This window comes from Gigantopelta aegis, chromosome 10, assembly GCF_016097555.1.
Source record: "Gigantopelta aegis isolate Gae_Host chromosome 10, Gae_host_genome, whole genome shotgun sequence".
Lineage (NCBI taxonomy): Eukaryota > Metazoa > Mollusca > Gastropoda > Neomphalida > Peltospiridae > Gigantopelta > Gigantopelta aegis.
Window position 1 is genome coordinate 77,597,252 of NC_054708.1, and position 60,948 is coordinate 77,658,199.

General features: G+C 37.9%; 1 protein-coding gene across 1 annotated transcript; it reads right to left on the reverse strand.

Annotated features, from left to right (window-relative positions):
- Positions 1-23,511: 23,511 nt before the first annotated feature.
- Positions 23,512-59,016, reverse strand: LOC121383088. Its single transcript, XM_041512863.1, has 8 exons — positions 58,625-59,016; positions 53,124-53,283; positions 51,094-51,170; positions 44,441-45,938; positions 39,133-39,385; positions 34,724-35,654; positions 27,773-27,984; positions 23,512-24,398 (listed from the first exon to the last, which is right to left on the reverse strand). Exons 2-8 carry the CDS (start codon positions 53,272-53,274, stop codon positions 24,326-24,328), a joined length of 3,195 nt encoding a protein of 1,064 aa, XP_041368797.1. The 5' UTR covers positions 53,275-53,283; positions 58,625-59,016; the 3' UTR covers positions 23,512-24,325.
- Positions 59,017-60,948: the final 1,932 nt, after the last annotated feature.

Here is a 60,948-nt window from a genome sequence, read left to right on the forward strand (position 1 = left end):
GCGGCCGTCAAGAGGAAAGCAACATCTCCTGCAAGCCAGCCTGTCCGACAGACGACACCCCAGGAAGAGGACGTAGATACCTGGCAACTGGCCTTGGGGAAACTTAAGGCTCAGTACCGGGACTACGTCCAGGGTGACACGACCGATACGGCGAAGCAGAGAGGCCGGTTTTGCAACCAGGATTGGAGACCGCTGCCAGACGGGAGCCACTTCGAGCTCCACACCATTCGGCTCCAGAGCTCAGCGACGGGACTCATCGTGACGCACCGGCGCCAGCAGACCTACCGACAAGCGATCCTCCTCTACGAGATGGACAGTTCAACAATCCACAGGATCGTCAAGACGATCTACGGCGCTGGTTACCGCGTGGTCATCAGAGATCTGCTCTCTAAGAAGCAACTCATCCCATCGCTGACTGCAACTCCGGACATCGGCTCGCCGTAGTCGCCAACCTCTCCGCTAACGGCCTTAACGAGGCCACTCGCGTGGACATATAGATCGGACTTTAAACTTTTAGACCTTCGTTCAAAATTTTATGTCGAAATTACCTTCTTTTTTTAAAATAAATTATTAAATAGTCCGATCCTCTCTTCTTTCTCTTATTTATTTTTGGACTGTCCTTCAAAAATGCTCCAAATTATATAAATATTCGGCCGAGCAGTCAATTCATTTTATTTTTGGCTTGTAAATTTTATTTTTTATTTTTTCTAAAAAATGTTTTAATCCTACTAAGTTCTTTTATTAATTGCTATTTTCAAAATTCTGTCCATTCACACACACACCCCCCCCCCCCCCCCCCCCGTTAAACTAATTATCTGTCTATCTAATTTCTTTTTGACCGCCCAATCTAATCTAGCGACCAAGTTTAATGATTAGATTCTTTTTAATTAATTATATTAATTAGAGATGCGCATCAAAATTTTAAAGGCCCACTATTTAATTTTTGGATGTAAATTTCAAAATTGTCCCCTTAATTTTTTCTGTCCCGGAGCAAGTCACTGGCTATCCAAAGACAGGCCCCGGGACGGACATGCTCGAAACTCTAGTGGTATATGAGCATGTAAAAATTATTCGCACTCGCACTCATCCCTCTAATGGACAACCTCTCGATCCACCAGATAGTCAAGAAGACCTCCCGAAGGGCCTATCCTGCCATTATCATCGTGCTGTCTCGACAGTCTTTCCGGCCGGTCCTTCCGAATCTGAACCTTTGCCTCCTGTGTGGATGGTCGATTTTGGACTCGAAATTTTTTGGCTATCATTCAAAAACTTTGTATATATTTTTTTTATATAAATAGTTCGATATCTTTTTTTTGCAATCTGTCTAAATTGCTCAAATCACCTTCGAATTTTGGCTGAGCACATTTTTTTGCGGGTCCAGATTTGTCATTCTCAACTTGGACTAAATTTCTTCCACATTTCGTCCACCCTCAACAAGCCCCCCCCCCCCCCCTCCCCCCGCCCCGGAATTAGTCACTGGCGAAGTCAAAGGTTAAGTCCGGGATAGGCGTACCTTAACCTCAGCTATTTGAAGAAGAAGGAAATGTTTTATTTAACGACGCACTCAACACATTTTATTTACAGTTATATGACGTCGGACATATATTGAGAGAGGAAACCCGCTGTCGCCATTTCATGAGCTACTCTTTTTCAATTAGCAGCAAGGGATCTTTTATATGCACCATCCTACAGGCAGGACAACACATACCACGACTTTTGATATACCAGTCGTGGTGCACTGCCTGGAACGAGAAATAGCCCACCAAATGGGCCCACGGACGGGGATCGATCCCACACCGACCACGCATCGAGCGAGCGCATTACCACTGGGCTACGCCCCCCCCCCCCCCCCCCCCCCCCACCCTCAACTATTTGACGTCACTCTGTACAGGACAGAGGGTTATTGTTAATCCTTACCAGAGACTGGACATGTGATGGACGTGCCTGAACCTCTTTTGGGTATAGGCACGTAAATAAAGTAACAGTAACAGTGGTTAATGAGTGACGTCATTCTGCTAATTTCTAGTTAACAGGTACTACGCACGTGGGATTTTGTATCAGATACATGTTCAATAAAATATGTTTTTATTGCACGGTCAGAATGGTTTTTATTACAATAGTAAGATTAAATGGCTATGTAATAATAACATGAAACAAACGGTTGTGGTAAAGCGAGTTTTATTTGTCGTTGATAATGGTAGCATTGACAACTTCTGTGCTATTGTGTCTATTTTTCTGTTGTTGTCTCTTTCTCGCTCATTTATTGTCTTTCTCTGCGCGCGCGCGCGCGCGCGCGCGCGTGTGTGTGTGTGTGTGTGTGTGTGTGTGTGGAGGGGGTATAGGGCCTAGCTAGCGGGGGGTGGGGGGAGCAAAAGTACCGAAAAAATCCGGAAACAATTATAGAAACTTAAAGAGAATCCTCTTCTTAACCGTTTAAGTTTTAGACTATTAACAACTCAGTTGCACCCCCCCCCCCCCCCCCCCCGAAAACATAAAATTCTAGCTACGGCTCTGGGGTAGGGGTGTTTGCGCGCGTGCATGTGTGTATTAGTTTTTTGTTACCAACAATTCGGCATATTAACCAGAAAACGTTGGCAATCCATGGACATGTAGATGATTTAGCAGCCTTCGTGTCCTTTGACGGTGTAGCCATATTGTTTGCACTGAAAGCCAAATCGACCAGCCAGCATACACGAAACCCATGTTTTAGGTTTTGGCCCAACACATCTGGAAGTAAAACGACAATGTTACACAGCAATCTGTGAAAACAAAAGTAGCCAGTTTAACGTTAAATAATTAAATTCCCGTTACATTCATAACGATTTAATAATGTCATCCCATTTGTTCACCCGTAGCAACGCGAGTTTGTGGTTTTGTCGATGAACGTAAAAAATACGTTGTCAGGGAACAACATACTTGATTATGTTTTGTTTTGTTTAACGACACCACTAGATCACATTGATTTATTAATCATCGGCTATTGAATGTCAAACATTTGGTAATTTTGACATATAGTCTTAAAGAGGAAACCCGCTACATTTTCCTATTAGTAATAAGGGATCTTTTATATGCACCATCCCATAGACAGACTAGCACATACCACGGTCTATGATATACCAGTCGTGGTGCACTGGCTAGAACGAAAAATAGCCCACTGGGCCCACCGACGGGGATCGATCCTAAACCGACCGCCCATCATGCGAACGCTTTACCACTGGGCCATACCTGATGACGTCATTTTATATTGGTACTTTGTCCTATTGAGCGTTATCATTTCGAACCCCAAAAAAGAATTCAAAATAAAATATGAACTTTTAGTATCATTATTAGTACCGGTAAGACTTACCGGTACTAATACTTAATACATACTTAAAGTATGTTCTAAATTTAATTATAAGAATTGTCTGTTATTTCCTTTACGTTCATCTGGGTATGAACCCCTCCCCCCCCAAAAAAAAAAATTATAATAATAATAATAAAAAAAATAAAAATAAAAATAAATAAATATATAAATAAAAATAAATAAATTAATAAATAAATAAATAAATAAAATCATCTGCAAACTGGCGTGAACGGCTACACACAGTTTGCGAGTGATTGTTTTATTTGTTCATACCCCGATAAACGTAAACGAAATGACAGACCATCATTAAGTGGTGGCTAATAAAGCTACGTGTACGTGTGACCGGATGTCCATTGTCTGTCTAGATTGAGTGGTTCATAAAACAAACAAAAAGTAGACCAAGACAATTCAAAACGCAAAATTTAAAAAAAAAAATAATAATACCCTCTCCCCCCCCCCCAAAAAAAAAACACACAAAAAAACAACCCCCCAAAAAACCTCCGCCACAAACAGGATAAAATGTACTCGCGATGAGAGTAGACGTGGTTAGCTGCGCTCTTTACCCTCACCCCCCCCCCCCCCCCCCAAACCTGGAAAGCTGAGTGAGTATCGCGTCACGCACACCGGGTCACGGGCTTCCGTGACCTTGGTGTACGGGGACGCGATCTCACCGACAAGGAATCGGAAGTGGAGGAAGAGGAAACCTGCGCCAGGAGCGGCACGGGGGGGGGGGGGTCTAAGCTGGCGGCTCAACCGCCAGTGGCGGTCCCTTCTGCGACGCCGCCCCCAGTCCAACCTGAGACGACGCGACCAGCCCCAAGGGAACCGTCGGCCACCGAACTGGACGAGCTCAACACTGCGGTGTGTGAGACGCCCAACGACCCTCCACCACCGACCGTCACATGGCCCAGGAAGAACTGGCCGGTATCTCCGGTACAGCCAGTCGCCTCGCCATCGGCCCGATCGACCACCGTTGGAGAAAAAAGTAAGGCAACATCACCGACCGACCGGCCAGCCAAGGCCGAGAGACCAGCCCCGGTAGTCGCTCCCCCTGAAGAGTTCGAATGGACCGTCGCTGTGAACGGACTGAATAAACAACTTCACCAGTATATGCAGGGGGACACGACTGACCCGGCGCAGCTACGAGGCAGCCACCTCAACACAGACTGGAGATCCCTGGAGGACGGCAGCAAATACGAACTCCACAACAAGATGTTTGGAACTCATGACACCGTAGTCGTGACGCACCAGAGGGACAAGACCTACCGCCAAGTCATACTTCCGGCCAAGTTGGACAACAAGAACATCCACAAGATGATCCGGGCGGTCTGCGGCCCCGACTACGGTGCTGTAGTGCGTACTTTGCTACGACGCCAAAACTCTCCTGCCTCTACTCCGGGAATCTTCAGGCTCGCCAAAGTAGACGCCAACCTCCTTTTTCTTTTTTTGGGCTTAGTTGGACTTTAAAAATTTTCGGCCGCGGCTCAAAATTCTTATGTTTATTTTTTTTTATATAAATAGTCCAACGCACTTTACTTTGGTGCCCGATCAATTGTTCAAATCACCTTAAAACCTTTTAGGCCGAGCAGTCAAAAACTTTTGGTTTTAAATTCTTAGTCCGGACATGTGTAGAAGTGTAGAATGTCGTTAGGATTTTAGGACTTAGGTCTTTGACCGACCACTAAATTTTTTATTCAAACGTACCCCTCCCCCCTCCTGGCCCGGACTTAGTCACTGGCGAAAGTCAGAGATTAAGCCCGTGACAGGCGTGCGTGAAACCTTCGTGGTATATACGCACGTGTAAAACTTTTACTCACTCACCACAAAAAACCCGCGAAAACCCCACAAAACCCATAAAAAAAAACCAACGTCCCACTTTTTGAAGTTGAACCAGTACTTTTCCATTGCGGAGATTACGAAATTCTAATTCATGGACCAATTTCAAAAATCATCATAAGCCTAATTTTGCACGTAAACGTAAATCTACAACTAAACCATAATGATTTGTATTGCTATTATTGTACAATAAATATAGCTTGAAATAGATGCCAAACATAGGGTGCGGGCTCCCATTTTTGTAGGGGGGTGGGTTGGGGGCAGGCTGGCTATTGCATTAAAAGAAAATGTCCGAATCTGTATTGATTCATATTAGCATTACTACCAAACAGCTGTATAGGGACGCAAACGAATCACAACGCATTTTTACATGGATTACAACTAATTGTGAGGGTAGAATGATGGAAATACATGTAAAGAAGGTTTTAGGTTTGCACATTTTGCCCGAATATCTGTATAATTTTTGCCAGAATTTAAGATTTTGCTTCAGCACTAGGGGACAGTTCCCCCCCCCCCCCCCCCCCCCCCCCCCCCCCCCGTCTCGTGTCCTTATGATGCCAAACACGTGTAAACGAATGTCCGGTATAACTGCTAGTCGCAGACGTAAACTTACGATGTTTTGTTTTAAATTTAACCCTGTGCTCAATTTCACAAAACATTGTAATCCTAGTTTTGCACGTAAACGTAAATCTACGACTAAACCACAATTCGTATTATTGCTAACAGTACAACTAATATAGTTTGAAGTACATGTATACGTACAATGATATAATTTTCTGCGTGAAATGTATGCTAAACACGTGTAACCGTATGACCTGTATAACTGTTAGTCGCAGACGTAAACTTACGATGTTTTGTGAAATTGGCCCTGTGCCCAATTTGACTAAACATCGTAGGCCTAGTTTAGCACGTAAACTTACGATGTTTTGTGAAATTGACCCCTGTGCCCAATTTGACTAAACATCGTAGGCCTAGTTTAGCACGCAAACGTAAATCTACGACTAAAGCACAAATCTTATTACTATTATAGTACAATAAATATAGTTAGAAATACACATATTTCATTTTCTTTTTTCCTTAAAATCTTCTATTTTTCATAATGACATAACTTTCTTCGTGAAATAGATGCCAAACATGTATGACTGGTATAACTGTAAACTTACGGTAGTTTGTGAAATTACCCCCTGGCCTTTACGGCGTGTGTTCTAAAAGCTGTCGGTAACCCTTCTTGGCTTTTGCAATAATATAAATAATAATAATGAAAAAGAGTAGTAAATAAAATTATTTGGATGTAATATTTCGTAATTTAAGGTATAATATTTACATTTCACTGCAGAAAATGAATAAATATGTTTTATTACTACCAGATAACCTCTTTAATTCATTTTGTATTATCATTTCTTGAATTAAAACACCAAATTTATTTACGGATGATCCGAGCTGCATCATTTTCAGAGAATTGCTCAAAACAATTGTCTTTTCTTATGTAATTTCCTTTTCTAAAGAGTTTATTCCATGAAACAAAACTTGCCACATTTGGATAAACTTTATACTCCCATGATTTTAGTATAATAAGTACTACAGCAGAGAATATTTAAACCCAACTTTATACAATTACGATGTAGCAATTAAAAATTAATGGTGGATGCACACCTTACATAACAAAAGTTTGTTTTGTTTAACACCACCACTAGAGACATTGATTTATTAATCATCGACTGCTGAATGTCAAACATTTGGTAATTTTCACATATATTCTAAGAAATAAAACCCAATAAATGTTTCCATTAAGTAGCAAGATATGTTTTGTATGCACCATCCCATAGGCAGGATAGCACATACCACGGTCTATGATATACCAGTCATGCTGCACTGACTGAAGCGAGAAATAGCCCAATGGGCACACCGACAGGGACCTTACAGAACAAAAACAACAACAACAACAACAAACCACCAATAAAACATTTGTACACTCTACCTGCAGTAGTCTGCCCGCCCATCAGCATTCTCGTCCTTCATATACCAGGTGTTTGGATAGCCAGCGTCGAGCCAGCCCAGACCCCCGTTAGGGGCGTTGTAGTTGTACTGGCTCTCTCCGTCAGTTCCCGCCAGGGCGCACGATAACCACATGCGTGGTGCGTTGGGGGAGGGACCAACAAATCTGACAATTAAACATGAATCCTTGAAATGTTTTAATTCTTGCTTCTTGCATCGAATATGTTATAGCATGGTTTTGATTTTTTAACTGAATTTAGACGGTTGTCAAACGACCCCGTTAATGTGAGAGGCGTGACGTTGTGATAGATGTGTGTCAGTTATGGTACAAATCAGTTATAGCATGGTCTTGATTCATTAACGGTATTTAGACGATGGAAACACGCTTCCTTCTCGTGACCCCGTTTAAATACAGTTAACTCATCAAAACCATCCTATAACTGTTATTTATTACATTTAGAAAACAAATTCAATTGATAATCTGCCAAGTAGGTCTACAAGTTCTAATGTTCAATCACTGGTTTGAATTAGAAATATTGTAAGTGTAATAATTTCAAACATATTCTTAGTAGAACACACATACCTGCAATAGTCATTGTTCGCTCCTTGTCCTTGCACGTCTACCCATCCATGAAACTTGGTCGTATGTCCGAAGTCCGTGATGTCTGTCCGTCTTGGTTTTTTCTGTTTGCAGGCACCTAAGGCTCCAGTCAAAAATATCAAACTGATATATGCCGCTGTCCACGCCATCTTCTGTTATTTGTGTAAAATATAATACTTATAATAAAAAGTTGGTTTCTTTTGTATAACGACACCATTCGAGCACATTGGTTTATTAATCATCGGCTACTGGATGTCAAACATTTCATAATGTTTGACATGTAGTCTTAGAGAGCAAACCCGCTACATTTTTCCATTAGTAGCAAGGGATCTTTTATATGCACCATCCCTCAGACAGGATAGCACATACGACGGCATTTGATATACCAGCCCAAAGGGTTCATCGACGGGGATCGATCCTAGACCGACCGCGCATCAAGCGAACGCTTTACCACTGGGCTATGTCCCGCCCCTAGATATAATAAAGAAACCCTATTTATAATTATGGTGTGGGTGATGACAGAAGAGAGAGAGAGAGAGAGAGAGAGAGAGAGAGAGAGAGAGAGAGAGAGAGAGAGAGAGAGAGAGATGGATATATATATATATATATGTATGTATGTATGTATGTATGTATGTATGTATGTATATATGTATATATATATATATATATATATATATATTTATATACACACACACATTTGTGTGTGTATATATATATAAGGTAACACTTGTGAACATAAAATACAATTCTAGTAATAATGAACCAAAACAATTGTCGTAATTAACGTTTTTATAAGTAAAACAAAAAAAATACAGGCCAAAAATTGTGATTTAATCATCTGTATAACATCATATTTAATGCATGAAGTAAATTTTATGAATAAAAATAATGAACTCAAAAAGTAGATTACAATAAGGATTGCGACCGCACTACGCCAGTAACGCCTATTACAATTAACATTTTTATAAGACGAAAAATATATTCCCAAATAACCCAAACAAGGTTATTGTTGATTTTGGTAGGGAAAGTTGTATGGAATCAGGATCTAAATGGTTCCCAGCTGTCATTACTGAACTTTTGTTTCAAATAGTGTCTGTATGCATTAAAAATTATACATAAGATATATATATGTATGTATGTATGTATGTATGTATATGTATATGCATGTGTGTGTGTGTATGTGTGTGTGTGTGTGTGGAGAGGGGGGGTAATTTTGGCTGATTTTATTTACCCACCAACAAAAGGCATCAGTAAAAGAAAAAAAGAACAATACTTAATACTTTTTAAAATTGAACATCGTGTATTTGAGGGCTGGGACGTAACCCAGTGATAAAGCCCGCGCTTGATGAGCGGTCGGTCTAGGATCGATCCCCATTTGGGGACACATTGGGCAATTTCTCATTCCAGACATGGCACCACAGCTGGTATATCAAAGGCCGTGGTATATGCTACCCTGTCTATGCGATGGTGCATGTAAACTATTTCTTGCTACTAATGGAAACATGTAGCAGATTTCGCCTCTAAGACTATCAATGTGCTCTAGTGGTATCGTTAAACAAAACAAACATTAACCTTTTTTAAAGTATTAATTTAATTTTTAATTAAAATATTTTGTATTTAGCTCAATGTTTTCGCGTTTTCTCCATTTCTCACAAACTAGGACGTGCAAAGGCTGTAAATAACTTTTAGTCGAAAACAAATGTTAAAATTTGCTTAAAACCTGGTTTTTTGAGGATATGTAAGAAATAGAATAACACATTTGTGTCCGTTAGATAGCATTTATCTCACAACTCGTTGTTTAAAAACGTATTAAATTCGCTTTCGCTCATTAGATACACTTTAAAACAACTCGTTGTGAGATAAATGGTATCTAACGGCCACTCGTGTATTATTCTCTATATAATTATGATTACACATTATTTTCATTTCTTTCCATATATTCATTTTCAGTCAGTGTGTCAAATAAATGGCGGATTTTTCAGTAAAAATTGTAAAATGACTGAAATATTTATAATCAGGCAGTTTGTACTTTGCATGAGTGAATCAGTACATTTATAATTCCAGTCGTTTTACAAATTAAATGATTTTAGACACTGACTGTAACATATGTTTACAGTTGTATACATTACCTTTAATAAATTACCTGTTTTTAATATTATTACAGTACATACGATTTTTATATGTCATCTCTGTACGAATATTTTACATTTTGACAGTACATATATCTCCGATAATTCAATTTAACGAATTATAATAACAAAATACATTTTAGAAAATATCCTGTCAGCATTCATAGAAAGATACTCAGTGGGTGGGTGCAAACCACTTGCACCGACCAGTGATCCATAACTGGTTCAACAAAGGCCATGGTTTGTGTTATCCTGCCTGTGGGAAGCGCAAGTAAAAGATCCCTTACTGCTCATGAAGTAGCGACAGCGGGTTTCCTCTTAAAAATCTGTGTGGTCCTTAATCATATGTCTGACGCCATATAACCGTAAATACAATGTGTTGGGTGCGTCGTTAAATAAAACATTTCTTTCTTTTTCATAGAAAGATAATACGGTGTCTATATACAACTTTTAATAGTATACGTCACTGATGTCTATATGTACAATACTAAAATTACATTATTTATTATACATAAACACTTACCTTGAACCTAGATAAGAATAAAACGTAGAGTAACTTTGGGCTGTCTTGTTAATAGGTGTTCTGTCGTACATTATATATAGAGGTATGTGAAACCGTATCAAAGTCGTTCTACTCTGTTTCTAAGGTTACGAGTAAACAGTACCTAATTTAACAATAGTAAATGACGGTAAGGAAATGTGCTTAACTATGACTTGTTTCAAAAGCGCCTCCCAATAAGCCTGATAATTATTGTGCTGGGATTAATTGCATGTATTCTATCCACCACTTTATTACAGAGGTGATTACTTCCGTAATGCAGGTATTATAAATATCGGAACCCGTTATTTTGATTAATAAGCCTAACTTACAATCGACTTCGTTAACAGAATTAATTACTTGTATTTATCTACACTCCTTTGCTCTAAAAACGTCTATCTCGAAATGCTAAATAAAATTAAAAACACAAACCAACCACTGAAAAAAATATCTTTAAAATGTTTTCATAAAGTATAATAACTAAATTGCTAAACGAAAGAAAAAGAAAGAAGAAAAAATCTTTTATTTAACGATGCACTCAACAAATTTTAATTCATGGAGGAAGGAAATGTTTAATTTATTTAACGACGCACTCAACACATTTTATTTACGGTTATATGGCGTCAGACATACGGTTAAGAACAACACAGATATAGAGAGATGGGAAACCCGTTGTCGCCACTTCATGGGCTACTCTTTTCGATTAGTAGCAAGGGATCTTTTATATACATCATCCCACAGACAGGATAGTACATACCACGGCCTTTGTTACACCAGTTGTGGGGCACTGGCTGGAACGAAAAATAGCCCAACGGGTCCACCGACGGGGATCGATCCTAGACCGACCGCGCATCAAGCGGACGCTTTACCACTGGGCTACGTCCCGCCTCCTAAAATAAAAAGGTCAGATCAAGGGGTCCATTGTTTATTGAATGTTTCATAATTACAATTTTTTTAAATAATATATTTTTTCGATATCAAATTTAGTTTTTAGCATATTTTTAACGTTATTTATATATATTTTTAAAAATCTATATTTCCATACTGTAAATATATTTGATATCAATAGTTAACCAATTTACAAAGCTTCAGTTTTGTTATTAACCATACCAAGCAGGATAATATCTTTACTGAAGTTAATTTCAATTCCTGTTTTATACTACTCAAAAGAATTTAAGGGTCAAAAATTTATAACCAAATAAGTTTCAGAGTGTATTAGATTGATGATGTAAACTACACCTAAAAAATTATTTATTGTTCCATATTTACAAAAAACATACAAATAAACGTCACTGTATACAAGAAAGTCACATGACATGCTGTCAAAGTTGAAGGTTGTCAAACATGGATTTTACACATTAGAACATTCGTTTAATAGTGTGTGAATCCACCCCTGGCGCGAATACACTCGACACATCGTTGCCTCGTGCTGTTGATCAGACGTCTGAAGAACTCTTGGGGAATGGCCTGCCACTCTGCCATAAGAAGTTGACCCAGATCATGAAGGTTGGCCGGAGGGGCATGGTTATCCCGAACTCTCCTGCCTAATTCGTCCCAGGCGTGCTCTATTGGGGCCAAGTCAGGCGAATATACTGGCCAATCCATCCTGGCGATACCTTGTTGTCTGAGAAAGTCCGTTACCACCCTGGCGCGGTGGGGTCTGGCATTGTCATCCTGCAGAACTGCCCCGCCGCCAATCTGCTGAAGGCCTGGGAGAACCAACGGCCGGATAATCTCATTCAGATAGCGGATTCCATTCAGATTGCCATCCACCACATAGAGGGGGGGTCCTGTGGTGGATAGAGATGCCGCTCCACACCATGACGCTGCCACCACCGAACCGTGACGTTGTCTAACGTTAACGTCAGCGAAGCGCTCCCCAGGACGTCTGTAGACACGAACCCGACCGTGGTTGAACTGGAGACTAAACCTGGACTCATCAGTGAACATCACTCGACCCCACTGAACACGTTGCCACCGCAGATGAAGCGTGCACCAGTGCCGTCTGGCCGTTCTGTGACGTGGTAGGAGTGGTGGTCGAACAGCCTGGCGACGGCAGCGTAGATTATTGGCTCTCAGACGATTGCGTATGGTTTGATCAGACACTCGAGTTCCAGTCGCAGTCCGCAGATTGTCACGTAATCGGCGTGCAGTGGTTGTGCGTTGACGTAGAGCCATATTGGTGATGTAGCGGTCCTCTCTATTTGTAGTGCTTCGGGGTCTTCCCGAACGTGGACGATTTCGAACAGAATTCGTTGCTTGGTACCGTTGCCACAGTCGGCCAACGACACTCTGACTGACACCAAGTCTCAGAGCAACATTTCTTTGCGTATTCTATCCTCAAGCCAAGCAATAGCCCTTCCTTGATCTTCGATAGTCAGTTGAAGTCGTCCCATTGTCGAATTTGGAGTGTGCACCGTACACGAACGCAAGCTCCAATTATACGGAAATTCAGCATTGGGAACATGGAATACACGTGCAAAGCGTGCAAATGAAGCGCTTTGTGAAAAAGCAAGTTATGGGCACTTAGCAGACCTTTCGCTTTCGCCCTAATTTACGTGCAAATGTAAGCATGTTTTCGCCATTAGAACTAGTCGACAGTGTCAATGACAGTGGATTTTAATTCATTTATGGGTTGCTTAGACCCACTTTCGTCAAAATGGAACAATACCATGCGTGACATTATGGTCTAGCTAATATAATTGACATTCAGAAAATAATGTCGAAAATATCGTCTGACCCTTAAATTCTTTTGAGTAGTATACATAGTATGCACGATTTTACTTCTCTCCGTAGATTACGAACTTGGTCACAATAATGCTGTAGTGTTTCTGAAAAAAGTATTACAAAAGCTGCAGAAGTTAGAATCAATATAATGGATCATATGTAGAAACGTATTAGTCGTCCAGATGCTGTACAAAATTCTATACTGAAACCACGTTAAGGGTGTATCTTTCACGTTACGAAAATATACAACTACTTATAAAACGTTTCCTATTCATGTAAGTCCTAATTAAAACATCATTTGCATATTTTAACTGTGTTTTGGGGGTTATTGTTCGAGTACTTAATATATTACATATAGTACGTTGGCAACCACTTTATCTTTTAACAAAATGCTTAATTTACTGGAAAAAATAGTCTTTTTTTATGACGTAAAGATGTGATCTCTTAGGTTGTATAAAGCTCTTGGCAGCACTTATTAACGAAGCATACTGTAAAAAGTACAGTAAGTAGTAATGTGGTATTTGTTTATAAACGGTGCATATCTTAGACACCGGCCTCGGTGCTGTCGTGGTTAAGCCATCGGTCATAAGGCTGGTAGCTACTGGGTTCGCATGATTTCCACACGCCGGGAATTTCTCTTGCACATATAGGCTTATTTTTCTCTTTTGAATGCTCACATAAGTAAAAAACAACCCAAAATACACACACGTCCATATAATTCCTTTTGACCATGCCACGAGTTGAATGTGTTCAAGCATGCATCAGTACCGGAGGTGTTGGTGTAACATCGACTAAATATTGGATCCACCAATGATCGTCATGGTAGTGGTAGGCCACGAGTTGAATGTGTTCAAGCAGGCATCAGTACTGGAGGTGTTGGTGTAACAACATCGACTAAATATTGGATCCACCAATGATCGTCATGGTAGTGGTAGGCCACGAGTTGAATGTGTTCAAGCATGCATCAGTACCGGAAGTGTTGGTGTAACAACATCGACTAAATATTGGATCCACCAATGATCGTCATGGTAGTGGTAGGCCACAAGTTGAATGTGTTCAAGCATGCATCAGTACTGGAGGTGTTGGTGTAACATCGACTAAATATTGGATCCACCAATGATCGTCATGGTAGTGGTAGGCCACGAGTTGAATGTGTTCAAGCAGGCATCAGTACCGGAGCTGTTGGTGTAACAACATGAACTAAATATTGGATCCACCAATGATCGTCATGGTAGTGGTAGGCCACAAGTTATGTCAGTTGCGCAGAATTATAATAATAATTATTATATATATTTATTCACAAGAAATTTGTACTTGATCTGACACACATTTTTTTTTACAATTTTACAAACAAAGATTAAGTGAATTGTATGTCGCACGTGTAGTTGTTAATTAACATGGCTTAATGACACCACTAGAGCAGATTGATTAATTAATCATCAGCTATTGGATGTCCAACATTTGATAATTCTGACACGTAATCAACAGAGGAAACCTGCTACGTTTTTTCTAATGCGGCAAGGGATCTTTTATATACAATTCCCTACACAGGATAGCACATACCACGGTCTTTGACCAGTTGTGGTAGACTGGGATGAACGGGGAAAAACTCAATCAGTTCAATGAATCCACCGAGATTATTCGATCCTGCAACGCAAGCACCTCAGGTGAGCGCTTGACCCCCTGCCCCACTTCACCTTTACGTTTTTAGATGAACATGAATTAATAATACATAGACTATCATTATATTATTATATATATTTAATCACAAGCAATCTGTACATTAGAAACACATTTGTTTTAACAACAGAAGATTATGTGAATTTTATGTCACAAATGTAGTTGTTAATTATTAACATGGCTTAAGATGTCATTCACTAATCACAAAACTAAGTATGTAATCAGTAGGATTGAGTGTAACACAGTTAATCATGTAAACAGAACTGAATTATTTTTAAAAAGTGTACAAATACGTTTAACTGATAACTTTATTCAACAGACACACTATGCTAGTAAATTCTCTAAATGTAATGTATATAAGCATTGAATACCTACATTTTGCTTGCAGTACTATCTTAAAATATCACTGCCAGAGTGTTACACTATTCTTATGACAAAATTTTGTGTTTCTTCTCACCAGTTGTTTGTTGAACAAGGTAGATATCACGGTATTGAAAGGTCGCAACGGAAATGTCAGATGTGTAACCAGAATGATGTACATGTAGAGGATGACTATCACTTTATTTTAAAATGTCCATTGTACATGCAATTACGTTAAATATATATTAAGAAATACTACTGGCGCAAACTATCTGTGTTTAAACTTGTGTAATTACTGTCTGTTCAAAACAGAAAAGAATTATGTAATATTGGTAAATACATGCATCTTAAAAATGCATTATGCTTACGTTCTCAAATTCTCAACATATTTAATTTTCCATCTTCAATATATGCACCACTTGTGAAATGTTATTGGTTTGTATATGAAGTGTATGCCTATGACGCGGAAGGCTTAAAGCTAACAAACTATAACTTCCTGACACCTTGCATGAGAGTTCAGGTTACATCCTCTGCTGTGAGTCTATCTTTGTTCTCTCATTTCTTTCCATCAGTATATATAAATTGACAATTTATATTGTTCATAAACATAATGTTACATGAATTACTGGATGTAGGTTTTAAACATTATTTTCACAGTCAAAATAATTGTTCGTTCCATGTTAAGGCGATGTTGGTATGTTTTTTTCTTTTTAATAAACGTAAAGAAAGTATTAAGTTCCAGTTTAATCAGATTAAGGTAAAAAATTGTACTATCCATCAAATATAAGGATGTCATATCTTCCGAATTTCCATGAGAAAATAAGAATTAAATAATTAAAATTAAAACAAATCAGAATTTGTATTCTGTATACTGCAAATAATAAAATATATTAACGATCTGAAAATTTAGTGAAATCCAAATAACTGATTCATTAGCGACATAAAACTTTAGCGAGGTGGCCATATCGAAAACTAAAACATTTTTACCTTAAATTGTAGGATGGCTGAAATAACATAAAAAAGTATATTTAGTAGAAAATTAACTTTTGTTGTTTGCTATCATTTTGGTTTAGTCAACAGAATTTGGATTTTATTTTAGGTTCTGTTAATCGCACACAACTTTTTCGAAACAATCTGTTGTTTATACGTCTGTTTACATTTAGAGTAATAAAATATTAGCATATCCTAAAGCTCAATAAATTCACTAAAATATTATGCTCGCTTACATTTCCTGATTTACAATATGCTCTCACCCTCTTTAGTCGTTGTCTCTATTAAATCGTGCCATTTGGGATTTCCCCCCATTTTAAAGTAATACGCCACCTACCGTTTGTTTACGTTCCGAGTCTCACAGTAAAATGTGTAGACAGTCAAGTAGCTACGACATTTTATGTATATCCAATTGTTTGCTACATTTTTACCGTAAACATTCTTATTGCTACATAGGAACCAAAATAAGTTTTTAAAAAACCCGTCTCGTATGTCAATTAAAACATTTGTAGTTTTCTTAATTTATGGCGATCATGTCCAAAATATATATTGAAGTGTTGTCTGCATGTGTATGTTTATTTTGACGTACTAGTGAGTGACGTCAGTAAAAATAAGAGGTCACACATCAATCGTTTTTCTATGGAAGCAAATACGGGCGCTAAAATTTGAAAACGTAAATTAAGGATGTAGATCAATAGAATTTTACTTTTAAAATATCACTATTTCTACAACATATATAGTCAGTATTATATTTGATTAAATATTAAAAGAATATTTAGATAAAAAAGAAAAGAAAAAGAAGTTTATCCCACCTTATGTTGCTAGCAATAATTTAAAACACCATGCAGCAATCTGCTGACCGCTAAATCAATAAAAATAATTATAAAAACAGTTCCTTTTTTATTAATTGCTTCAAGACATAAATTCAACCATGCAAATTATAGTTATATATTTCGTTTTTATAACCATTTGTGCTTCTACACTTGAAAATAGTAAATAACACGACTCAATAGAGTTACGTTTTTTTCGTCCAAAGAGCAGGGATGGGCCGACTGTAAGCACGTGTGTATCTATGATTGCATCAAATATGTAGATGTTTCTGCATTGATGTTTCTGCATTGTTGGTTCAGGTAACAATTAAAAAGTTTCTTTACCTAATAATTATAATACAATTACAAAGCAGTTTTAAAATATACTAATACAATTATTAAGTACCTCGAATCACCAGGGACTATGCTATATGTTAAGCCATATTATAATTAAATGATAGGACATTGAGAATAATTGGTGATTTTTAATTACTTAGACACCATGCCACAAAATGATCATGAAAACACATACAACTTTAACATTCTTGCACTGATACAACGTTATCACAAAATTACAGTTACATCAGGCCCGTAACCAGGATTTTGAAAGGGGGGGGGGGGGGGGGGGGTCGTTTAGGCTTATTGTGAGGCACGAGTTGCTTAGGGGGGTCCGGGGGCATATTGGGGGAAAACAGCCACCGACCCCTTCAACCCACCATTGGCCACGGACCTGTAGATGTGTAGGCATGTTAGCAGATGATGGGTTTTGAGGGTCTAAAAACACCCCAACCCCTGCTCAAGCAAATGTTCTCCCGCCACCCAATGTATTTTCTGGGAGAGCACGACTTGTTTCCCTCTATAAACTTAGCTTGCCGTAGTCCACACACATGCCCAGCTAATATATTTTATTAAGTATAAACAACGGTACTACAATGCCATGTGGTGGACCTTAGGAATGTACATCTAGATTGGGCATCACATCCCAACTTATGACACATTACAGATCATTATATAAATATCCAGCAAAACGATTATTTTGACAAATAATCTACATTCATATAAATATATGGCACAAATGTTAATAAAAAGAATATATTTGTGTGTACATTATATACACTGTAAGACAGACAGGTTTTCAAGTCCGATTATCTACATGTATATACAGTGAAATATGCACAAAGCTGACATCCGCAGAAGTAGCAAACCAGTGGTAAAAAAACAGGTGTCCTCTAAATACCAGCTCGGTAGTTTAGTGGTTAGGCCAGGTAGGCCTTTAGGCCATTCAGTGATGTCATCAGTCTTCAGGGTAGTCAAGTCAGTGACGTCATCGGCCTTTAGGCTATTCAGTGATGTCATCAGCCTTCAGGCTAGTCGGTGATGCCATCAGTCTTCGGGGTAGTCTAGTCAGTGATGTCATCAGCCTTTAGGCTATTCAATGATGTAATCAGTCTTCATGGTAGTCTAGTCAGTGATGTCATCAGCCTTAAGGCTATTCAGTGATGTCATCAGCCTTCAGGCTAGTCGGTGATGTCATCTGTCTTCAGGGTAGTCTAGTCAGTGATGTCATCAGCCTTTAGGCTATTCATTGATGTAATCAGTCTTCATGGTAGTCTAGTCAGTGATGTCATCAGCCTTTAGGCTATTCAGTGATGTAATCAGTCTTCATGGTAGTCTAGTCAGTGATGTCAGCCGCCTTTAGTCTATTCGGTGATGTCATCAGCTTTCAGGCTAGTCGGTGATGTCATCAGTCCTCAGGGTAGTCTAGTTAGTGATGTCATCAGTCTTCAGGGTAGTCTAGTCAGTGATGTCATCAGTCTTCAGGGTAGTCTAGTCAGTGATGTCATCAGCCTTTAGGCTATTCAGTGATGTCATCAGTCTTCAGGCTAGTCAGTGACGTCATCAGTCTATTCAGTGATGTCATCAGTCTAGTCAATGATGTCATCAGTCTTCAGGCTAGTCAGTGATGTCATCAGCCAATAGGCTAGTCAGTGACATCATTAGTCTTCAGTCTAGTCAGTGATGTCATCAGCCTTTAGGCTATTCAGTGATGTAATCAGTCTTCATGGTAGTCTAGTCAGTGATGACATCAGCCTTAAGGCTATTCAGTGATGTCATCAGCCTTCAGGCTAGTCGGTGATGTCATCTGTCTTCAGGGTAGTCTAGTCAGTGATGTCATCAGCCTTTAGGCTATTCATTGATGTAATCACTCTTCATGGTAGTCTATTCGGTGATGTCATCAGCCTTCAGGCTAGTCGGTGATGTCATCCGTCTTCAGGGTAGTCTAGTCAGTGATGTCATCAGTCTTCAGGGTAGTCTAGTCAGTGATGTCATCAGTCTTCAGGGTAGTCTAGTCAGTGATGTCATCAGCCTTTAGGCTATTCAGTGATGTCATCAGTCTTCAGGCTAATCAGTGACGTCATCAGTCTTCAGACTATTCAGTGATGTCATCAGTCTAGTCAATGATGTCATCAGTCTTCAGGCTAGTCAGTGATGTCATCAGCCAATAGGCTAGTCAGTGACATCATCAGTCTTCAGGCTAGTCAGTGACATAAAAAAGTTTGTTTTATTCAACGACGCCACTATAGATAGAGCACATTGACTTTTTATCTTATTATTGGCTATTGGACATCAAACAAATGGTCATTCTGACACTGTTTTTTTTAGAGGGAACCCGCTTTTGCCACATAGGCTACTCTTTTACGACATGCAGCAAGGGATCTTTTATTTGTGCTTCCCACAGGCAAGATAGCACAAACTATGGCTTTGTTGAACCAGTTATGGATCACTGGTCGGTGCAAGTGGTTTACACCTACCCACTGAGCCTTGCGGAGCACTCACTCAGGTTTGGAGTCGGTATCTGGATTAAAAGTCCCATGCCTCGACTGCGATCCGAACCCAGTACCTACCAGCCTGTAGACCGATGGCCTAACCACAACGCCACCAAGGCCGGTAGTCAGTGACGTCATCGACCTTCAAGTTAGTCAGTGATGTCATCAGCCTTCAGGCTAGTCAATAATGTCATTAAGAATAGAAATAACAGACAAAATGAAATTATAGAGGGCTATTGTCATGTCATATGACATAATCAGGCCAATAACAAAGCCAAAGAATGATATAATTTCATTGGTTTATCTTAAATGTTAACATTATACTTTGATAATAAGCTAATATTAATTAATCAGGAACAAGCTAGCAAATGCATATATTACAAGGTTGCCAACATGTATAAATTAGATCAAACACAATTTGGAAGGCAAAATTTGAGCACTTAAAAAAAAAAAATTGCTGTGCAAAATTAGTTTTCAAATGCTTTTGCATTCTTCACTATATTCAATTGGTAACATTGTCTAATAAAATTTCTACAATATTTGTAAATAATTGTAACAAAATTGTACTGTGTTCGTGAATACAAACAAGGTTTAAATGTTTACCTATGTACCAAACATCCATGTACAACATAGTCCCCCCCCCCCCCCCCCCCCTTTCAGAAATGAGCTTCATGGTTAAGCATATGAAATAGGCCATTTTTTTCATTTACAAAATACTCACTCTTCCTCAACCTCACCCTCGCCCTCACAGCCTCACTCCAAATTTTTTTAAGACGAAATACCAAACATAACAAATTACATAATTATCTTTCATGGATATTTAAAAAAAACATTGTAATAAGCCTTGGTTATTATTAATTCAAGATATTGTATTCCAACTGAAATCCATTTCATCTAAACCTTAACCAAGGGGAGGTTACATGTGCACCACAAGACATAAAGGTTGCATAGAGTTGTCTTTCCCATAGAGTTGTCTAAAGTTGAGACTACAAGGTATCTCACCACTATATTTTTTACATACATGTACACAAACATTTGCCTATGTAGCACTTAATTCAGAAAGACCATGTTTTAATTTTCTACCTTAGAAGGAGAAAATAGATTATGTGATATTATCCCACTTATAAAATAAAACAAACAAGTTTCGACACTTATGATTTCGAAATGTTACCACTCTTTACTTCAAGGCATCCAAAAAGGGAAGCAACTCTCATTGAACCCCCAGCATACAAGCAACACACTACCGGTACATAATATATGGCATTAACTTCTAGATGCAGGAATCAACCTTGCTTTTACATCATAGTTTCTGGAGTTGAACCATCATTCAACTTGCATATGTGACATACAAATTAGTTTTCATTCCAACAAAACAAAATAAAGATATGAGGCACTATTTTCAAAGGAACTCGCCTACGTGCCACCAATTGGTTGCCATAGTTATCTGTTCCTCACAAACTGTTTATTCTTGTAACTAGTGTATAGGAATCTGTACCAATGGTAACTTTCTGGCCTATTCTCTGGCTGTGAGAAAGGTAGTACTTATCTTTATCACCAATATGAGCTAAAATACCCAGGGTAATATATATACATGTATATATATCTATATATATCTATATATATATATATCTATATCTATATATCAGTGTTCTCGCTGCTTCATTTTGCCGCCCTCCCTTCACGTTCTCCGCCCTCCTTTATTTTTGTGCGCCCCTCTTTATTTTCCAGCACCTATCTCCGCTATTTCCAAATGCACTTTTTCAACACAAAAAACGATCAGTCTGCACACTGGACATCAAAGGAAACAAGCCGCGTTGTGTACGAAAAAGCAATTGACGACACATTTACAACAGTTACCGTAACGTAATTTAACAGTATTTTTAACAGCCTCTCTTTTGTCCCATATCTGTATCCATTTGTATGTTTAATAGACGCAATAAAAGTTATATATTTTATTTGAGCAATGAAAACATTTTTCTGCTGGCAGTTGGTAGTCTAGTTTAGCATAATATCCTTATAGTGCTATAACAAGAGAAACCATTTTACTCCTTGAAAAACAAAACACAAACAACAAAAAACCTTGCTGAATTTTAAAGGTTCACAATTTCTTAAACAATAAAAGATGCTTTAAAAAAGAAACGTGGAAAGCACCTGCCAACATATTCCTTGTTCCCAATAAATATTAACAAATGTGTAACTACATGTATGTACATGTGCAGGGCTTCTAGGATTTTTTTTTTTTTAATCCACTAGCCATGGGATCAGCGATTTTTAAAATTTACTAGCCATAATTAAAAATTAACTAGCCCTATACTTTACATTAAGTTAATATAATTCTATTAAATTCTGTTAAACTGCAACATTTGACTTCTTTTTTTCACTAGCCGTCGGGCATGGTAATAGTAGTTATTTACTAGCCGAACATTGAATATCACTAGCCATGGGAGTGGGGCTACCATAATCTAGAAGCCCTGATGTGTGACAGTCAACAAAAAAATATTATATGAAATATAATACATAAATAAATATGTCACAATACAGCACTAATAGTAACAACAGTATCAATCATCAACTTAATAACAAATACATGAAAACTTTCTTAAAAACTATATAGGACCGACTATAAATTATATAGGACCGACTATAAATTATGCAATTTGAGTATACAGGTAGATACAAAAAATGCATTATTAAAAACAATTATAATTATATTAAAAAACATTAAGTATATTCAGCATATTAATTTACACCTACAAAATGCTATACTTAGAGGATAATTGTGTTACAAGTACATGTGTATATGACTATTTGCAGACATTAATGCTTACCGGTCACTCGAAGCAGATGTAGTAAAATGGATATTTGCAACAGTAAAATCAGCATTAATTAACATCCACAAATGGTCAAATACAAAATTTTTATAATCATTAAAATTCAATAAAGTTACAGTTTATTTTGTTTAACCACTAGAGTACATTGATTTATTATTCATCGACTATTGGATGTCAAACATTTGAATAATTTTGACATACAGTTTTAGAGAGGAAACCTGCTACATTTTTCCATTATTAATTACAAGGGATCTTTTATATGCACTGTCCCACAGACAGGATAGCACATAACAATCACCTTTGATATACGTCATGGGTACACTGGCTGGAACGTGAAATAGCCCAATGGGCCCACTGATGGGGGGGTGGGGGAATCGATCTTAGACAAACCTAGCATCAGGCTACTGGGCTACATACATGTATTATATTCCATGCTTAGGTGGTTACAAGTGCCAGACGTAACTACTCAATACTCACCAAAGTGGTCAGACTAAGCTCACAGCTAAAAGCTGATAGGTAACGGCAGGTGAGTGGCACGGATAGCCACAAGAAAGAAGTGTTTTATTTAACGACGCACTCAACACATTTTATTTACGGTTATATGGCGTCAGACATATGGTTCAGGACCACACAGATTTTGAGAGGAAACCCGCTGTCGCCACTACATGGGCTACTCTTCCGATTGGCAGCAAGGGATCTTTTATTTGTGCTTCCCACAGGCAGGATAGCACAAACCATGGCCTTTGTTGAACCAGTTATGGATCACTGGTCGGTGCAAGTGGTTTACACCTACCCATTGAGCCTTGCAGAGCACTCACTCAGGGTTTGGAGTCGGTATCTGGATTAAAAATCCCATGCCTCGACTGGGATCCGAACCCAGTACCTACCAGCCTGTAGACCGATGGCCTGGGATAGCCACAAGAGACAAGCATCTGATGCGGTTGGAGAGACAAGGACTGGCATGTGGAGGTAGACGGCAAAAGAAGTTAAAAAATAGGAGCTGCCAGATCGGGAAGAAATAAGATGGAATTCAAATGACAGAAAGGAAAGACTGCAGTGGGATTTAAAACAAAAGAAGAATTATCGACTGAGCTAAATCTTTCCCCTCTCTTCTGATGTGAAATGGGTAATATTCATAAAAATAATAAAATGGATACTATAGAAATTACTTACACTCGAGTGTGAATCATACTTATTTTACGAAACAAGTGTCAGGATTCATGTATTACAAGAATCTTTACACTTGTTTCGTAAAATCAGTATGACACACAAGCTTGTATAATAATCTCTATTTATATACAGTAAATAAAAAAATGTTGTCCGTAAACAGAATTTGGTCTGTTGTTTGACATCACATCTTATATTAGGTCTGTATATATATACACATTTTAAAACTGATAGTCAATAATAGTTACATTTTTATTATAGTATAAAATGAAAAATTAACACAAATTAAATGAGATGTATTAAATAATATGACTTTAAAAAAAAATATTTTTAAATCTGAAAGTTTGCCAAACAATGGCCAAACAAACTTATTAAAATCACCAAGACAACAATAATATTGAAAAATAGACTTTGTTGTAATGTTATGTAATGTGTTGCTTGTGATTCCTTCTTCTTTCACTTCTTCTTTCACTCCTTTTAAACAAATTGGATCAGCTCACTATTCCCTTTGCTGCCAATTCCTCCTTCACTCTTTTCAGATAACCTGGGTCGGGGTATCCAAAGCTAAATAAAATACAGTCTTGTTAGAATACTAACAACCATAGCCAATAAAATACAGTCTTGTTAGAATACTAACAACCATAGCCAATAAAATACAGTCTTGTTAGAATACTAACAACCATAGCCAATAAAATACAGTCTTGTTAGAATACTAACAACCATAGCCAATAAAATACAGTCTTGTTAGAATACTAACAACCATAGCCAATAAAGACTTGATATACAGTTATAGAGTACATGCACATGTACAATAGCTCATTTCTTGTGCTTAAAAAAAGTTTGTTTTGTTTAACGATACCACTAGAGCACACTGATTATTTTAATCATCGGCTATTGGAATGAATGAATGAATGAATGAATGAATGAATGAATGTTTAACAACACCCCAGCACAAAAAATACATCGGCTACTGGGTGTCACACTATGGTAAAAGCAAAACATTAAATGTTGAATCACATCATCGGCTACTGGATGTCAAACACTTGTTAATTATGACTCATAGTCATCAGAGAAAACCCGCTACATTTTTCCATTAGAAACAAGGGATCTTTCATATGCATTTTCCTACAGACAGGAAAACACATACCACAGCATTTGACCAGTTGTGGTATACTGGTTGGAACGAGAAAAAACCCAATCAGTTGAATGGATCCATTGATCCTGCGAAGCAAGCAGCTCAACCGAGCACTCAACCGACTGAGCTAAATCCTGCCCCAAATAGCATATAAAGATTTGATACAGTTATAGAAAGTTAAAGTTTGTTTTGTTTAACGACACCATTAGAGCACATTGACAGGCAAATACGCTACATTTGTTAATTAGCAGTAAGGGATATTTCATATGCACCATCCCATAGACAGGATAGCACATACCATGGCCTTTAAATGATATACCACTTGTGGTGCACTGGCTGGAATGAGAAATATCTCATTAGTCGTGTCTAAATTAAAGGTTAAGCTGTACATGTAATCAGGGCTTCTGGAATGTTTACAAAATCCACTAGCCATGGGATCATTTATTTTTAAAATTTAGTAGCCACGATTAAAAATTCACTAGCCCTACTTTACTTAATACAATTTTACTAACAGTAATAATTGAATATGTTACTTAAATAGATTAAAAACACAAAGATTGGAGGGCGGAGGTAGGGGCAGCATATTCATATTTACAAAATAAGATTTAAATGCAGCATATGACAACTTTTTTTCACTAGCCGTTGGGAATGGCAATAGTAGTTATTTACTAGCCCAACATGGAATATCCCTAGCCGTGGGAGTGGGGCTACCATAATCTAGAAGTCCTGATGAAATACCAGTTTAGTAAGACAATTAATGTGGTTATTAAAAATCACGTAAATGGTTAAACAAATTGTTAACTATGAGCTACATGTATGTTGTTTAAATCTATAATCCGTCCCATCCTCCTACAAAAATGGTTTTTGTAAATAATTTCAGTTAATTGTTTAACATAAGAAGAAAAAATAAAAGTGTTTTGCAAATAACCAAAAAATACTATTTTGGTGTCCAATTTAGTATGAAAAAAATATTCTCTGTGGGACGACTATCGTTTACTGTACATAAACTTCAGGCATCGAAATAAATCGAGAATGATCATGAGGTTACCAGGTTACCAGGAGGTTACCATGAAGTTACTAGGAGGTTACCAGGTTACGTGTCAAGAAAGTCGAGAACAGTACTTCATTCTACACATTGTTTTAAACAAACACCATCTAAATTTTGATCAAAGAAAGAAGTGTTTTATTTAACGACGCACTGAACACATTTTATTTACGGTTATATGGCGTCAGACATATGGTTAAGGACCACACATATTTTTTTTAGAGGAAACCCGCTGTTGCCACATAGGCTACTCTTTTTTACGACAGGCAGCAAGGGATCTTTTATTTGCGCTTCCCACAGGCAGGATAGCACAAACCATGGCCTTTGTTGAACCAGTTATGGATCACTGGTTGGTGCAAGTGGTTTACACCTACCCATTGAGCCTTGCGGAGCACTCACTCAGGGTTTGGAGTCGGTATCTAGATTAAAATCCCATGCCTCGACTGGGATCCGAACCCAGTACCTACCAGCCTGTTGACCGATGGCCTAACCACTATGCCACCGAGGCCGGTAAATTTTGATCAAATGCATGCAGTTAAAATATAAATTAAGACACTCATGTATCAATACATCAAAAACTATTATGATTCTGAATATTAAAGTATCTGAGTAAGTTTGTTTGTGATGGAATTATGCAGAATTTTCGTAAAGTTTTATAAAATTGAAATATAGCTGGCATTTATTGGAAATGAATATTTGACTTCAATTAATTAACTCAGTGCAAAAATTATCCAATTGTTAATTTTTATACAATTACGTGTCTACAACATTTAGTAGTTGGCTAATACAATTATATTTAGAGCACGTTGATTTATTAATCAGCGGCTATTGGATGTCAAACATTTGGTAATTCTGACATATAGTCTCAGAGAGAAAACCCGCTACATTTTTTCTATTAGTTGCAAAGGATCTTTTACATGCACCATCCCAGACAGGATAGCACATACCATGGGTCTTTGATTTACCAGTTGTGGTGCACTAGCTGGAATGAGAAATAGCCCAATGGGCCCACTAATGGGGATTGATCCCAAACCGACTGCACATCAAGCAAGTGCTTTACCACTGGGCTACGTCCCGTCCCAAAGTTAGCACTTTTTCAATCATGTTCAAGAAAATACTCCAGATATTGAAAAACCAATTGGCTTGTGTGAGCCTTGACAAGTTGGCTAAAAAACATTTGGCCTAGTTTTAATTTTACTTTATTATAAAGTTACCATTCAAACAAGTTTTAAAGATGCTTTGAATTGCAGCTTTTAACTGAATAACATACAAAATGTACATGTATGTAATGCTTATCATTCCATACGCATTATACCTGTACATGTTGTATGAAGGTCCGTGTTTTTTTCAAATAAGAGGTGGGACATAGCCCAGTGGTAAAGTGTCGGCCTGATGTGTGGTCAGTTTGGGATCGATCCTCATCGGTGGGCCCACTGGACTGTTTCTCATTCCAACCAGTGTACCACGACTGGTATATGAAAGGCCATGGTATGTGCTATCCTGTTTGTGGGATGGTGCATATAAAAGATCCCTTGCTACTAATGGAAAAATGTAGCGGGTTTCCTCTCTATGACTGTATGTTAAAATTACCAAATGTGTGACATCCAATAGCCGATGATTAATAAATCAATGTTCTCTAGTGATGCTGTTAAACAAAACAAACTTTTTTCGATATTTTTTCAAATTTCTCTATCTGTCCTGGATGTTTTGTTGAGAGTTAAAAAGAAAAAGCAAAAAAAAAAGCCCTGTAATACTTACTCTGATGAATGCACTCTTGTTTTGTGGTGAATATCGTTCCACGTCAATACATCCTCGGCCCCGGTTGTCCTCGACTCGCCGATCGTGAAGATCAAACCAGCATCAAAAGCCTTCTTTAACAGTGACAACACCTCACGACCCTCCTCGTTATTGGGCAGGTAGGCCTGTCTGTGAATTCCAGAGTACTTTTTACCAGGGTTTGGATGGTGGGCCTTAAAAAAAGAAAAATTCCATGGAATTAAACATCTTGCCTACCATATAAACTGACTTGGTGTTGCTTAATTATTTAGTTGCGTATATATGGATGATCATCTCAGTGCATCCATGTTACATGTATTTGTTTTTAATTAAATAAATAAAACATTTATTCTGTATTAAAAAAAGAGAGTAATTTGTGATATAAATAGAAAATTCATGATTTAATTAACTTGTAATAAGAATTTTGAGACACACCAAATACACTTGCAATTTAATTAATTCATTTAAATTTATTTTCCTGTTTAGGTCAAATTAATGTCTGCACACATCAGCTGTATGGGCAGTCTGTCCAGTACAGTAGGTCTCGTCTTTTCGTTAGTGAGCGACAAGTCTGTGTATTGCCGACAGATTTTTCATGCTACATGTACATGTACAGGTATCTTAATTAATGCTATGATATCGTAAAACCATGCCATATGACACCACTGCAATGGTTTCGATTTTTATCAAACACAGTATTTAATGCAAACATTTTGGAAATGGAACATCACATGACTTGCACAACACAAACGTTTATTTTTGCACAATGTGATCTAAACTGACCCAAACTGAAGCATATTCGCCAATTGTATTGTAGTTCGAACCAAATGTACAAAGTGTGTGGTGTTTTATTTTAACTTGTGCACCTTGCACTACAATGTACCGATGACACACCAGAATCCAAGACCTTTAACTATATATGCTGCTCAATGTACATACATATATACATGTATATAAATCGAGACCAAAACAGATTGATACGGTTGGATCATACACATATTTGGTGTGTCATGACCCATATCCTACCTGAATCAATGCCACTGATACGGTTTAAAGTCAGGTGTATCAATGGTATTATACATGTTCCAAGTGCTGTATATATAACCAGGGAAATTTAGTTTTTGCAAAATTTTGATTAAATTAGCAACATTTCTAGTCAATAGAAAACTGATTATAATCAACTACAATGTACTGAAACTTCTTACACACCTGTTGGTGAGAACACGTGTGTTAACAATTTCAAGACATGTGACTGGCTGCTCCTAGTTGATGACCAGGTCACCAATGCCATATGACTACATGATGGAAATCGATTAGACTGTGACATATAGTTAACCTGACATTCATGCATCAGTCAGCTACAAGTGCAACAGCTGTAAATAACTTTTAGTAAAAAAAACATGTTAAAATGTGCTTAAAACCTGGTTTTTGAGAATATGTAAGAAATAGAATAATACATTCGTGTCCATTAGATACCATTTATCTCACAACCTGTTGTTTAGAAAACATATCAAATTCACTTTTGCTCATTAGATACATTTTAAAACAACTTGTCAGATAAATGGTATCTAACGGCCATTCATGTATTATTCTCAATCAGGTTTTAGATCAAAACACTCATGCCAAACAGCACTTATTGATATAACTAATAAATGGTTACATGAAATGAATGAAGGAAATCTAAATGGAGTCATATTTCTTGATTTCAAAAAAGCTTTGATGTTGTGGACCATTCAATTCTGATTCAAAAGTTAAACATTTATGGCTGCAAAGGGAATTCTCTTAACTTGTTCCAATCTTATTTAACTAACAGGACACAGCAAGTCACTATAGGAATGGCAACATCAGAACCTAAATCCATTATTTATGGTGTTCCAGAGTTCCATACTAGGTCTTTTTCTCTTTATACTGTACATAAATGATCTTCCACTATACATTGAACATTGTACCACAAGTATGTATGCAGATGTATGTATGTTTTGGAACAGGGCTGCAGAAAGTACTCACCCGCTCGCCAAATGCGAGAAAAACTTCCTATGGACAATTTTAAAAATGCAACTACCAGCCTGACGATCTATCTCTTTTTTTGTTTGATTTTGTTTGACAGGTTATGTTGAGCACTTACCAAGTATTATTAATAATGTGTTGTCAATATATCTATACATTACATTTGAAGTGAACACGTGTATATTATAATATTGTTAATAATATATTGTTCTATAGATTGGGGACTAGTAAAAATTCTGGTGGGCTAATAATATTTAGTTGATTTTAGTTCGACGGGCTAGTTAAATACTTGCCATTTCTGTACCTCTGAATAATACAGCTAATTTGGAATTTGAATGACGACCAGTATTCCAATGACGTCACTTTACGTCTCCTTACAATAACACTAAACTGGCTACATGACGTTGGTATTGAATTTTTTGTTTATTTGAACATTATTAATGCACCTGGATGTTTGAAGAAAATCTTGTACCGTAATTAAACATGTCTGCAAGATAAATTCGTTGTAGAAGCAACACGAGGGGTTTATGGATTTTTATACCCTCTGTATGCTCTTGTACTTCGAGCCGAAGGCCGAAGGCTCGGGGTACAAGAGCATACAGAGGGTATAAAAATCCATAAACCCCTGGTGATACTTCTACAACTTATAATGTCTGAAAAACAATATATTGTGTATGTGGGACAGACAGTTGGACGGATGGAGACAAAACCTCCTGTTTGACTAATAGGGGACTACTAATAAAAATAGTTCATATTAATTACAAATTTAATTCAATACAGGTATACGTTGAGATGGACATCCATACATGTAGGTACATGTACAACTACATTATAGATATACATGTACCATGTAACATTGGTCAAAGATTTAAATGTAAATGCAAAAATGTAACATTATGCTGAATGAAATTTTTTATACAGTCATTTGAATTGTTTTTAACTCTTTGTAGATTTCAACCATTTCAACCGTTTGGCTAACAAAATTTCAACAACAAAAAATGTGGCATGGGAAAAGCTTTACTAAAACATCATAAAGGAGCTAAAAACAATGCTATATATACATACATGTACATGTACATCTATATACATCCATATATATATATGGGTCATTCCACAGAAAAGGGGAAAAATTAAGATTTTATTTTTCTTAAAAATTAAACAACTTCAATCTATTTTTTATTTGCAGTATTAATTGTATTCAATATATATTTCTGCACATGAAATGATGTTTTGGCATGCTAATAGCCATTTTAATTTTGTATGTGTGTTTTTCAAAAGGAATATTGTCCACTAAGTTATGGACAACAGCAATATCAAGCATTGCACTAAACATACACAAGGGAGATTTTATATGGTACTATAATTTAGGCAAGTGGTCCCTACATGTATGTATGAATTAATATCACTTTGTTACAAAATAAGGTTATGTTTTATGTAATCGCCTAAATTGTTTACTCTTATTATATATTTTTCTTACAAACTATCACTTTTAATTTGGAAAATATTTCCTACATGTATATGCTGCAAGAAGTAGTTTTACTATATATCAACCAGCACAGCCTTTTACCACCCTTGTAAATATATGCTAATATCCATTAACAACATACATTTTCATTTTATAAAATGCATTTGTTCATGAAAGTAACCTAGTGGACATGTGGTAACATTGTAGACCAGGTTTAACTTCCACTAAGTTACTTACAATAACCATCTAATGAAATAACTGACTTACAGTAAAAACTCTGATTATTTATATTTAATTATCAGAAAAGACTGATACAGTAATAAGAATGAGTAACAAGGTCACATGTCTAAATACAGACAAACAATTATTTTACTGATGTGAGGTCAGCATCAGATGTAAATGATTCAATCGGAATTGACAGTAAATAAAATTTAAAATCTTAACTGTTACACATTTAATCCAAGTGAGTAAATGAATGATTAAATTAAGACACCATAGTATGGATATCATATTGGCAATTTGGATTCAAACAAATATGTTCCATATACAGTGCTTAAATTCTGCCAGAAAGAAATTGTGGGTATGGATGGTGCTATGGAATTGAATGCAACCACAGTATGGGAGCCTCCTCCAGAAAAAAAAGGGTTACGTTTAGGGTTAGGGTTATGAAAATCATACAATAATGATGAGAAACAATATTTTTGTCAAAAGGTTAACTTTAAAAAAAACCTAAATCTACCCAAACATTTGGGTATGGCGCCATACCCATTTTACCCTCTGGCAAAAACCTTGATGGACCAATACAACAAATACAAATCGAACTACATGCCAATACACTTTTGTTCAATTTACATGTTTACTTCAAATGACAAAACATAATATTATTTCTTGTGTCAGTTTGTTGATGCAAACTACCATTAGCTAGGGGTTGATTTGGGAAGGAGACAAACAATCTTCATAAATATACCCATGCATAGATGTCCTTATTGTTGAGGCAGAATGTACTCCACCTGAATAGTAATGTCATTGTACTACCTTATGATGCCTAGTTTAACAATGAATTGTAAAACAAAAAATACAGCCAAAGACATTTAATGCAAAAATGCACAAATATCTTTAATTTGTAGTAGTTTAAGGTAGAAGAATGATCAGGAGTGTACAAATCAACATCGACCTATGGGATTATACACAAGAATATACATGAACAGTCGCACTTTAGTGTTGGTTGGGCTATATTTATGCTGTAGTTTGAGTAAGAGTAGTGTAAATTAACCAATATTTCATATTGAACTTGACTCTACAGAAGTCAGAATATAAGAACTCTGCAGAAGGAATGTATTTGCATTTGCACAGGTCAGCTATTGAACAAAAATAACTGGTCAGAATTCGGTGGGGTGGGGGGAGAGATATTTTTTGTTTGTTAATTCTTTTGTTTATTATTATTATTATTTACTTTGGTGACTTTCATGTGCCAGATAGAGAACGCAATCATTGGGATATATATACCACCAAATCAATTTGAAAAGATGTCATTAGTAATAAGCTGCTATATATGTATAGTAATTTCTATAGTTTTAACAACTGCGTTATTTTAATCAACATATTACCACAACATTTTCTGGGCTAGCTCTGCCATTCGCCAAATTCGCCAATAGCAAATTTTCAAAAACAACTGGCAAATATTATTTTAATTTGGCGAAGTAATTTTATGCAATAATTTATATTTTGATACAAAATAACTGGGTAATTGGTATATTTGAAATTTAATAGATAATTTGGCGAAATATTCTGCAGTGCACACCATAACACCTGACCCTTAAAATTATTTATTTATCAGGACACATCTCTGACTTCTGACTATCCTATAGTTCCACATAAAAAAGTTAATCCTAATTTTAGTGGCACTCTGCAAATGTTACAAATACAGTATATATAGTAATTAACTGGTACAGCTAATAGTAGATAAAATCAAATGTAACTATTAGTATGAATCAATGTGATGATAACTGTGATGTGTTTTATACTGGTAGCTGATATACTGACAGCGTGGCCACTAAGTTACCGTGTTGTCTGCTATGTTACTAATGTGTCACAAATTTGCAGTATAAGGCCAATATTCTAGGACTACACTTTAAATAGGTAAACTAATATTCAGTATAAACATGTAGGAGACATATCAATAGTAACATTTTAGCAATAACCCCGTCTAGTGATGACATTTCTCCCTGTTTGTCTACTAGGTTACCAACATTGGTCTACTAAGTTACTTTGCTTAAGGTAACTTAGCAGACGGTAACATAGTAGACATTTTCTTAAATGTCTCATCCTATGACCTTGCTTGTCTGACATATTACCACTCAGGCTTTTGTTTTAGGTTTTGGTATACTTAACCTACTTTGTGGTATAATGGTCAAACTCATTCAGTATATTGGTGGATTACTACATTGGTAACATTGCAGGCATATATATAATAAAGGTACGACTGACTCATGTTTCCAAAATTGGAAATAAATTATAAATATGTTACATCTGATCAAAAACATGCTTCTCATTACTGATAGGGATTGCAATGCCATCTGGCGAGTATTTAAAAACATTCCATATGTATCTTTCAGTGAGTGTACTGGTGTAAAATAAAATAATAACATAGCTAGTGGACATAATAAATAGGGACACAAAGTAAATCCTAAATAATTTCTATAGTTTTAACAACTGCGTAATTTATCAAATTAATTTCAACACTTGACACTATCCAAAATAAAATAGTTTTAAATGAAAAATAGTAACATGTACCAGGATATATTGTTCACACAGCAGAGTGTACATGTATGTATAGACTTACTGTTTGGGACAGTAACTTAGTGGACAAATTTGACAAAATTTAGTTTTTGACTATCAGTTTCGACGAAATAATTATCATTGAAATAATGAATGTTTATGCTCTTGCTAAAGCATCATTAACAATATTTATTTTCATATACAAGATAAAAGTGAAGTAATTTTTTACTGAATATATGGATGGGGACAAAATCATCCATGATTTTTTACCTTTTCTGTGGAATGACCCATATATATACACACACAAGATCCCTTGACGCTAGTGGGAAACTGTAGGTTTCCTCTGAAGAATGCTTGTTACAATTATTACTAAATGTCTGACATCCAATAGCCAGCAGGATCAAACCACCTCGGTGGATCCATTGAATTGATTGAGTTTTTTCTCGTTCCAACCAGTGCATCACAACTAGTCAAAGGCCGTGGTATGTGCTTTCTTATGTGTGTGAAAGTGCATATAAAAGTTCCCTTGCTGCATTAGGACAAATGTAGTGAGTTTCCTCTGATGTCTATATACGTCTCATAATTACCAAATGTTTGACATCCAATAGCCGATGACTAATAAACCAATGTGCTCTACTGGTGACATTAAACAAACAAATTTCACATTACCCTCAGTTACATACCTCTTGTTTTCCTGATGAAAACTCATAAGTAATTTCTATGGCACCGGCAGCAGACTCGTACCCAGGAATACGGATTTCACGTTTAACTTCAAAACTCATCTTTCCCGAGGTGGGCTGGTCCCCTTTTAATTTGCCGTACAGTTTCCCACACTGGGGGCAGACAGGCTTGTGTCTGAATGCATCGTCAATACAACGTCTACAAAACACATGGCCACATAGGTTGAGGGTCTTTGAGTCTTTGATTGGATCCAAACAGATGGAGCAGTTGTCGTCAACATGCTGGCTTGGCAAATTGATCGGAAGACTTGAAAACATTTCTTCAGAACATTTGAAATCGTATATCACTTCCCTCTCATATTCTGAAGCTCTTCCGACTCTGTCATCACTGTGATGGCTGTTAACAGCAAATGCTTGTTTAAGCTCATATGTTGCTTTGACCGGTTTCTGCTGTGACTTTGGGCTATGCGAAGTGGATGCTGAAGACATCGTTTTCATTAGTTTTTTATCTCCCAGTAACCCTCCTGGCAGGCTAGGCCTATAATTACCCACATTTGGCATCGTTTTTGTAATGTCCACCTGACTGGAGTCGTATCTCGATCTGCTAACCCCCGAGCTTGTAGATGGTCTCGACTGACTGGTACTATTTGTAGTCTTTGTGTTTTGTAGCCGGGTCCTCACGTCTAACGATCCCGAACGAGGACGTGTCTGTTGATATGCTGAAGAGGTAGCTGCACTTGTGTGGGAATCTTTCTCCGATTTACTTGAAGTACTGAAGTGTGCTCCATGTAAGGAGGCACCGTGCATTGTGCGTCTGTTTGCTGTGTGATCCTCGAAGTCATCAGTGTTTCTAAGTCTGTCCATTCGAGACAGTGATGATGAACGTTGTCTTGGAGATCCATAATTTTTATCTTCTCTGGATTTCTTATCAGAACTGTAAATTTCAAATGTAATTATTTTTTTATAAACATATATACAATGAATATACATATGTGTTACCCATATGGGCTCAAATATACATGTATGGGGTAATATTCTTTCGATCTCTGCACAGTGTGCAGATTGCTTCTACAGCCACTGAATGGCTCGCTTAAAAATCACGACGTTGTTGGTTGCTTGCCATATGGCCGGAGTCAGATTACATATGCGTTATACGATCTACAAAGATTTACAGCAAAAAAACATTTACTCATTTGTTTCGTAAACATGAAATGGTATATTTTTATAAGCAGCTGCTTTAGTAGTATATAAAAATAATTATGTTTTAATCACAATTACAGTCGTATTATTTTATACTGTAAACATTTGGCTGTAAAAAGAACGCCGTTATAGGCTATGACGTTACTTATATTACTTCATGTAACACCCATAAGATTATATTAAGTAATGGCTGATGGCTTTGTTGAAGACTGCAGATACATTTTTACAATAAAAATCAGTTACAATTGGCAATAGGTAATAAAGAGAATAACCAACTCGCTACAAGGAGTTACGTATTATCTGTCCCTCGTGAATGAATGTTGTAAAACCCTCGCCAAATGCTCACGTTTACAACATTCATTCACTCGGGACAGATAATTCATAATTCCTTGTAGTTTGTTAGTTATTCTCTATAAATAACATTGTACAAATTTCGAAGATTCTCATTAAAAAGATGAAATTAAAAAAATATATATATTAATTAATTTTTTTTAACTACAGTCGAACCTGGTCTAACGGTCACCTGTACATAACGGTCACCTGCCTATAACGGTGACTATAAATCCCCCCCCCCCCCAATGCATTTCCTTCCTTATTTGACCTGTCCATAACGGTCACCTGTTCATAACGGCCAGCGGTCACTATTTTTCATCCAAAATCACAGGTTAAACCTGCTATAACGGTCACAAGATGATCATCGTAAAGTCTTTACTTTTTCAATCATCTTAAAAATTATAAATTAAATGTGTTTATATGGCCATGTCTGTAGCTTTGGGTTTATTTTCTGTCAAAGTAAAGTTCCATTGTAATTCTCTGATCGTAATTGAAAAACAAACAGGCACTCAATAACTTCTGTGACACGCAGTTACTGGTGGTGTAATTCGATTGGTTCTCAGCATCCTCACTAAATAGTAGACGACTTCCCATTGGCTGTACATAATGTAATCTGTATGTATGGTCACTCTATTGAGTCTCGAGAAACCAAACAAATGAGGTATTATGTTAGGTGTTTCCTTGTTTCTAGCCAGACATGATTGGTAAATAAACATGAATAGCTGAAGGCGGCGGTCATTGCAGACGTCCCGTGTTCGGATTTTTAAAGCGACTCCTGATCTTATTCAGCTGTAATCAACAGTCATACTCCACTGAAGGATTAGCAGTGACATGAAACAAATGAGTCAAACATGCCACATGGGTAATAACCGTAAATTACATAAAATATCTTCTGCAAGTCAATGTTAGCGTTTGCGAAATACATTAACGAATATATTTGTATGCAAAATGCCACCGAAAAATAGTACTGCTTTAACATTAGAACAGAGAATCGACGTTATTATCAAATCTGAGAAAGTCAATTTAAGTGCACGAAAGATCGCCGATCAATTTGGTGTAGGACGTTTTCAGATTAATTCTATTTTAAAAGGAAAGCTGATGTTCTGGCTGTTTTTGACAATAATGTTTCAGCCAAAAGAAAAAAGCAGAAGAAAGCAACAGGCAATGATGACATAAACAAGCTAGTGTGGGAATGGTTTTAAAATGCAACATCTTATTTTTAATGACAGTTGTGATTTTCTTTAATATATGGGTTCTAATTTTGAACTTGTATATAAGGGTCACCTCTCTATAACGACCACTTTTGTCAGGTCCATTGGGTGGCCGTTATATACAGGTTTGACTGTACATGTACTTTGAAAATGTTTTTAAAACATATGCATCAAGATCCGTAAGTACATATACAACTATACACCCCAAGTTTTATTGATTTATTGATTGAAAAACAACTAGAGCAAAATTTAAACACTGAATGTACTCTGAATGTCGGCATTAAATTTTGTACAAATAAATTTAAGGCAGCAACATTTTAAATAGATGTGCCAATTTTAATGTCACATTTTTTTTATTCAGTCAAGATGGCATCTAGACTTAGTCTTAATTTTTTGCTTTGTCCATCTCTCAAACAAAGGAGTCTGGTTTGTGAGTTAACATTTAAAACAAATGTTTACCAAAACTGTAATGCACCAAGCGAGCGCTTTACCACTGGACTACGTCCTGCCCCATATTCACCTCAGATTTCGTTAAAAAAAACAAAAAACAAAAAAACCCAAACCAAACCACCTTTAGTTTTGCCAAAATGTATTGGTTAACAAAAAACAACGTTGTAACAAAAAAAACTTAAAACCAAAACTACAATATAAAACAACTCCACCCCCTAAAATAACACCTGAGATTTTCACCTGTAAAAAATTCCACATTTTGTAGTTAGAAATGAAGAGGTACATATTACACATAGAAATGGTGAAGTTATTACCGTAAATACTGCAGGTGTGACTGTTCTTTTATTTGATCATTGCAACTCACACAGAAATGTTTGTGGTATGAAGAAATACAGCATTTTAAAATACATATTTGATAGAACATTCTTTCATATAATATGCATGGGCTATCACTTTGCACGTACAAAAGGCTAGCGGTCATGATGATGCATATGGCAAATAAGCTGTCAAATGATTATGCCGTCCTTAAAACAAGCGTTCTGAGAGTACTGCTAAAATAATACATGTACCCTACTGGACCTAAGTACAAGGGCCATAACTCTGCGGAAAATGGATAAATCACCATGAAGGAAGGAAGGAAATGTTTTATTTAACGACGCACTCAACACATTTTATTTATGGTTATATGGCGTCAAACATATGGTCAAGGACCACACAGATATTGAGAGAGGAAACCCGCCGTCGTCACTTCATGGGTTTCTCTTTTCGATTAGCAGCATGGGATCTTTTATATGCACCATCTCACAGACAGGACAGTACATACCACATCCTTTGTTACACCAGTTGTGGAGCACTGGCTGGAACGAGAAATAGCCCAATGGGCCCACTGACGGGTATCAATCTCAAACTGACTGCGCATCAAGCGAACACTTTACCACTGGGCTATGCCCGGCCCCAAATCACCATGAAAGTGAAAACTTAATCTATATAAAGCTATACACAAAATTTCAGGTCAATATCTCGAGGCTTTACGAAAATAAAGTCAGGAAAATTATATGTGAGACAGACAGAGGTCACTGACTATAATGGAATAAAAACTAATTGCCTCTATCAAGGGGAGTTGATCCTGGGACACATCACACCTCAAGCAAATACTCTAGCACTGAGCTACATCCTGACCCTGGACATGTATAAATACAAGCTATAATGTTTATTGACCTTAATTCCAGCAACCGTGATGTCCTTGAGTTCAGTAGACTTTCTTTTTTACGTAAAGCTTCTTTAATCAGAAAGTCAAATGTTTTTTCCAGGTGCTGCTGCAACATAACAATGGCCATGCACACGCTGTCTGCATCAGTGTTGACGAAGTGGATGTTTTTCAGAAAGAGTAACTTTCCTCTTTCAGAGGTAAACAGGACGAGAGCATCCAGAAATGCTTCCACACAGCATTCCAACGGAACTCCAAACATTCCTGATAAAAAAAAACCATGTATACATGAAACATTTCAAAACAATAAAGATGAAAAAAAGAAAAGAAATGCTTTTATAAAATGATACCAAATTGGGACATTTTTAAAGTACAGTTACAGATGTATTTGGTGTGTAACATATAGTTATTTCAAGGCTTGTTCGAGAAAGAGTGGAAATCTACAATCATCACACAGGCCACTAGCTCCTACAAAAAAACACCAAAAAAACAACCCAAACAATTCTGTGGAATTAAATTTTGTGCCTGTATCCCATAGACAGGTGTGTTCTGGGGCTGCTATATCGCCATGGCTGTCACGCTGCATGTCTAGAATAGTGTGCTTGAACCACAGAACAGGACCAGGGCTCGAAATAGGAAGTAAATTAAATTATTTAGTTGTAATTGTTTATGGACTTATAGATGAAGATCAGACAAAACTTGAGGTGTTTTTTCTTTTATAGATACTGGTACATCACCTGTTCTAAAACAAATGCATATTCCCCTAAGGATAGTAGTCTGGTTCGAACATCCCAACAGCCAATGGGATGGCCTAAAATTCTTCTACTGCACACCCCTTCCTGTTCCGGTCACGTGACTATAACTTCCTTCTTTTCCCTGAGCCAATCGCACAGAGAATTGGAAGTATAGAGCCTGGGAGCGTATAAACCCTTGAGGACAGGACCTTGATGTATCTATAAAAGAGAAAACTCCTGAAGTCTTTTTCCATTTCGTTTCAACATCACCTGTCCTCAAACTACCTGTATGCAGCGTTCAACTGAAGGCGGTGGGTTCCATACTCTGAAGATGCATTTGTCTTCTCCACATGGAAATGTTTTATTTAACAACACACTCAATACATTTTACTTCCAGTTATATGGTGTCAGACATATGGTTAAGGACCACACAGATATTGAGGGAGGAAACCTGTTGTCGCCACTTCATAGGCTACTTCTTTGATTAGCAGCAAGGGATCTTTTATATGCACCATCCCATAAATAGGATAGCACATACCACAGCCTTTGATGTACCAGACATGTTGCACTGGCTGAAGCGAGAAATAGCCCAATGGGCCCACTGACGGAGGCTGACCCCAAACCGACCAAGCATCAAGCAAGCGCTTTACCACTGGGCTAAGTCCTGCCCCTCTCTCCCGTGGGATGCCTGAAACAGACCAGTGATGTTGGTTGTAACAGCAGTGACGGTGGCATCCGTTGGTGGAATGAAAGACAGATCCTTAGGTTGAATCTAAAACCGTGAACCAGTCATCCATTGTAAATAGGGTTCTGACAGGGTGGGTAAGCGTAGCCACCAGGGATGCAGGTGTTAGATAACCTCCCAATCAATTCTTGTGTTACTAAAAACATTAACAACCTTATTGGTGCATCCATCAGAATATTGAACTATAACAGCCCCCTGTTTTTTCTTTCTAGTAAACAGTGAGCTGCTAGGTCAATTAGAAGGAAACATATAACCAATGTGCAGTGCACAATGACTAATGTTATCCTGATAAAAAGCCTGTCACCAAACCAGTGTGTTAACTTCACATTGGTGCAACAAACAAGTGTCAATGCGAGTCCTCAGATGTCAATTCGTTGGACATCTCTATGAATTTGACAGAACATCAGTGGCAATGAGGACAGCCTGTGTTAACCAGAGCTTGCACTGCGAACACAGGACCCAGATGATGGAATCCCTCAATGTCTTCGATGGATACATCATGCAGGTAGTAGTTTGCAAAAATCGTGCCAGTGGCTGAAAAAACACTCTGTTAATAGGTGTTCTGTAGTGCAGCAACATCGTAGTGGCAAGTGCACGTAGTTCATGCGGGTTAGATACCAACGGTAGAAGTAATCCCTCAGCTTGGTAAGAGCACAGGATCGTCGATCAGATCCAAGTGGACACTGTGTTTTTAGTGATGTCTTTCAAGTGGCTCTAGTTGCATGAGAGGAACAGTCGCTTTCTACAGTGTCAGAAAGACCTCGTCTCTCAATGTAGTGCTTGAAGGCATGTACAGGACATAGAGACAAGTCCTCGACATTGTGTGGACCCACAATGGAAGAGAGTGCTTGGACAGAGTAGGTACGTGGCACTTGATCAGGAAGTTGGTTCTTGGCAACAAAGTTCATCTCGAGTCCCAAGGTGATAGAACTGCACCATATCCACATCCAGGGCATGGATCTCTGACACTCTTGCCGCAAAACCCAGCAGGAACACTGTCTTCATTGTTAAAACATTTAAGAACGCTGCAGCTAAAGGCTCATAAGGTCCTTTGGATAAGGAACTCAGAACAAGATTCAGGACCCACTTCGATAGAGGAAAACATTGAATTTGGTCTTCATGCTTGAAACCCTTTATCATAGCCTGGATCTTAGGAACTGCCAACAACTTGGAACTGGCAGCTGAATCACGGACCGTAGTGATGACTGAGATGTAGCCGGCTGTGGTAGAACCTTTGAGTTTCAAAGTGGACCAGAGATACAGCAAAAACGCTGATAACTTCTCCACACAAACAGTCTGCGGTCTCAGCTTATGACATATGCACCATTGGTGAAAGCAAAACCAACAGACATTATATGCAGGCCGCTGGAATGTGTCCCACCCTGCCGATTGATGTAAGCTGCAGCTGTCACATTGTCTGTGGCTACCATGAGAGTCACATGGATCAACTGATGGTGCCAATGATGTACGTACTGCACTGAACAATGCTAGAAGCTCTAACACGTTGATGTGGTGACCTGCCTCATCTGATGAACACAGCCATGAAGTTGTCTGATTGTTGAGATGAGCTCCCCAACCTTCCAGCAATGCATCAACGAACAGATGGCGAGTCACTTGAAATGGCCACCAAGAGGCTCCATCTAAGTCGTTCGATGGAATCTGCCACCACTGGAGACTTGACCTGAGGTCATTTGGAAGGCTTATCATCAATCTGGGGTTGTTCAATGCAATGTATGGATTCTGGAAGACTAGTAGGCGATGTAACTGTAGATAGCCTCTGAGTGTTATGTCTTGTGCTGATATCAAGAGACCCAACAGACTCTGCGAAAAGTGGAATGTCACAAGTTCTGCCAGGACTGTGGAGACCACAGACTGAATCTTGTCCCATCTGTCAGAGGGAACCTGTACTAGTCCCAGGTCTGTGCACAGTAGTGCTCCAATGAACTGAAGACTCTGTGTTGGTTGCAACTGAGACTTTTCGAGATTGACAATCCAGCCGAGGAGTTGCAAGAACTGAAGTATGAAGTTGACATGAACAGCTAACTTCGTTTTGCTCTAGCACTTCATGAGACGGTCGTTCAGCGATGCAGTAACTGGGACATTGGAACAGTGATTCTGGTAAACAGCGAAAAGCCACCTAAGATGGAGTGGGCTGCTATACTATATTTCCAATACACGTAAATGTTAAATAACGCAAATACTGTATGTCTGGTATCCAAGACTGTCACAATGCCCAATCTTGGCAATCAGCAAAAGATTATCTTCTCTGCATCGTACATGAACCCTTACGATAGCAACTGTGAATGACGGTGGGTTGATAATCCACAATAGACCGTAGTAACTGTTACATTAAAGATCCGTGACCCACGTGATGTCAACTGGATGACTGCCTCTGACTGCCGAAATACCAATTCGTTGAAAATTCCAGAAGGCACCTGTCCAAATGATTAATCTCAACAAACCTAGCACTGATAACTTCCAGAACCAGTGCATGTGGCAACTGACTTGCAAACTTCCAGCACCAACGAATGTAGTGATTCTCCCACAGAATATCTTGGTAATGTCACCTATCAACAAACGAATAGTTGAACAATCAACAGTACTAGCTCTTTTCACGGGGTGCCAAAACAGCGCCAACAGTTGACTGGTCCAGTGTCTTGTCTTCAGCCCAAGGGTAACTTCGAACCAATGACAGCAAGTGAAAACCCCATGCCAATTCCAGCAACCGGCTGCGTGTTGAGGACCGTAAAAAGTCATGGAAACCGGCAACAGTCCCAGCTCCAGTGGGTATTGGATGGTCTGTTCTTCACACAAGATGAATGAAAAAGTCTTCTCGATGTAATAGCAGAAGTCCCGTGGGCTGCAGGTACTGTATTGCCTGTAGGCACATTTGCAGCAGGCGCTGTGATGGAAGCCGTTGGAAGTAACCATAGCAGCTGGTCCAGTGGAAACCGATGAACTGGCAACCATGGCAGCATTTATCGCCGCAAATGTCTCTTGAAGCATACTCAGAAGCATGGTCTTCAATATCTTGGACACGGAATCAGCGATGGAAGGCTGCAAGGCAGGAGCTGGAACCGTCACAGACTCTGCCTTCTTAGTCTGCTGGGCTAGGACACGGAGATATGTGTTGAACTACGTCAGTCCTAAAGGCAGGCAATGAACACATTTCCCATGTTGGTCGCATGGTGATCAGCAGCCCGTACAGATATCATGGGGGTTGCCGCCCACCATGCACTTCTTGCATTTGAGGCAAGAATGCACCACACGAGAGGTACTATTATCTGACATTGTTAACTAATCTGTAACAATAAAGCAAACAACATAAGTCTGTACAATTCCGATAAACAAGGAACCGCCATTTTAAAGATGGAGACCGACAGCTGTTGACCGGCAAGCATGACAATTAATAAATTTGGAAACATTTTAAATGAAGTGATTAAATCCAAAATAATTGTACAATAATATAACAAAATATAGAAATGCATTCCAAACATTAAAGTATCAAATAAACCAAGTAAAAGAGATACATGGTTCAGATTAAGTGCGAAAAGGAAACACGTCCGAACCAAAAGAGTGAAGGAAAAAGAAGAAAATTAGTAGATACAGTAATGTGATCCAAACAGGAAGGGGTGCGCAGTAGAAGAAAATTAGGCCATCCCATTGGCTACTATCCTTAGGGGAATATGCATTTGTTTGAGGACAGGTGACGTTGAAAAGAACATGATGCTTACATTTTAAAACAAAGTTTAATACATAATTTTCGAAGAAAGAAACCACTATGCAACTTTGGAATAAATTCAATAATGTGTGAAGGAAGTATCATAAAAGCATACATACCTGTACTGATGAAAGGAAATGCCAGTGATTTCACCATTGTGTTTTCATCTGCATATTTCAAACAATTGTAAAATGTCCTTGTCAGCAGCTGAACACAAGATTCATGTTTTCCCTTTGAATATATGGGCCCCACTGTATGAATGACACATTTCAAGTGACTGAGTTTGCCCACAGTCTTTGTATGCATGACACCAGCCACCGGAAGTGTACCATATATGTCTACATAATCTTCACACTCTTTCTTCAGGTTTGGCCCAGCAGCTTTTTCAATAGCTCGTGCAACTCCGGATATATTAGCCAGGTCACTGTTTGCAGCATTGACAATACACTCAACCTTGGCTTTGATGATGCTTTCGTAATAAACAGAGACTTTAACTCCATTCAGCAGTGTGAAATCGAATTCTGTTAAGCTTGTTGAATGTTGTAACTTTTTTCCTTTGTTTATTGATGGTGAAGCAGTTTCTTTAAATTCAGTGCCAGTACTGGACCTAGATTCATGTCTGGTATGAGAGTTGCCAATATCCACATCAGTGACTGGGCTTGTATGTCTCCTAGCAGTGTTAACATGATTGTCAGAGAACCTGCCACCACTTCCAACAGTGGCTTCAGTTTTCATATACTCTTGTAATTCTTTGTTATTGTGGGATCTTAAACTAGCAAAGTTTTCAAAAGTGTGATCAGCATCTTCAGAGCGAGACAATCTGACAGCTGTCTTCCTGTCTCTAGTTTCCTCTGCCACTCTTTCCCTCGGATCACCAGAAAAACTGTGTCCAACAGAAGTGGACAATTGCTGACTTGTCTCTGAATCACTGTCAGGATCATGTCTTCCACAATGATTAGTTAAAATGTCTGAGTGATTGTGACTCCCTAGTCCTAAACCATTTAATGTTCTTAAAGAACCTTCAGAATCCAAACCAGCTTTCTGAGTATCATGACTGGAATTCCTCCCGGAAATATCTTCACCAACGCCACCAACAGCACCTTGAGTGCTGGTAGGACTTCTAGACGAACTTGAATCTTGAGGAGAATTTGGCCCACTCTTTCTGGAAGGAGTGGAATCCCTAGCGGACCGTACACCAGTCCTCAGTGTCCTGCTTCTGCTCTCAGCAACCCGACTGGCAACAGAAGCTTGGTTTCTCATGGAAGAAGACACCGGAACATCCACTTCGTTTGTAGACACTGGGTCTAGTGTCGGTCTTCTGATTAAAGAGCTACTTTGCACATCTGCCACACCATTAACCAAGTTTGTACCAGAAGTAGAAGTAGCATGCTGATGCTGTACTAAATTGTCTTGTATGTGGTATTGACGATCTAAGATTACATGCAAGAAATTCCAAGCCCATTCCAATTCATACCAATTGCCTTTGAATGTCAATGCATGAGACTTTGTTGGAATGATTTTAACTCCATTTTCAAGAAGGGTATCTCTATATTCATTGGTGGCTAAAACCAGAGATGCAACATTGTCCTCAAGCAATACTGTATTTGATTCAAATATCTGAAAGAGAATAATAACATACATTTGCAAATGGGTCATACACTAAAATATTGTTTAAGTGCAGATACACATTTCTTGCCCATTGGACAGGATTATCCAGCTTTTGCACGGTGCTAGAAAAATCTGCTAGACGATTTCTATATATGCGTGACATCATAACTCATGTTTTATGACGATTGACGTCATAACTCATGGTTTTCAAAAAATTCTGTTTGCCATTTCACGTTGTATCATTGTTTTTAAAATATTTAAACAAATTAATATTTTCAACTTTATATTTATTGGTAAGATGAACATTACATATTTATGTCGTTGCATAAGGTGGACTACATTTTTCCACGTATGATTAAATGAGTTTGCAGGTAAAATGTATATGAATAGTTCTACAATAAACAGACCGTAGCTTACAAAATTAATGTTTTGTTACTGTAATTAAATGGGCAAGAAAAAGAATCAACCACCGTTGTGAGGTATAGATAAGGCAATTCTAACCCTTGAGACCTCGGTCCTCACAAAAATACATCTTGTCCCTCAAGTTGGAAATGCCTTATCTATATACATGTACCTCACAATGGTGATAGATTCTATTAGTCCATTTAGCCAACAGCTAGGATATACAAACTAAAACACATGTCCATTTAGCCAACAGTTAGAAGTTTGTTTTGTTTAACAACACCACTAGAGCACATTGATTAATTAACCATCGGCTATTGGATGTCAAACATTTGGTAATTCTGACACTTGGTCATCAGAAGAAACCTGCTACATTTATTCATTAGTAGCAAGGGATCTTTTATATTCACTTTCCCAGACAGGAAAGCACATACCACAGCCTTTGACCAGTTGTGTGTACTGGTTGGAACGAGAAAACCCCAAATCAGTTGAATAGATCCACCGATGTGATTCGATCCTTCGATGCAAGCACCTCAGGATGGCACTCAACCAACAGAGCTAAAGCCCACCCTCACAACCCATTTAAGCAAGTTAGGAGATGCAAACTGAACACCCAAATATATTTGAGATAAAAATTGACATTGAGAGTACTACCAAACATTATGATCTCCAGAAATGCATTTGTGATAGATACTCATATTCTAACCAAGGAAATGTAGGTAAATTTTAATTTAATAATACACAAATATTTTATTTGCCAAAACCCTTTTAAGCTGGCTACAAACTGAGGATATAGTCCCTTAAACTTTATATGCACTTTCCTATAGACAAAGCAGTAAATACCATGCCCTTCGATAAACCAGTTGTGAGCTGTTGAATGGGAAAGGAAAACCAAATCCATCTAGGAGATATCGAATTACGTACTGTTAAGACTCATTACCCCTGGGGGCAGGATGTAGCCCAGTGGTACAGCACCTGCCTGATGTGCGGTCGGTTTGGGATTGATCCCCATCAGTGGGCCAATATGGCTATTTCTCATCCCAGCCAGTGCACCACGACTGGTATATCAAAGTCTATGGTATGTGCTATCCTGTCTGTGGGATGGTGCATATAAAAACTGCATTGCTACTAATGGAAAAATGTAGCTAATTTCCTCTTTTAAGACTATATGTTAAATTATCAAATGTTTGACAACCAATAGCCGATGAATAATAAATCAATGTGCTCTAGTGGTATCGTTAAACAAAACAAAACATTACACCTGAGGTGAGTTCTCAACCACCAAGCTATAAGTACACCCCACAAATAAAGATCAAAAGATGAATACTTTAACCATGGTGGTCCTTATAGAGAGATATTAAAATACTATAGATACACCATCCTCGGTGGTGAAGAGATTAAGCCATCAGACTTAAAGACTTAGATTTCCAGTACCGATAGGGGTAGGACGTAGCCAGATTTCCAGTACTGATAGTAGGATGTAGCCAGATTTCCAGTACTGATAGGAGTAGGACGTAGCCAGATTTCCAGTACTGATAGGGGTAGGATGTAGCCAGATTTCCAGTACTGAAAGGGGTAGGACATAGCCCACTGGTAAAGCACTCACCTGATGTGTGGTCGGTTTAGCATCGATCCTCATTGGTGGGCACATTGGGCTATTCCTGATTCCAGCCAGTGCACCACGACTGGTATATCAAAGGCTGTGGTAAAAACTATCCTGTCTGTGGGATGGTGCATATAAAAGATTTCTTGCTACTAATGGAAAAAAGTAGTGGGTTTCTTCTCTAAAACTACATACACTGTAAATGTCCACCAGCCAATGATTAATAAATCAATGTGTTCTAGTACTGTCGTTAACCAAAACAAACTAACTTTTATCAAGTACTGACTCTAACTCAAAGTGAGTTTAACAACTCAGCGGGTAGGTGTAAGACCTCTACACTGACTTCGCTCTCACTAACAACTCAGTGGGTAGGTGTAAGATCACTACACTGACTTCGCTCTCACTAACAACTCAGTGGGTAGGTGTAAGACCCCTACACTGACTTCGCTCTCACTAACAACTCAGTGGGTCGGTGTAAGACCACTACGCTGACTTCGCTCTAACAACTCAGTGGGTAGGTGTAAGACCACTACGCTGACTTCGCTCTAACAACTCAGTGGGTAGGTGTAAGACCACTACGCTGACTTCGCTCTAACAACTCAGTGGGTAGGTGTAAGACCACTACGCTGACTTCGCTCTCACTAACAACTCAGTGGGTAGGTGTAAGACCACTGCACTGACTTCGCTCTAACAACTCAGTGGGTAGGTGTAAGACCACTACGCTGACTTCGCTCTAACAACTCAGTGGGTAGGTGTAAGACCACTACGCTGACTTCGCTCTAACAACTCAGTGGGTAGGTGTAAGACCACTACACTGACTTCGCTCTAACAACTCAGTGGGTAGGTGTAAGACCACTACACTGACTTCGCTCTCACTAACAACTCAGTGGGTAGGTGAAAGACCACTACACTGACTTCGCTCTAACAACTCAGTGGGTAGGTGTAAGACCACTACACTGACTTCGCTCTCACTAACAACTCAGTGGGTGGGTGTAAGACCACTACACTGACTTCGCTCTAACAACTCAGTGGGTAGGTGTAAGACCACTACACTGACTTCGCTCTCATTAACAACTCAGTGGGTCGGTGTAAGACCACTACACTGACTTCGCTCTCACTAACAACTCGGTGGGTCGGTGTAAGACCACTACGCTGACTTCGCTCTAACAACTCAGTGGGTAGGTGTAAGACCACTACACTGACTTTGCTCTCACTAACAACTCAGTGGGTAGGTGAAAGACCACAACACTGACTTCACTCTCACTAACAACTCAGTGGGTAGGTGTAAGACCACTACACTGACTTCGCTCTCACTAACAACTCAGTGGGTAGGTGTAAGACCACTACACTGACTTCGCTCTCACTAACAACTCAGTGGGTAGGTGTAAGACCACTACGCTGACTTCGCTCTCACTAACAACTCAGTGGGTGGGTGTAAGACCACTACACTGACTTCGCTCTCACTAACAACTCAGTGGGTGAGTGTAAGACCACTACACTGACTTCGCTCTCACTAACAACTCAGTGGGTAGGTGTAAGACCCCTACACTGACTTCGCTCTCACTAACAACTCAGTGGGTGGGTGTAAGACCACTACACTGACTTCGCTCTCACTAACAACTCAGTGGGTGGGTGTAAGACCACTACACTGACTTCGCTCTCACTAACAACTCAGTGGGTGGGTGTAAGACCCCTACACTGACTTCGCTCTCACTAACAACTCGGTGGGTGGGTGTAAGATCACTACACTGACTTCGCTCTCACTAACAACTCGGTGGGTGAGTGTAAGACCACTACACTGACTTCGCTCTCACTAACAACTCAGCGGGTAGGTGTAAGACCTCTACACTGACTTCGCTCTCACTAACAACTCAGCGGGTAGGTGTAAGACCACTACACTGACTTCGCTCTCACTAACAACTCAGTGGGTGAGTGTAAGACCACTACACTGACTTCGCTCTCACTAACAACTCAGTGGGTAGGTGTAAGACCCCTACACTGACTTCGCTCTCACTAACAACTCAGCGGGTAGGTTTAAGACCACTACACTGACTTCACTCTCACTAACAACTCAGTGGGTAGCTGTAAGGTGTAACTAAAGAATTTATCTCCCATAGCAATTCTATTTTTAAATTGAAATGGGTGAAATTACCCTCATGCAGATTGCAATTTTGACCCTGCCTACGGCAGATGTTTTAAAATCTGACTTTTGCAGCACATAAACATGACTAAAAGGTTATTTTCCTGTATGTAGACATATTTCAAATGTAACATGTTATACTCTGGCAGATAATGTACACCAGATGTATACATTTTGCAATCGTTGACATGATGCTCCCGACCTACAGCAATTTATATTTTAACGATGCCAATTGCCGTTGGTGTCGTCGTTAAGTTCGATCCCTGCTAACCACCAACCCACTATCCTGGACAGACAGCCCACATAGCCGAGATGTGTGCCCAAGACAACATACTTGAACCATTGCTGGATAGAAACAAAGTATAAATGAAATGAAAATAATACAGAGAAGGTGAGAAACAAGGACTATACATATGTGTTAGGGTCTCCTTGATTACTCAGGTACTCAGACACGGGAGTCCGTTCATAGGACTCGAGTACCCATGCAAGGAAGAACATTCTCAATTAATTAATTATAATTTTTTTACGTCATTTTGCCTCCAGTTTCATTATAGGGTTATCAGACATGGAGAGAAAACAAAAGTCAAATGTGTGGTATGCAATACACTGGCATGATTTGGCATTCATGTTCAGTTCTGGAATTAAAAAGAAGTTTGTTTTGTTTAACGACACCACTAGAACACATTGATTTATTAATCATCAGCTATCGGATGTCAAAACATATGGTCATTTTGACAGTGTCATAGAGAGGAAACTCACTACATTTTTTCCATTAGTAGCAAGGGATCTTTTGTAAGCACCATCCAACAGACAGGGTAGCACATACCACAGCCTTTAATATACCAGTTGTGGTGCACCGGTTAGAACGAAAAAGAGCCCAATGGGCCTACGGACGAGGATCAATCCCAAACCAACCGTGCATCAAGCAAGCGCTTTACCACGGTGCTAAGTCCCACCTCCTCTGGAATTAAGATGCATAATGCTGTTTTACTTTATTCCTAATGTGTGGATAATATTACCTGATGAGGTAACGGCTTCACGTCAAATCTTACAGTGCCACTAGATATTTCCTTCCTGCTTAAGATCTTTGCCACAGCTGTAACAAACAAAATATTGAAGACAATTCCAGTACAGTAATATTAAGTAAATATACAACAAGACCTAAACAATAAGGTAGTATAATAGCTATTAATACGTAGTACAGTAATATTAAATAAATATACAACAAGACCTGAACAATAAGGTAGTATAATAGCTATTAATACATAGTACAGTAATATTAAATAAACATACAACAAGACCTGAACAATAAGGTAGTATAATAGCTATTAATACGTAGTACAGTAATATTAAATAAACATACAACAAGACCTGAACAATAAGGTAGTATAATAGCTATTAATACGTAGTACAGTAATATTAAGTAAACATACAACAAGACCTGAACAATAAGGTAGTATAATAGCTATTAATACGTAGTACAGTAATATTAAGTAAACATACAACAAGACCTGAACAATAAGGTAGTATAATAGCTATTAATACGTAGTACAGTAATATTAAGTAAATATACATCAAGACCTGAACAATAAGGTAGTATAATAGCTATTAATACATAGTACAGTAATATTAAGTAAATATACAACAAGACCTGAACAATAAGGTAGTATAATAGCTATTATTTTATATTAATACGTACTACAGGAATATAATATTATACACAGGGCTAGCCAGTGTTTCTGGAAAGAAAACATTTTGGGGTATGGCACTATGAAATTGAATATTTACAATGTGTGTGTGCTGAATGAAACTGCATGCAGTCAAATAGAGGGAATGGGAAGCCTCCTCCAGAAAGAAAATGGGTTAGGTTTAGAGTTAGGGTTAAAAAAAAAATCACTCAGTGATGATAAGAGTCATTAACTTTGTCAAAAGGACAACTTAAAAAAATTAAATCTGCAAAAACATTTGGGTATGGCACCATACCCATTTTACCGTCTAGCAGAAACCCAGATGCATTCGCATTCGTCAAAGTTGCCAATTGCAAATTTCAAAAACAATTAACAAATTTTATTTTAATTTGGTGATGTTATTAATCAAGTAATAATTGATATTTTCTTACAAAATAACTGGATTTATGCAATTTTTGAAGTTTAATAGATAATTTGTCGAAATTTCTTGCTAATCCAGAACTAATCCTAATACCGCACACCTATAATGTATATATGTTTATATCTAAAGTCAGAGGTGGGTCTAAAGTCTGAACCACATTGTTACACCTAGGATAAATTACTCTCCTACCTTTATTTACCATTAGATTTCCCACATTTTGTCCAGACAAAAATCTTGAAAACAACACTACAGTGACACAGATTCCACAAACTAGATGATGACTATGTTACTTATATTGCCTTCGCTGAGATCGCCTAGGGCAAAAACATATAATTTTGTGCTGGCTGTCATATATTGCCTTTTTATGGAATACTCTTCAAGAAGTTTGGAAGCCTCCAAAGCTTGTGACGTAATTAATATGATGTCATCACAATTGCTTATATAATCATAACATGTTATGATGTTGTTAGATTACGTCATATATTCTTTCAACCCTCTTGGGGAGTCTTCTATAAAAAGGCAAAATGGCAGCCGGCACAAAATTACATGCTTTCTGCCCTATGCAAAATCTCTATTAATTTGTGGATGGTGTCCCAGAAGATCATAGCGGAGCTAATGATTTTACCGAGGATGGGGGTGGGAATACCTGAACCTCCAATAATTCCATAGATGTTTTTTTATACTTTTTATGACATTATTAAATATTAAAATCAAGATCTGTTTTTGTATATACTCACATGTACATATGTATATCTAAATAATAATATATATATATTTCACAAGAAATGAATTAAGTTCCCTAATTTTATGCAGTGCCCCCTTCCCCCAAACACACACACTCACATTATTGTTTCTATTGCCTGTATAGATACACTACAATACAATTATACGATACATGTACGTACTATATGTAAATTTGTATATAGATGCATGTACAAACCAAGTTTATCTTTAAACATTATCACGGCATCATTGTTCAACAGTGGATAGTAGATCTTGTCAATTCTGCTTTCAATGACCGACTCAAAATAGGACTGCAAAGTCTGCACACTCAATGTGGGTGGAATGTTACCAACTCGAATGCCAGCCATATTGCTGTACTGAAAGAACAAAAGGACATTTTATTAGTACAGTTAATCTACTATTTAATAGTATAGGGATAATAATGTTCTATTTGACCATTTGCGCGGACATTCACACTGGTTTTACTTTGCAAATTGAGCTTTACCGGCGATACGGAGCAGAAATGGTAAAACAGATATTTTAAACTATAAAACCAGCATGAATGTAAGCAAATGGTCAAATACAACATAGTTATCCCCATTCTAATTCAATAAATGCATTTTCTTTTTAAAAATTCTTTAAATATTAATTTTTCACCACATCGGGAAAATGGCCGCAACAATTATAGCGAGAAATTTCGAGTTTAAAGCAGGTTCTCAAAACAAATGTTGGCAAACATGTACACTTTTTAAGTATTGTTAGTGTTGTGTCGGCAACTGTTGTGGTTGTTTCTTTAATACATAAACACACGTTTGTTCAACGAATGATTCCAGGTTCGCTTTCAGTAATCCTTAATCTTCTGACCGGTGAAGCTGTAGGCTACACTAGTGTTAACTGATCAGGTATTGAGTAGCGCTCGATCATTTTCGATAATTTACTGGTGGTTTACCTTTGAATTGTTATACCATCAGATGTAATCATCAGTAATAGTAAAAAGCAGTTGTTGAGAGAGTCTTAATTATTACCTAAAACAATTGGAGTTGAACATGTAACTCTTGGAAGTTATTAAATACTGTTGCAATTTTTCTCACATCTGTTTCTAAAAAGTCACCTAAAATTCACAAGCCAACCGCATTATAATGCTAGAATAGAGGGTAGACGTTGTTAATAAATCGGAAAAAGATGAGATATGTGCTGGAAAAATTACGGAACAATTGGGAGTGGGTAGAATGCAGATCGCTGGAATTCTAAAAAGAAAGGCGAAGGTCTTGGCAGATTATAACAGCAATCAGCCATCGGACAGAAAGAGATTGAGAAGTGTCACAGGCAATGAAGACATTAACATGTTGGTCTGGAAATGGTTCCAAGATACTACTGCTCGTAGAATAAAATAGAATTTCAAAGCATCAAACGGGTGGCTGGATTTATTCAGGTGTAGACACAATATTGTTGTGGGTACACTAAGTGGTGAGCGCAACCAAGTCAAAGCAACTGTTCAACTGTCCATTCCAAGAGCTGGCCGAATTCCTGCGATAACGTTTCAACTTGTGATGAAAGATCTTTCAAGTGGAGCAGACCAGCAGCATAGTGTTTAAACGACATGGGACTGGAGCTGGATGAATCGGAGAGAAGAAGTCATTGTTAACAGTGATGACAAAAGTATGAGTACCACAGTTTGCTCGCTGGCAGAGGCCAAACAATATGTCCGTAGCTTAAGAGAATTTGGACTGTTCCATGGGAAATGTGACATTGTAACTGCAGTAATGGATCTTCAAGACTGTGTTATCTATGCGTGTTGAAAACATGTGTAAGCAGAGCAAGATAAATGACTTCTTTAGTAAATGAACAGTACATGTTGATCAGTGACTTTAGTTTGCAGAACAGCTAGTGGTCCATTATTTTAATTGTGTTGTGAAACATTCTTTCTTTCATGTGATAAAATTGAAATAGGATATATATATCAATATTTGTGGGGGGGTTTTGTTTATCTTAAGATATTTTCCCACGAATATAGTACAGTGACAGAGTTCTAGCACAACAAAAAAATCTTTAATTTTGGGTGATAATTTTTAAACCTGGATATGATGGCCACCTGTCTATGACAGCCACTTTTGCCTGGTCCCATGAATGGCTACCATAAACTGGTTCGACTGTATGTTTTACATGTAATACAACTGCTGCTCTTCATATCGTTTTTAAATTTTATTGTTTTATAACGAAGATTCATAATTCGGCATAGCTGTCATCATACTTACTTCCGCATTCACACAAACATAAAAATTTATAAACAGCATTTATGTCATAAAATTTAGAGGAGCATGTATTTTGCTTCAGAAAAAGATTCAACTTTGGTATTTTAAAAGTAAGTACGTCCAACTAAACAGCAAGAAGTAGCATATGAATATGTAAATAGGCTCTTGGGGAATCCCCCAAATTTCCGACAGGTTCATACTCGTTTTATTGCCACAAATGGATTACATTATCTGCCAGTATATAACATTAGTACATTTAAAATATGTCTACATACAACAAAATCACTTTTCAGTCATGTTTATTTGCTGCAAGTCTTCTTTTTCTTTTAAATTGCAGTGGGCAGGCTTTAAATTGCTGTCAGCACTAGTGGACCATTTCACCCATGCCAGTTTTGTTTTTAAATTGCTGTGGAAGACAAATTCTTAAGTTCGAGCCCTGAGCTAGAAACTATGTTTTGTCACGTTTGATTCAATGTATTTCTTTTTCAACTTGAATGGACTGATAATGTTACTTATGAGGTGTTCCAAATGTCTAGTACTCAACAGCTAGTGAGCATTCCATGTTAATTAACAAAATAATTAAATGGTGGATTTATCGATTTTAGTAATATTGTGCTTACAATCTTTCAAAAATCAATTGTCGCTCAACAGACTAGGGTCTTCACGAGTACTTGGCACAGGCCAGGACTCAAGTCCGTTCACAGAACTCTAGTACCCGTGCAAGGAAGAAAGAAAGAAAGAAATGTTTTATTTAACAACACACTCAACACATTTTATTTACGGTTATATGGCGTCAGACATATGGTTAAGCACCATACAGATTTTGAGAGGAAACCCGCTGTCACCACTACATGGGCTACTCTTTTCGATTAGCAGCAAGGGATCTTTTATTTGCACTTCCCACAGGCAGGATAGCACAAATTAAACCATGGCCTTTGTTGAACCAGTTATGGATCACTGGTCGGTGCAAGTGGTTTACACCTACCCATTGAGCCTTGCGGAGCACTCACTCAGGGTTTGGAGTCGGTATCTGGATTAAAAATCCCATGCCTCGACTGGGATCCAAACCCAGTACCTACCAGCCTGTAGACCGATGGCCTAACCACGACGCCACCGAGACCGGTCCGTGCAAGGAAGAGTGCAGCACTCAAATTTAATTAAAATTTTTTACGTAATTTTGTCATGTATATGCTTGCCGCTGGTTACATTATAGGGCTGTGAGACATGGAAGGAAAATAAAAGTTGAATGTATGGAATGCAATACAATGGCATGGTTTGGCATCCATGTTCAGGACTGGAATTAAGATGCATAATGCTATTTTACTTTATTCCTTAGTATCATTATCATCTAGTATTGGGTACTCGGGTTCTGGTAGAGTTTGACCCTCGATTTCTCGAGTCCAATATTTTGGTATTTTTGGACTCGTCGAGGCCCTAGGACGGACTACCTTTATAAAATGTGTAGTCGCCCATAAGCCCACGATACATCTACAATGTGTCGAAGACTTTGTTTCCGAGACTTTTTTTGTAATGTATCATCAAAAGTCTCAGACACTGTTTCCAAGACCAGTGTTCTATTTGCAGAGAGAAGTCTCCAAAACATAATATCTACTACCAATCAAAATATATAAATAAATCACATGACATGACTGGTCACATGATATATACTATAACAGGAACACAAGAAGTGATTCAATAATAATAACAAAAATAGCTTCCCGGACCCATATAATGCAATTCCTACATTTTCTTCTTCATTTTTTAAATTATTAAACAAATGGTCATGACAGCAACAGCAGGCATTGCTGCATGCTAATTATCTGCCATTGTGCAAAGAAATGACAGATGTGTTTCCAAAACAGTCTCTCAAAATAAAATAAGTGTATCGTCTAAAGTGTCCTGGACTTTGTAGATGTAACATAGGTTTTAGATAAAGTTTGTTTTGTTTAATGACACCACTAGAACACATTGATTTATTAATCATCAGCTATTGGATGTCAAACATTTGGTAATTTTAACAAATAGTATTAGAGAAGAAACTCGCTAAATTTTTCCATTAGTAGCAAGGGATCTTTTATATGCACCATCCCAGACAGGCTAGCACATACCACTGCCTTTGATATACCAGTTATGGTGCACTGGCAGGAACGAGAAACAGCTTGAGCAATGGCCCACCGACGGGGAATGATCCCAGGCAGACTGTGCATAAAGCGAGCACTTTACCACCGAGCGACGTTCCGTCCCTCGCACTTAGTCTTAGAATGCTCGACACTCTCCCAACTAGCCCGAGTACTCTGACTGTAAGAGAGCTAGACGGACTTTTGGACATAAATACACTCTCATTACAGTCAGAGACCAAGCTATGTATTTTTTTGGCAATTCCCGACAACCAAAAAGTTGGCAAAGATTTCCGCTCTAATACCACAACAATCCTATGTTTGACGTCAAATACCTTTACATCGATCATTTTCGAGTTAACTGATTAAAAAAAATCCATATATTAATCACTATTACACATACTCCAGAAAGAAATCTGACAGCACCCACATTCAGCTACGCTTTGTGACACTCCGTCACAAGAATTACAAAGCTCAGTGACCTATTTTGTGACGTAGATCAAGTAATCGCCCACTGGGCAATTCCGCCTTGTGCAACAGGTACAGGGGCCGTCTCATACCAAGCGACGTTACAACATGGAAGAGTTGGCTAATGGTTTCCTCTCTAACACAGTGATAAAATTACCAAATATTTGACATCCAATAGCTGATGATTAATGAATCAATGTGCTGTAGTGGTGTCGTTACACAAAACAAACTTTTTTTGGTGATTGTCGTTTTGAGACGGCCCCTGGAAAACGGAATGGCTGAGTGGGCGATCATGTGATGCATCGTCAGGATATAGGTTGGCGGACTTAGAATTCTGCTGTCCGGAGTTTGCCGAAGCTTAGCTGAATGTGGGTGCTGTCAGGTTTCTTTCTGTAGTGTGTGTATTAGTGATTAATATCTGAATTTCTTTTAATCAATCAACTCGAAAATGATCGATTTAAAGGTATTTGACGTCAAACATAGGATTGTTGTGGTATTAGAGCGGAAATCTTTGCCAACTTTTTGGTTGTTGGGAATTGCAAAAAAAATACATAGCTTGGTCTCCGACTGTAATGAGAGCGTATTTATGTCCGTCTAGCTCTCTTACAGTCGGGCTATCTCCCAACATATACATAAGAACACCATAGGGCAAGACGACACTCGAAAAACCAATATAGTCAGAGCTTGAACAATGTGCTGGGGTGTCGATATTCCTTTCTTTTATTTTGTTACACTCTGACAACAAAACAACAAAAGTCCGAGATATTGTTGTTGTAATTTTTCTTGTCAAATAAACGGCAACATTTAGTTTACTACACTAGTTAGGCTATTTACTTTGAAACAACACGTTAGTCACTTAGTGGCAACATATTAATACTTACCAATATCTTAAATTGTCAGTATGGTGTGCATAATTATTTCGCGGTTTGTAGTTTACAAGACGCAACTTGCTTAGATTCGTAGAATCGAAACCACTTACAACTGTTTGACACAAAGCCAAGATTTACAACTTCCTCAAAGCACACAAAAATGCAAAAGAGTTATCTGTCCTTACAATTTGGAACAGAGCGGACCAGTTTTTGGCTAAACAACATTCGGAACACCTCGGGATTATTCGGTATATATCCGGTTATACTATACCAAATAAAATCCCATAGGCAACAATGTTAACGTATGTCGTTAAAAACACTATATTCAATATATTAACCAAAATATGACCCAGCAATATCACTACTTCAACCCTAACTGAAAATATTAACTGAAGAAAGTGGAACCTTTCATTTTCGATATAACTGGATGTTTCTTAACACCCATAGTTTCGCACAAAAATGTAGTACTTATAGTTTGCTACTTGACATAGTGGTACTGGATGAAATAAAATTGCCCAGATGAAACTTCTTTTTTCTTTTCTTTTTGTTTTACAACAAACACTTTCACATTTATCACCAATGGCAGGACTTGTGGTATCAGCCCCCCCCCCCCCCCCGAGATTTGGAGTTCCGCCCAAAAATGTATAATGCTTTTTATTTCTTATTATAAGTATTTTAACGTTTACCCTAACAGATGGCTGTATTAAATGCTAGTTTATTCTGTAACCATGTGGGTTTTATTCTTTTAATGATTTTAGTATGCACAAAACACATGCACCTAAACCTTTGGCTAGGAGCTGTAGGGACATGCATTTACCTGTCTTTACATCTGACCTCTGACCAGGGACAGTGACGATCATCCAATAGACTGGCCAGCTGTGGTTGACCCAGTTGGTGGCTATTCACTGTCACTCACCTGACATTCCTTGACATATCACGATCTGCACAGGCCACGCACTTTTGATCAGCTTTAAAGTATACTGGGATAATTGGTGAGTTATATTTCTACTTTTCTAATTCACTTTACTATTTTACTAACATATAAAGTACAGTTTATAAATTACAAATAAGGTTTAATAAATAACTACTTCAATTAACATTTACTTTGATAAAGGAATAAACTGAATTAATGTAAGTATTAGAATTTGGGCGTGGCACTTACGCTGTAACAATAATGGATATTCCTATAGCCAAGCCATAATTAAATGAGTCGTTATTATTGTTTTAGAAATGTATGTGAATAGTGTGTAGGCCTATGTGTGTATATTAAATTAGAAATGCATTAGTTTTAGTTTACTTGTTTCTTGTAGACGTTTGACGCTTTTTCATCATGTTACCGCCCTAAAGCCCACAGCTAAAGGTATTGGTATTTCATTGTGTCTAGGTAAACCGTATCACCTGTGGAGATAATGTTTTGTGTAGCTTACCTTTATTTTATTATACTATATATCGCCATATGTGTAATTGTTTGCTGTAAATAATGATTTAAGATTATCGGCGATTGATTAATGTTCAGTTGTTTAACGTACGGTAATTCTGTATGTGTATTATGTCTATATTTGATGTTTACTGTGGCGATGTTAACTATTGCTCAATGTATCGTTCTTTCTTTTGTTCAAGCGATTTGCTATTATTTGTAGATAATAACATTTCATTCTTTTCAACTTATTTTCGTGCTTATATCCAATTAAGGTTCAAGCACGCTGTCCTGGGTACACATCTCAGCTATCTAGGCTGTATGTTCAGGACAGTGGGTTAGTTATTAGTTGGTTAGTGGTTAATGAGACTGCAGAGTTTATTTATATATATTTTAATGCGTTTTAATATGGTGTTTTAAGACTGTTTATGTATAGTTGTGAATGTATTTTAATAATGCTATTTTTGCTTATAGGGTTTGTTTGACTATATATCCTTATTCTCCGGAATAAAGAACCCTGTTAAAATATCTTCACCGAGTTTAGTTGTCTCTTATCGGGAAGTAACAATTCGAAACCAGTACAGGAAGCCCGCCCTCTGATATTATTTGGCTCGTGTGAATTACGAATGCCTTAAAACATGTTTTATTTTATAAAATAAATAATTAACACGCGCAAGTGGTATAATGTTTGTTCTGCAATAAAGGGTTAAGGAACAAATGCCATTATTGATATGCTGGGGCATCACTTGACCTGTGGAAAGGCAAAAAAGATTCTCATGTCATCAAAAGGATTCTTGGTCTCTTTTACCCAGGCTAACAACTTTCAAGTACAAACATGATATCCAAAAAAATTCACCACAAAAGCAATGGAATGCTAACCTGCAATTAGATTTAAATGCGTTTCTGAATATGTGCAACT

Excerpts from the sequence above, each read along its gene's own strand:
- LOC121383088 (XM_041512863.1), bottom strand. The coding sequence starts at position 53,274 with ATGGCTGGCATTCGAGTTGGTAACATTCCACCCACATTGAGTGTGCAG. Across the intron at positions 45,939-51,093 it reads TGAAGCCGTTACCTCATCAG|ATATTTGAATCAAATACAGT; the intron begins GTAATATTATCC and ends ATTCTCTTTCAG. Across the intron at positions 39,386-44,440 it reads ATTTCCTTTCATCAGTACAG|GAATGTTTGGAGTTCCGTTG; the intron begins GTATGTATGCTT and ends TTTTTTTATCAG.